Consider the following 72,089-nt stretch of genomic DNA (forward strand, 5'->3'; position numbering starts at 1 on the left):
AAGGCAACAAACAAGAAAGCCCAAACTCCATCTAGCATGCTCATACACACATCTCAAGCCAGGACATAATCCCACAACAACTAGCAAAGCCCAACAAACACCAAAGTTACATACAAAAGTAGAGAGAACGAAGTTTCACGCCAAAATTAATTCTACTAGGGGTCACTCAACCCCTAGGCCTAAGAGAACTACTCACGAATAGTAGAACTTAAACTTAGAATATCTAAGAAAACCATAATGAAAACATGACTTTCTATTTCGGGTAAAGAAACTCAACTAAAAGATGAACTTGAGGATGAACACCAATAACATACCAAATTGGGTAAAGAAACTCAACCACAAATCATGCATTAAAAATTCAGAAAATTGCAATAAATCAATAAAGAGATTAAACAAGTTAACAACTAAAAATGGAATCGACGACGATTGAGACCCTCGATCTCCACTCCTTCAAGCACTGAGGACATTGTTGAGTTCGGCCTGAGGGAGGTATGTGTTATTGATTTCTAGAGTAGTTTTTTCACTTTCAAAATAAATAAATAAATAAATATCCAAAAATACGTGTTGATTGATGAGATTGAGACAATTAACTCCATGTGCCCCTTTGGTTCCAAATTTTTTGATAATTCAAGGTGATAAGACAGGTGAGCATTATGGATTGATTGTTTTTAATATGAATTATAATTGTATTTACCCTTGATGTAGGCCAACTTTGTCCCACTTGTTATATGCATATTGCTGGATTATGGTTAGCTGTGAGGCATTGAACCCAATTTCTTTTGAGTGCTTAATTCCTGGTGTTGTATTGATCCGATCTTTGATTTTCGACTATTAGTATGCTTAACACACTTGTACTTTGCGCATGATGAAAGGCCATTTACTAGGAAGCCTCCGGATGAATTTGGATACATTTGTTCCTGCTTTTTGATTCTCATGCTTAGCCTTGACCGTTTTTCTTATTAACTCCACAAAAATAACCCATTTAGCCTCATTGGTTACTTGTCCCAAGTCTAGCTTGGGGAACTTTCTTTGGTTGGTTATGGTTGTTTTAGTTGGATATTTGGCACATTAGGCCATGGATTGTTCAAGGTTGTATTATGGGAGTTGGATGATAAGAAAAAAAGTGTTATATTGAGTTGGAAACAAAGCTTGTTATTACGGATAATATAATATAGTTTGTATATACTTAGTTTATTTTTCATTCAAGTTCAAAAAATAAATAAATTAAAGTGTGTCACGAGGGAGGAGAGAGAAAAGAGAGAGAGAAAATTAAAGTGTAGGGTTTAATAATTTTTTTGTGGGGATTTATGATGTAGAGAATTCTATTTATAGGTTTTGGAATCCCGCAAGGGTTGGGCTTTGAGTTTCTCTTTTCGGGCTTTCATTAAATATAACTTGGTTTGCATTAATGTGTTTGGACTTAAATTTAAGATTGGATTAGGCTAGTTTAGATTAAAAATCGTTTTACTTTTAAAAACCCCGTTTAAATTCCCCAATTTTCTCTCCAATTAAAAAAATAAATTAAATACAACCTTTAATTAGTAAAATCTATAAAAATGCTTTATAAATATAACTAAATATATTTATAATTACTTAAAAATACGGGATATTAGCCCAAAGTACATAGGACCCTATGAGATCCTAAAGCGAGTGGGAAAGGTAGCCTACCAATTAGCATCGCCAATGGACCTTCATAGAGTTCATAATGTATTCCACAACTCGCAGTTGAGAAAGTATATCCCAGATAAGTCTCATGTGTTGCAACCAGAAACCGTAGAGTTAGACCCTATCTTGACATATGAGGAAAGACCTGTCAAGATTCTAGATAGCAAAGTGCGTAGTACACGCACGAAAGATGTGAAAACAGTGAAAGTATTATGGTCTAACCAAGAATCCGAGGAAGCAACTTGGGAAGCATAAAATGAAATGAGAAAGAAATACCCAGAGTTATTTTCCGAAGTTAGTTGAGTTACGATGTCGTAACTCGTGTCTTTTAAGGGAGGTAGAGTGCGGTAGAATTTCACGCTTTTTACCTCAATTTTGCTCATTTTTAGTTCTTTTATTGCAAATTGCACTTTAAGTTTGTCTCTTGCAAAATAAGTGTGTAATAAATAGTAGAAGAAGAAGTATAGTAGCCAAAATATTTTGGCAAAGAAGAAAGTCCAACAACTAAAAGATAATCAAAGCATACTAGTTTTTCAAGGAAATCATATATTTTTCAAAGAAGCATAAAGTTTTTCAAAGGAAGCATAGTAGCATTTCAAAGTTTTCAAGGAATTTTTTTGTTTTCAAGGGAAAGTTTCGGGACGAAACTTCTTTTAAGGAGGGTACGTAGACTGTAATACCCCATATTTTAATCATTTTATAAATATAGTTTCAATATATTTATAATTTTATTAAGCAGTTTACAATTTTTTATATGATTATTCAATCATATAAATAATAAAAGAGAATTTTAAGTACACTTAATATTTAAGAATTTTATTAAATGTATTTTAGAAAAGAAAGGTTTCAAATATTTCCTTAACGGAAATAGTTTTAATTAAAAGGATGGAGAGATTTAAAAAAGAAAAGGATGGAGAGATTTAAAAAAGAAAAGGATGGAAATTTAATCATTAAGGGCATTTAAGTATTTCCAACTTGGTTTCCTGAACCTTACTTGATATCCAAGCAAGGGTTATTGTAAAGAGACCAAGGATACAATGGAATTAAACCCTAAATTCACTTTTTCCTCCCACATAAATTTCTCTTTCCCTCTCCTCTCTTTTTCTCTCTCTCACTTCCGTACGGCGACCACCGATCACCACCGCCGGGCAGTAGCAGCGAGCAGTCACATCAGCCATGACGAGCCACCGTAGCCACTGTAGCCTCCCACCACCACCGAGAGGTCGTGCGTGGTGGTTCGTGCTCCTTCTCTATCTCTCTTTCGGTTTTGTTCGGTTATTTTATTAAAAAAATAATAATAAATTCAAGCATTATTAATTTAATTAAATTTCAGATTAGTATTCATAATTAAATTAATTATATTTAATAGTTTTCATGCATAAAAAAATCAGATTTATAAATTAATTGAATTATGCATGTTTTAAATGCTAAAGTATGGATTTTTAATGGTTTAAATTCATGTTTGACCTAGAGTTTTTGCATGGAATTTAATTAGGGTTAAAGGATGGTTACTTAGGGTTTTTAATGACTTTTAAAGGTTTAAAAAGTTGCTGAAAATTTAATAAATCATGAATAACAATTATTTTTTTTTATATATTTATTTTAGGAGGAAGCTTTGACTGATTGACTAATTGAGCAAAGTGACACCTTTGAGAACGTAATCAAGGTATGTACATGTTTAAATTATGCTTATGTGTGTAGTATCATGCATAGCAGCCCCGATCCTGACAATTCAAGGGCCCTAGACAAAATTGGAGAAAAGGGCCCCCTGTATATATACCATTTTTTTTATAATCAACGTTATACTACATATAATACTCCGTAATAAATAAACCTAGTTTTTCTCTTTTTTCGTTTTGCACTTCCACATAACATCTTAAATAAATCAATTAATCAAAAATTCAAAAAACAGTAGCACTTGTAAATTGAAAATTTGGATAGAACATCCCAAAAATAAAAACTCAAAAATCCAATTGGGCAACTGATTGTCCATCTGTTACAAAATATAAGAATTGAAAAAAAATATTACTTAAATACAACCTCTGCCGAAACAACATTAAAATTTACGAATATTCAGTACTTGAACTTCTCGATTCTAGAATTAAATTAAAAAATTCGAAATTGATTAATTATTTAATTGAAATTAAAATAATAACTAAAAGAATTGGAATTCGGAATTACCTGATTAGTGATTACTTCTAGAATTGAAGGAATGAAGGCGTCTTGGCTCCTGCAGTGCCGCCTTCCGCCTCCGCGACCAATAATATGATAATATTCATAGAGAAAAACCAGAAATAATTGAGGGGAGAAGGTTTAATGATTGATGAATAGGTTTCCCTTATATATCTTCATACTTTCTTTCCCATTGTCATTGTTTAACTTAGAGAGCTTCAAACTAAGGAATTGGAGAAGAAAGTGAATTAATTAAATTATTCGATTTATGATTTTAGTTGAAAATCTTGAATTTTTCCAGTCAATTTGGAAATGGAAGATCATGAGATGAGAAGAGGAAGGTAATTAATGTTTTCAAAAAATAAAAGAGGAAGGTAATTAATTGTTGCTGACTTGATGGGAATAGAAGAATCTAAGAGATCTTTAATTATTTGGTCCATGATTTTTGCATAGAAGAGTGGTTAATTTGAACAGCATTAACGTTTTCCTTTTCCATTTTTACTAAATACAGGGAACCTAATAACTAATAAATGAAGAGTTTTTTTTTGGGCCCCCTTTCGGCTTGGGCCCTAGCGGTCGCACTCCTCGCCTACCCCTAGGGTCGTGCTTGATGCATAGGAAGTTATTTTAATCTTTTAGCATCATGTCATATGTGAATGTGGTGGTTACTTGATTTAAGAGAAGTTTGTGATTCAAATTTGATTATGCAATCATTTTAGTAGAGCATATTATTTTATTATGCAAGCATGAATGAATTTTGCAAGAGTCTAATTCATGTTAAAGTTAAGAAGTTTATTTATGCATGTGTGTCAAGGTATCCATGTAAAGTTAAGAAAGTTTGATGTCATATGTGTGTCTTTGTAACCTTGTGATCTGACAAGATACTTTGTGGCAGTCAAGGACTTGGCCACCTAGTAAATGATTGTCTAGCAGATTAGTTACTATTTTTGCATAAGCACTAAAATCTCATGAATCGTATACCTAGAGTGAACATATGGGAGAGGTACACGGTGGTAGCCTATGGCATCCGTCATGGTACAGGATGTTGTTCCATGTTTTATTATTTTATGCTCTGGATCCGTCACAGAATTGTGACATAGTTTGGTAGCATGGGAAGCTCCCGTGCTATTGTCCCTTTGTGGACATAGTAGAAGTAAAACCTTGTTTCATTCCTTAATCAATTTCTGAAAATTTCATATTCCAACTAGTAGAAAAGAAGAAGTTGTTTTGTATCAAGTCAAGAGTAAATTCATGAGTAAAGTCAAGTGTATTATTTATTTATTCAATGATGCATTGCATGTTGGATTGTTAAGCATAGGTTGTTAATGATCATTTCACTTGTCAAGTCAAGCATATTTAGTTGCATTTCTATTTCATGTATGTACTCGGCTTTGCTGATTTGTGCTTTCTTGATGTCTTGGTCATGGCATGTGCCTTAATGACCCTGTGATGATCCATAATTTAAAATTGTGATTATGGTGAGCAGTTCACGGGTGTTCTAAGTGAATAAGCATTCCAGTTTAGCATTTCGTTCGGATTTGAGTGTGAGTGATTGTTAATGCTTCAAACGCTTTTAATTCAAGTATTTATTTTGAATTGTTTAATGAATTATTTTAAAGGACGTTAGATTAATGGTTTTGTGGGCCTTTATGGTTCCAAGTTGTATGGACTTTAATTCCAAGTTGGACTTTGCAAAGTAAGTTCAGTAGTAATAGTTAAGTTCCGCTGCAAAATTCTGATAATAGTCTTAACCATTTTCATGGTGGCGAAAATTGTTAGGTTATGATACATATGAATCATATATATTTCATGCAGAAAAACCATAAAGCCAGGAATCCAAATTAATTGCCACATAACAATTAGCATAATTTAGGATGCATACTCTTGGTAGCATGCCCTCCCTAGCTGCTCCCGAACCAAACAAGAACAAGTTTAGGACTCCAAGTGTCGTCCCTCCGTAGATAGTCCACAGCACGTTCGGATCCGCCTTCGATTTAATTAACTAGATTTGCACCTAAGATTTTATGTTTATTCGAATTAATTTGAGGCAAAATTAACGTTAGTTTTAATCCTTAAAACTATGTGAATACTTGAAATTATGTGTCCATAAATTGTGAATGCCATCACTTATTTATAGGGTTGGAATAATGGAATTAGAAGTCTATTAGGTTTCAAGTTATCTAATCCTATTAGAATTAGACATTAATTAAAACTAGTAACTTAAGGAAATTAATCTTTTTAAACTAATCCTAGTTGATTAAGGATTTGATGCATGCACGAACTTCAACACACACACGCACACGGCCCACAAGGGGCGCTGGCCATGCGCGCGCGCGGAGAAGCCCACAGCGCTGCAGCCCACGACTGCTCGCAGCCCATGGGCGCGCCAGCTGCCATGCGCGCTGGGCCTGGCCTTGCGTGCCTTGGCTGCTGCTGCGTTGCCTTGTGCGCTGGGCTTGCTAGGCGTGGGCCTGGCTTCGTGCTGGGCCTTGCGTCTAGCAAGCTCGTCCGATGTTTATTTTGTACAACGCGCTTCCGATTAATTTTCCGATTCCGGAATTCATTTCCGATTCGAACAATATTTAATATTTCCGATTCCGGAATTAATTTCCGTTTCGAACAAATATTTAATATTTTCGATTCCGGAATTATTTTCGGATTCCGATAATATTTCCGATTCTGACAATATTTCCGTTTCCGGCAATACTTCCGATTCCGGCAATATTTTCATTTCCGATAATATTTTCCTATACGTACCATGTTTCCGTTTCTAGCAACATCTACGACTTGGATAATATTTATATTTCCGATACGATCCATATTTCCGTTTCCGGCAATATCATCGTTTCCGGAGTATTCATAATTTTCCTTTGACGATTTCAGCTCCCACTGGAACCGAGATCCGTCGATTCCGAATATCCATAAATGGAGTATTTAATTCCTTTAAATACTTGATCCGTTCACGTACTATTTGTGTGACCCTACGGGTTCAGTCAAGAGTAAGCTGTGGATTAATATTATTAATTCCACTTGAACTGAAGCGACCTCTAGCTAGGCATACAGTTCACTTGATCTCACTGAATTATTAACTTGTATAATTAATACTGAACCACATTTATTAGACTTAGCATTGAATGCATACTTGGACCAAGGGTATTATTTCCTTCAAAAATGCCTTGGTAATTCCTTTTATTTATTAAACAAAATAGTTTTTGAAAAGCAAGGAATTATTAAGGTGTTACAGAGCAACTTACCTTGGAGGAGCATATGCAGCTCCAAACTGTTAGTTAAGGAGGGGATGATATGGAGGATGGGAAACGGTACTCATATTGATATTTGGCGTGACCCGTGGCTAACTGATGAGGTGGGATGATTCACGTTGAGCACAAAGGTTGAGGACCTGAAATAATTGAGTGACATTATTGATGCGGAAAGATGGGAGTGGGATGTAGAGGCCATTCAACAACACTTTACGGAGCGAGATTGTAAATGCATCTTGGCCATCCCATTAAGTAGTTGCAACCAAAGAGATAAGATTACGTGGGCATACTCGAAAGACAGAAACTACTGAGTGGAGACATCGTATATTTTGGGCAAAGGTTATAATTTTGACGCTTATCACCAAGCCTTTGTTGATATCTAGAAAATGGATGTTATCCTAAAAGTATGCCACTTCATATGGCACTTGTGCACTGATACGCTGCCAGTTAGAGAGTTGTTAAAGAGGCGACATTTACTTGAAGTAGCAGCCTGCCCATGGTTCCAGGTGATAAACGAGTCAGCCGGACACACAATCTTTGAATGTGTGTGAGTCAAGGAGTTATGGGAGGACAACAAGTGTAGCAACATAACAAATTTTGAAGGAGCTATCAAGAAGTATGTGTGAGTTAGTAGAGGAGTGTAAGGAAATTGGCTCGAAGACGAAACATCATGGAGTATACCTAGCTTGGATTATTTGGTGTGAAAGAAATAAGAAGATATTTGAGAACAAGATGATGCCAAATGTGGTGCTCATTGAAAGAGTATACAGAATGGTTGATGAGTAAGGTAAATATGATAACCGAATTTACAATGTAGCAAGAGGAGTAGTGTCACATAGCTCAAAAAACGTGGCAAGAACCATCTGAAAGTGTAATCAAGCTAAATGCAGATATGTCGCTAACAATGGTAGGATGTGTGGGTGTGGTAGTTGTAGCCAGAGACCACGGAGGGAAATTTATTCTCAGCCACGAGAAGGATAAGAGCAAACTGGCCTTCAAAAATTACAGAGGTTAAAGCACTTGCTATGGATGGGATGTTAGGGAAGAGGCACGGCCGCACGGGGTTGACGATGTAGTACTAGAGTCCGACTGCCAGCTCTTGATTAATCGTCTTTCGAAGGGAGCCATTTTTATGTTAGATCTCGATTCAGTGTTGGGAGATATTTTATCATTATGCATTCCTTTAAGTCTATAAATGGTCAAGTGTAAAAAATTATGGAAATTATGTAGCTTATCACCTTGCAAAGCTAGTTCCGTTTGGAGTCGAACAAGTGTGGGAAAATCAGTATCCTCACGAAATTGCTCTGTATGTTTTAATGGACAAATTGTCCCTTAATAAATATACTAGCTTGTATTTTCTCTATTATTTTTTATTGTAACTTTTTTGTTTTATTTTTGACTTTTCGTCGGCTGTGATTAAATTTGATTGACTTATTTCCCAATATGTCTTTTTATTTTGTTCTACGATTAATGTTAATATATTTTGTAAGTAATATATAGGGGCATTTTAGACTACTTTCCAGGGACACCAAAATGTCATTTACAATAACGACTTCAAGAGTTCCTTATAGAATAGAGATATATTATTCTAGTTTATAATATAAGGATTAGTTTATCCCTAGCGTAGAGGGGGTCTGGACGGAAGTTTGGAGTCAGACTCTTGGGATAATATGGTAAAAGACTTCAACAAGTCTGAAGGTGAGTTGAAAATCCGAGACTCGCTTAAAACCAACTTTTTCTCCACCCAAATCAAATCATACCACATCATCACATTTTATCCTACTTAATTTTCTTTTTTATAAGTTCATATGAGTTTGGGGTGAGCCTGAGGATTATGTGTATAAAAAGGAGAATCATGTGTAGTCTGAACAATAAAAAGTTGGTAAAAGTTAGTGGAATGCCGACGTGGAAGAATCCGGAGATTGAGGTTGAGTGTGAGGGATAAACTCGCCCTAAAAGTACTTCCTCCGTTTTTTTAATACTCGCATCATTTGGACTTTTTACTATTCACATATTCCATTTTGATTATTGTTGGTTATTTATCTTTTACATTATACTAAAACAGATACCAGGAATGACACGTGTCACTTTCTGGTGAAAAAAAATTCTGCCAATTTTTTTGTTTCCTTTTTTGATTCATTTATTGGTTTCAATAACTTTTTATGGAAAATAATCAGTATATTTTGACTAAATTTTTTTTATTATTTTTTAAAAAATTTGTCAAATCTTTTGTATTCCATACCCTACTTTATTTTGAACAATTCTTTGTTACTCAAATATTTTATAAAAAATGGTCAAATTATAATTTTATAATACACGTTTGTTCACGGGGCCTAATCTTGTATGCAAGATAAAATACAATCATGTGTAATCTTGTTAGGTTCTTCTCAATGTGCATCTTCAAAAGATCAAATTTTTATAATCACTATTCTATAAGGGAACTCCTTAGTTCATTTTAGTAAATGGCCTTTTGGTGCCCCCTATGGAGTAGACTATAATATCACTAGTCTTATATGCACTCGATGCATGCGAACAATTTTAAAGTTTTGTTTTTATATATGAAAGTAATGTTATAATGTTTTTTAACAATTTCAAATAAGGGTATAATAAACATTTTAGGTGGACACCAAAGTGCTCATGAGTTGACTTATATAATAGAGATAGTCTTATATGAACGTGAAACGCGCGAGACTATATAAAAAACTAAAAACTGTGATATACATGATATAATGACCTCAAATAAGAGCCAGAAAAATTGTTCACAAAGTTATCTAAAGTTTGACATTATCTCTATTAACACATCTAAGTAGTGCAACAATGTAATATTCATAGCAAAATATCTACACACACGAAGTAGTGTTTCACTTGTTTATTTTGTCTTCGATATACTTGTCTAAGCACATGCATTTTCAACTCCTTTTTGTTTAGAAATACATAGTAAGGTGATTGTATAATTATTTTCCTATAAAAAAAATGAGAGATTGAGAGATTGTAGGCGTTTTTGCACCAAACTTTCCTGATTGCATAGCAAGTTTTTTGACCTATTTTGTGTGATTGCACAATTGTTTTCATGTAGAAATAGAATTTCTTGATTAGTTAATAAATTTGACATTAATTTTTTTATTAATTCTTATTCGCATAAAAAATAATTATTTTAAAATTGTTAAGTGATGGGGGTATTATAGTCAATAATATAGGGGGACATCAAAATGCCATTTACCGTAATGATCTCAGGAGTTCCCTTATACAATTAAGATTAATAAGTTCAATTTAATTTAATTAATTAAAAAATAATTGTAATAATTCTAAAAACTAATTATTTAATGTCATATTGCAAAAAAGGAAACTCTAATGCATGTCACAGCCAAAAGTCAACAACAATTCAATTGTATTCTTCAAGAAAACATAAAAGTAAGTAAGACAATAAGAAAAAAATGAAATTAATCTGTAATCCCCCGTAATTTTATATATTTTGTTTATATATTTTAACGTATATTAATATATTTAAATATAATTTATGGATTTCAGAAACGAATATGTAATTAAAATATAATTATTTTATTTCATTTTAAATGTTTCAACGATTTATGAAATCAAAAGTAATTTTAGAAATTTACGTTGAAAAGAAATCGAATTACGAAAACCGATTGAATTTAGAAAATGATCCTATTCGATTTTGGGTTCAAATCCTAAAACTAAATCCTAATTCTAGCCCAATTGGCAAAGCCCAAATAATAAGACCCAAAACAATTTACTCCTTTCCTCTCCTTCAATGTTACGTAAAACAAAATAACACCAAACCCCTTCTCTTTTTCTATTTCACGTGAACACCTTCGACCCTCAAACTCCTTGCTGTCTCTCCGCCTTACCGCCGCCGCACCTCAGCCTGCAACCACCGTACGACGTCGGCGTTCTACCCCTTTACCGACGGTAATCCTTTCTTCTCCCTCTCTCTCTTTCGTTCTCCGGAACTCCTTAGTTTCGGTTTCTTGCACACCCATTAATCATTGTTGCTTTGTTTCTGTTTTCGTTCAGCACACCACCGTGCTCGCCGCCAGCAGCCACCGCTGACTGCCCAGCACCGCCGCCCAGTCGCGGCCAACCTCCCCCTTTCTCCTCCGTGCGTGCAGCACTCACCTTCTCTTCTTATTTCTTGTGCGAGACAACGCAACCACTGTCGTATTCCTCGCCTAGCGCCGCCCGTACCTTCGGCCGTCCGGCTGCACCACCTGTCGCTGCACCACCTCCGACCAGCCTTCCTTGTTTCCTCACTTTTGGTTATTTCTTAAACCCTAAGTAACTAATTATTTTAAATTAAAATTTGTTAATTTAGATTATGTTCTTGATATTAAATTTATGATTTTTATGGTTTGAACATGATTTTCAGATTTGGGTTGAGATTAAAAACGAATTAATTTTCAGTTTTGATTAATTAAAATTAAGTTAGGGCTTAATCATGATTTATTAATTTGAATTATGTTTTCTTGAATTAAAGTTATGGGTTTTGTGATTTAAATTATAAATTTAAGATTATATGAATTTTATAATAAAGTTATTAATTTTCAGATTATCTAATTACATTGAAATGTTGGTTTTTGATTGTTTAAAGTATGAAATTCAAGGTTTTTATGATTATTAATCATGATAGGTTAAGTATGAGTTATTGAATTGGTTGTTTTGAGATACTAGGAACGTAGATTGACCTTGGTGAAGCTTTTAAATGAATTTATATTGCTGAAAATTTAAAGTACGATGTTTGCAAAAAGCTTTCAACGAATTTCAACCACTAGTTCAATAATTATGATGCTAGGAAAGCAAATGTTTAAGTTTTGATATTGGGGAAAGTTCAAAATATGTTTAGGATGCATTTAGAATGCTTTATTATGGTTGCCAATGATTAGAAATTGATCGGGATTACTTGTTGGTTGTTTTAGGCGGAGAATTCTCTTTAGGCGACTTTTGAAAGTGTTAAAGTGGCCTATCAGTTTGTTTACACAAGGTACGTACATACCTGTGTGCTTGGATTGTGTGCTAATTGTTGAAACCATGTGGAATTGTTAATGAACTTGGTTATGTTGATATTGTTGATGAACTTAGTCAGGTTGAAATTGCATGTTTAATACTGTTGGTAGACATATTGAACCTATATTGCATTTTGAGGATTATAACATGTTAGTATGGATGATTGATGCAAACATGTTTGATTGGGAACACTAGATTACTTTGCATATAATTCAGATCAGTGGATTGTTGTTCCCTTTTAGCTTTTCACTACTTTATGAGGGCCGAGGACCTCGTTTAGTAAGTTGAAACCTTATACCCATATACAGGGTTAATCAGTATTAAAGGAAAGATTGGAGTTAATTGGAATGAGTCTTATTTGATGCCTTTGTGATCACTTACTTAATTCCAAGATAAACACAGTTGTAAATGAATGTGAATTGTATGCCTTATGTGATTGTTGAGTCATAACAGGGTGTCAATTTGTAAATCATGTAAAGTGAAACTGAGTAGCAATAGCTTTAGACTGTGCACGTCTAAAGTGACGGACAAACAGGAGTTGGGGTTCATGGTGGTAGCCCATGGCCTTTAATTCGGACCGGATTGATCACCGTGTCCTATTTTTATTCAAACGTTCCTCGATATCGCAGGTCACTGAGGTTACGGAGTCGCGCCCGTACCTCGTCTTCCTTAGTGAAGCCTCTAGCTAGAAAACTCGGTCCATTGCCTATTTCAATTAAAATAATATTATTGTCATAAAAGTCTAGTCCAGTCTAGCCTAGTCTAGTTAAGTATGGTCGTCAAATTATCATGTTTGTCTGCCCTTATTTATGTTCATTAGTATCATGTTAGGATGGTTCGTTTAATAGTATCATGTTAGGATTATTATTGTTTTAGTATGTAGTACTCAGCTTTGCTGATTACGTGCTTTGTTTGTGTGTGTTGATCATGGCTATGCCTTATTGATCCTGTGATGACCCAACTTTGGTGAGCAGTCTCTAAGGATCAATAAGCGTTGTCCATCTACAGGTTTGAAGATGATGCATCATTGGGATCGGGATTAGAGAACTTGTAGTTATATTTGTTTTATTAAGTGATTTGGTTTGTTAACTTAGATTTGAAAGTTGTCGTACTATTCGTATTTCCTTATTTCCGTTAATTGGTTTTGGACTTAATATGTAATCGATTATTTATGAACCTAAAAATTAGTTTTATGTTTTCCGCTGCAAAATTCTGAATAAGCCGTACGTTTTCACACGGGCGATAATGCCTTGATAATTCTTTATAGTTATATTTATAAAAGGGTTGTGTTAGAAAAAGGGATTGTCGGGGTGTTACATAATCTCGTCAATCTCGCACTTTTTTTTACAAAATTAAACTTACTTTTACTGTTAATCACACCCTAATTTTATTTGGTTATACAAGCATCTTGCGGCAAAAAACGCAAAAAAATAAACAAATAAAATACACAATCTTATGTTTATGGTAGTTAATTTGTTATTACATTAATTCCTAAATATATTTTGTTACATATAAATATGTTTTTTTTCTTTAGTTTTTAATAAATTTTCTTACATGTTTAAGCAAATGTGCATACTTTTAAGTACACATACCGTGTATATAAGACTATATTTTCATTAAGAAATTAGAGGAGAAGATCATTGAAGTATTATTTTAGTTCACTCTGATCAAACTTTAGTTAGTAATAACACTTATATGTCCATGTAATATATCGATAATCCTCTAATTAATTTTTTTTTTTTATATAAAACATTGGAACATTACTCACGTATATTTTCAAGAAGATTTTGAAAATATCGGCACACATCGCATACATAGAGTACTAGTCTAATCTAATATATATATATATATATATATATATATATATATATATATATATATATATATATATATATATATATATATATATATATATATATATATATATATATATATATATATATATATATATATATATATATATATATATATATATAAAGTAGGCATATTTGCTGATCTATTAGAGCGCCACATAGGAATTCTAATGGTTTCGGGCAATGAAAAATAAAATAAAATTTTATTTTTGAATTAAAAAAATCGAGTGCCACGTAGATAATTAATCACATAGATATTTTAATTAATTAATTAATTACTAATATATACAACTCCATCCACAATCAAACATTCTAATAATTAAAAAATAAATCTAAAATAAAATTCATCCAAAATCAAACACTAATCTAAAACATTAGAGCGCCACATAGGAAACCTAATAGTTTCGACCAATGAAAAATAAGATTCAGCAAAATCAAACACTGATCTAAAATAAAATTCATCCAAAATCAAACACTAATCTAAACTTCAGCAAATAAAGGAGGCATATTTGTTGAAATATTAGAGCGCCACATCGGAAATCTAATAGTTTCGACCAATGAAAAATAAGATTTCTAATTTATTTTTGAATTAAAAAAATTGAGTGTCACATATATAATTAATTAGGCGCCACATAGATATTTTAATTAATAAATTACAAATATATACAACTCCATCCAAAACCAAACACTCTAATAATAAAATAAAATAAATCTAAAATAAAATTCATCCAAAATCAAACACTAATCTAAAATAAAATCCTATCCAAAATCAAACATTAAACCAATATTAGAACACCGCGTAGGAAATCTAATAGTTTAAGCTAATGAAAAATAAGATTTCTAATATATTTATGAATTAAAAAAATCCAGTGCCACGCAGATAATTAACTAGGTGCCACATAGATATTTTAATTAATTAGTTACTAATATATACAACTCAATCCAAAATCAAACGCTCTAATAATTAAAAAAATAAATCTAAAATAAATTCATCCAAAATTAAACACTAATCTAAAATAACATTTAATCCAAAATCAAACATTAATCCACTATTAGAGCGCCACGTAGGAAATCTAATGAATTTCGAAATTATTTTTGATTTGAAAAAGTCGAGCGTCACGTAGATAAATAATTAGGTGCCACGTAGATATTTTAATTAATTAATTACTAATATTACGCATATACAACTTCATCCAAAATCAATCATTCTAATAATTAAAAAATTAATCTAAAATGAATTCAATCCAAAATAAAAAACTAATATAATCTAATATATAAAATATATCAGTTGGTATATATAAGAGTTTTATTTTAACTTAATAATTTAATAGAATCCGTGCATCGCAAGGGCTAAAATCTAGTAGATAGATATAAATGAGAGTTTTTGGTGAGCATTGGGAGCGTCCACGTAGTATTGTCCAGTCACTCATTAGATTTAAATAAATATTAAGATTTAGGAATTATAAAATAAAGTAAATACGTTTAGATAAGAAAAAGGGAATTTTTGAAAAGATAAGATTAAGTGAATATTTAAAAGATATAATTTGATAAACAAAAGGTATTGCATGCACAAGGTGTACAGTAAATATTATTGTGCACCAACATAACTTTTACCCAGTTTTGCCAAAAAAAAAACTTTTACCCACTTTTCTCTAACTTTTATATAATTAAAAAAAAGTTAATAGATAAACATTTCAAAGTGTTAAATGATTAATTTTATATATTATTAGTGATTTTTAAGAAATATATTTTTATTAAAATGAAAATTTTTATTACTAGAAAGTAGATAACTTTTACATATATAAGGTATCTTTTAAGCATTTTACGTCAACTTTAACTTCGGTGTACAATATTTATCGTACACCCCATGTAAATAAGGAGCGATTTCCTTCAATATTGCATAAAGATCCAATAATCTATTACTATATACTCCGTACTAAAAGAAACACCAGGAATGACACGTGTCAATTCCTGGTGCGATTTTTTCCCGCCAAAAATCACTTTCCCAAAAAGTGTATCTATTTTATTTTATTTTTATCCTCCACCTTTTTTATAAACTATTTATGTATGAAAATAAAATTTAGTTAATAAATTATAGCAATAATAGATACGACGTAATAATAATTATTCTAAGTTGGCAATATTTTAGTTAAATTGCTATATTAATAATGGATAATATATCACTCAATATTTTGGTCAAATTACCATATTAACATCTTAAATATGTATATTAGTTTAATAAATTTAAATGAATATGTTAAAAATGTTATAACTATGCAGTAGTTTGGGGATATTCATTTAATACAAACTTTTGTATAAGGCGGTCTCACAGGAAAGACCGCATTGATGGCACTTGAAATGCCACGTAATCGTGCTTACGTCAGACATATAAATACTCAATTTCTTTTCATTTTCCTCTAATTCATTTCCCCCTCTCTCTCCTAAACGCTCTGCCTCTCTCTCTCTCCTCTCCATCAACTAAAGGATCTCCGACGACGACGTTTCCGCCGGAGAAGCTTCAAGAACAAGAATCCGGCGACCTTTCTAGAGAATCGAGGTTGACGACGACGTTTCTGGAAAAATCGAGAACAAGCTTGATGACGGAGGCCGGTTTCTGGAGAGTCGAGGTTGGCAGGAGGTGGCGGAGGTGGAGCTGAGGTTGCGCGCTGCAGACGGTCGGTGATGGAGCTGTGTTGCCGCCTCCAACCACCTCACTCTTTCTTTTAATTCAGGTTTTTGATTTTTTAGGTTTTGATTTTATTAATTTTGTTGATTTTAGTTTTTGTATTTGATTAATTTTGTTGATCGAAGGTGTGAGGGAGCATCCACCGCAAGATCTGTTCCTTCGGTTATGATTTTAGTCGCTTTGATGTCTAGCGATTGGTGGCGTTGCGCGAGGCGAGGCGAGGCGAGGGGGAGGCGGAGGTACAGAGATGAATGCGGTTGTGGCTGCGGCGGTACGAAGGTGAAGGTGGATGCGGCGGTACGAATGTGAAGGTAACTCTTCCTTCTCTCCTCCATTTTTCGATTCGCTTAGGTTTTTTATTTTTCAATTTTTTGATTAATTTGTTTGATTTTTAAATTTAGGTTTATGAGAATTTGATTGATTTGTTATGTGGTCTAGGAAATCTCGACGGAGAGTTGTGGTGGACGTTAAGGCGGAGATAGATTGAGCGGTGAAGGAAGGAGAGTTGTCGGGAGCAGAGGTGGCTGATAGGTGCGGCTGGTGGTCGGTGTTGTTGTTGTTGTTCGCGGAGGAGCAAAGGTGTTGCAATCCCTGTTCGATTGTGTTTCTGCCGCTGATCTTCTAGTGTGGCTGGTGGCCGCCTCTGATTTTGGCGATGCGCCTGCGGCGATGCGAAGGAACAAAGCTGTTGGTTATGGCTGTTGGTTATGCGGCACAAGCGGTTGATGGCTTCGCTAGTGGTTTTCGTTTTAGTTTTAGTTTTAGTTAAGAATTGTAATGTTTTAGTTACACTTTTTTAGTATTTAGTTAAGAATAATTATGTTTTAGTTTTAGTTATACTTCTGAAATAATGGCCTTCTTATTGGAATTGCTGGACTGATTTTCTATGTTTTAGTTATGAATTTTTAAGTTTTAGTCACGATTTTTTTGGTTTTAGTTAAGGGTTTTTGAGTTTTAGTTACGTATTTTTTAGTTTTCATTCAGGGCTTTAGTTATGATTTTTCCGAGTTTTAGTTATGATTTTTTCAGTTTAAGTTACGATTTTTTTGGTTTTAGTTAAGATTTTTTGAGTTTTAGTTATGTATTTTTGAGTTTCAGATAACGAATTTCAGAGTTTTAGTAAGATTCAAAATTAAGCATTGAAAATAATTAGTTAAGCAATTGAATTAATTAGTTAAAAATGAAACTAATAAGTTAAGCTTCAGAACCAATTAGTTAAGCAATTTAATAAATTTGTTAAGTAATATGTAACATATTAGTTAAACCGTGCAACTAATTAGTGAAGCATTGAAACCAATTAGTGAACACTGGAAGCAATTAGTTATGCACTGGATTTAATTAAGTTAACCACTGGAAATAATTAGTTAAGTTTGAGATTCAATTAGTTAAGCAACGAAACTAATTAGTTATGCAACGAAATCAATTAGTTAAGCAATGAACCAATTAGTTAAGCACTGAAACCAATTAGTTAAGCATTGCAACTAATTAGTTTAGATTTTGGAAGTTTTAGTTAAAAATTGTAATGTTTAGTTAAGAATTGTCGTGTTTTAGTTAAGCCTGAAATTCAATTAGTTAAGCAATGAAATTTATTAGTTAAGCAATGAATAAATTAGTTAAGCAATTAAATCAATTAGTTAAGCACTGGAATATTAGTTAAGCAATTAAATTAATTAGTTAAGCTTGAAATTCAATTAGTTAAGCCTGAAATTCAATTAGTCGCAGTGGAATAAACTAGTGAAGCTTGAAATTCAATTAGTTAAGCAATGTAGACAATTAGTTAAACAATAAAATCAATTAGTTAAGTATTGGAATCAATTAGTTAAGCTACGGAATCAATTAGTTACGCAATGGAACCAATTAGTTTCGCAATGAAACCAATTAGTTAAGCTTGGAATTCAATTAGTTAAGCCTGAAATTCAATTAGTTAACCAATTGAATCAAGTAGTTAAGCACTGAAATCAAGTAGTTAAGCTATTGAACCTATTAGTTAAGCAATATAACCAATTTGTTAAGCAATGAAACCAAATAGTTAAACAATGAGACTAATTAGTTAAGATATATGAGTTTTAGTTAATAATAATTTTGTTTAAAATTCATAACTATTTTTCTTTATACCTTAACCATTTTGTTACGTTATATGAGTTAGTACCAAAGAAAAAAACCCTCAACTAATTCATATAAAATCTCAACTATTTGCCTTATAATTGTAACTTGTGCTGTTGAATAATTTAGTAAATAAACAAAAGCTAAGCAAACTACCGAAACAACCAAATTCATCATAAAAAATTGCCCAAAAACGCATACTACTCAAAAATTCAACATAAGTACTGAATTTGGGTTTATTTCAACACAAATGGATCCGATATTTTTGCCAAAAAACAAAAAAACGATTCTAAAATTAGACATAAGTATTGATTTCAGGTTATTTCAACACAAAATGATCAGAAAATTTGCCAAAAATAAATGCAAACTCCAAAATTTGACATGAGCAATGAATTCGGGTTATATAGACTTGCATCCTTTGACAGGAGAGCTTCCATGTTAAACTATAACAAAATCAATACAATTTTTAGCTAAACTATAACTAAATTAATAAAAAAGATAACTAAATAAAACAAAACTATAACTAATTAATACAATTTTTAACTAAATAAAACAAAACTATAAGTCTATAACTAAATCAATAAAAATTTTAACTAAATAAAACAAAATTATAACTAAACCAATACAATTTTTAACTAAATAAAACAAAACTACGGGATCAACGCAATAGAAATAAGACAATGAGACATGTGGTGTTGAAACCCCCTGATTACACACTAGAACTTCAATGGCCTTGCAGCTTCGAATCGTCTCCTTCACTTCTTCGAGAATAAAGGTTGCTAGGGTTCAGGAGGGGCGGCGACGAGGAGGTGACGGCCACATTCTTCGATCTACAAAAGGAAGAGAGACGGGCATCACCGGCAGCAAGAGAGAGCAGAGTTTCAAAAACCTAAATCAACGATCATAGCTTTGCATACCGCCGAGGTTAAGGAGGGAGATTGCCGAGTTTCAAAAACCTAAAACGCAAATTCAACAAAATCGAAGGAAAAAACCCGAAAAATCTAAAACCTCAAACGGAATCCATGGTCGCGCATCCATGGTCGGCGGAGACAGTCGGAATCCAAGGTCTCGCATCTTGCAATGGCGGCGAGAAGAGAAGAGAGAATGAAGGTGGCTATGGTTTTGGAGGGGACGACGAGAGTGTTGGAGGAGAGAGAGAGCGGGGAAAGAGGGGTTAGGGTTTGGGGTTGCAGAGAGGTTAGGATTTTGTGTGGGAGAAAGAAGGATGAGAGGAGAGCGTTTCCAGAAAATGAGAGGAGAGAGAAATTTCTTCTACTTATGTCGCGCGTGAGGCCACGCGCGCGTGGTTTCACACCAAGTCTTTTCTACACGCGCCTGTAAGGCGGTCTTACCGAAAAGTTGCTGTTCAGTTAAATATTTGGTGAAAAAATGATCAAAATCCATGCGTGCACGGGATCTAATCTAGTTCCCAAAATACGTTACTTTCTAAGCGAATTCCCACCATAATGTCCACGTCAGCAAGGGAGAAATAGAAGTAATTTTTTTTCCCCGGTTCAGCGTTGAACCGCCATCTGAGATAGCGGTTTCGTTTTAAAGCAAACCGCCATTTGAGATGACGGTTTGCTTTAAAACATAACGGGGGTACGGTAAGTGTTTGTTTTGGAAGCTCACTGTAAGTTTTGATTTAGGGAATATATAAACGCGGTTTACTTAAACCGCTATCTCAGATAGCGGTTTACTTAAACCGCTATCTCAGATAGCGGTTTACTTAAACCGCTATCTCAGATAGCGGTTTACTTATGTCAACCGCTACCTGAGATAGCGATTTAGTGCCGCTTTGTTAAAAAAAAAAAAGACCTGTTTTAATGCTGACATGGACAGTATGGTGGGAATTAAGTTAGAAAGTTGCGCATTTTGGAAATTTGACGTTCTTTAAACAATATCGAAAGAAATCGCTAGTAAATAAGAATTTGTGTTTGATAAATACATTTAAATCAGACATATGTTAACATAACTTCATATCCAATGTCAAATTTAATTCTTATATAAACACATGATAAATCGACTGAAATCATAAAAATTAATCGACAGAGAAAAGGGTGAAGAATCAAATCATACAACACATCATAAATTAACTTCAATATACTTCAAAAAAAAAAATTGGAAGTTTAAATTTTTTGTGAAAAATTTATGAAAACAAAAATCGATAAATTGTTAGAAACTGAAGCTAGCCGTCATAAATGTTTCACTCTCCCTAACAAAAATTAGCTTTCCTCGCATAAGCACAGGGAGAAAGAGAGGGAGAAAGGGCAGACGAATCAGAATTCATAAGCATTATTCATTTTCAACACTTCTCAACCAAACTTCCATAAACCTTTGCTTTTCCAACAAAAATCACTATAATTCAACAAAAACAACTCACAAATTAATCCAAAACTTGTTTTTAGGGCAAACCAAGGTATCAAAAATCAATCGAAAACTAAAAATTCCCTCTTTCCTTTGCTGTTCTTACATTCATTTAATTGAATTAATCGTGGGATTTTTTTGCAAAAAGCAATGTTTTTCTCGGGCGATCCATCTACTCGAAAACGGGTTGATTTAGGGGGGCGGAGTTCCAAGGAGAGAGACAGACAAAAGCTTTTGGAGCAAACTCGGTTGGAGCGGAATCGTCGATTGTTTCAACGCCAGCAGAATTCTGCTGCTACCAAAATTCAGGTTTGCTTGTTTTAATTTGTAGATTATTATGTGTAAATTGGTGTTGATTAGGTTGAGGAACTTTGATGGGTTTTAAAAGTTGATTGTTGCTTGTTTTTGCATTTTATTTTGGTGGATGAGTGATGAATGAATCAAGATAGCACTAGGTTATGCTGTAATATATAATGGGCAGTCAATGTTGTTGTTATGTTATTGTTTTGGGTTGAATGAATCATATCTGTAATGCCTCTTATGGTGTGATCCCGTGCTAGTCAGAGGCTCAGTTCGTACTTCTTTTTTAGTTCTTTTTCAATATATCTACATGTCAGTACCTCAGAGACTTGAAAAATAAGCTTCCTTTGGACGGAAGTAACCTTTTATTTTCGCTCTACTGTTGCACAGCATCTACCCCTTGGTCTTACTGAGCAAGTAATGTTGTTTAGAATTCTTGAAGAGCATAGCAGTGAGCTCAATCAATGTCTGGAAGATTGGGGCTACCGCTTTGCCTGCGGCCTTTTAGGAAAGCTAAAATGCTAACCTGTATTTTTAAGGATAATGATAAGTCTTTAAGAGGAACCTTGCACTTTCTAATAGCCACAGCAAAGTGCTCCAGACTATTTGTCTATTTTAGCTAGTTCCATAAGCTCTTAAGAAAAGAAAAAGAACACCTTGAAAAATAATACAAAAATGATACTTCCTCCATTCAAATAATATTGCACCATGGAGAGAGTGCGTGAGTTAAGATAATGGGAAAAGGGAAGAGGGAGAAAGACAAAATATACCAACTTACCCATGTGATTGCAAGAATTAACTAAATCAACAAGTATTAACAAGGGTATATTGAGTATTTGTAGTAGGAAGTGAGGTATTTGATTCCTAAAATGTGTTTGTTGCAATATTTATGAAACTCCTTTAAAAGGTAAATGGTGCAACATTACTAAAACCGAGGAAGTATTATAATATTATTATGCAGCAAAACATCAAATGATCGTCCTTAGGCTCATTGTTAGACTTGATGAGCCACTTCTGATATGCATACTTTTCTGTTTTCATATGCTCATGTTGCTTATTTCAAGAATGGTTTTTTTCTTTTCCCTTTTTAATTCAGTATGATTGGTAGTCCAAATGAGCTGCAAAGGCTTGTTGTAAGTATTTTTTGATCATTACGTGTTCACTGATTGCAGAAATTCTACAGAGCCTGGAAGGCTGTTCAAGTTGAACATGATAAAGTGCGAGAAAAGTTTTTCATTACATATGGGAAGCGCTGCCAGAATGTTGGCAGGTAAATAACTAAATATGATATTTGTTTACTTCAATTCCCCTGTTCTTTCTATTTTATGTATCCTTGGTTGAATCTTTTTCTTTGACGGGACTTGGTTCTACCTTATTTGTTCGAATCTTCATAAAGGGTTTTGTTCCATGTATAGGTTAAACCTTGTATTTGACTCTTTCCTCCCACCTGACCTTATGATGTACATTGTATGTTTTGCTTCTTCAGACATTGTTTTGGTCCAGATTCAAGGTTTCTCTGTGAATTACTGTTTTTCTTCAACCCAAGAAATGGGGGTGACCTTTTTGCTCTTTCGGAGACTTGTCGACTACTTCAGCATTTTGCTCAAGATACTGGTGAATATTTGATTATTCTTTTGTCCATTAGTTTCTCGTCTTCTTGCTTTCATGCTTTGTTGTGGTTGCTCTTTGAAATTCGAAAGTATTTTGGTACTGCTCATTTATTTTTGTGGTTTTAACCGTGGATGCTTTTTATTGTTTATTATAGTATTAAAATGCTTATCATGCTCCTGTAATTATATATTGTGGCAGTTTTTATACCATCTCTGTTCCGTTTTGTTGTCCCATTTTTCTTTTTGCACAATTTCCAATGCACATAATTAAACATCAATATCTCAACTTTCGCATTATAAAAAAGTTGATATTTTAAAACTACACATTGACACGAATCTGACAAGTTCACACACGACTATTTTTTTCTTATAAATATATTGATAAATAGTCATAGTTAAATCTCTCTCTATATCTCTTCAAAACTAATATTCCACATGGGATAAAAAGGAATGGAGGTAGTATTATAACACTAAAACCTTATGTCGAATACTGGGTATTAGTGGAAAGGTAGAGTGGAAATAGATTAGAGAAGAAATGATTGGGGGTTTAGGTACTTTGGGTGTGGGATTTGGTTACTAGGTGTTTTACACTAATTTCACCCAAGCTTAGGTGTATGTAGATGCTGGGTTGTTCATGTGTGAATAATGAAGGCTTGGATGATGATGCTAAAATTCAATTTATTATCTGTATGAGGCTTGGAAAGGATTTAAAATAATCAGGATGATTGGAAAAAAAAGTTAAGGGTACGAGAGCTTGTGTTGTACTTCCTGAAATTTTTTCTTTGATGCTGTCGTTGTTGCTTCCCTGCTTGGCTTTTTGTGTTGGAAGGTTTTCGGTTTAGTGCTTTTCTGGGATAGTTCATAGAACGTCACTAGAAGCGGTATAGCTTGTTAGACCATTTTCTCTTGATGACAGGATTATTCAGAAGTCTATGTGGTTTGTAGTCTGTGTTTTTTTATTTTATCTTTGTACGTAGCTGCTGGAAGAACTGGGAAACTGTGTGGAAGGCCATGTATTGTTATCTGTTAAGTATACAGTTGCATATACCTTCGAGAAATACTTCAAGGAGGAGGCTATGTACTTTTTACTTTGAAGGGGGTAATGGTATATTGTTTCACTTGGACATTAACACTTTCTTCATTTTATTGTAAAGATAGAAATGAGATTTTATGATCAACAGCAATAAGGATTTTGTAACATACTTTTATTTGAAAAAGTTGGGATTGGAAATTGAAAGATAGATCTTACCACCTTCACCCAGAAATGGAGTTACATATACTGTATTGAGATTTGGAAAAGGCTGTCACATTCTCTTTAAAATAGTTGATTGGACTTCAAATGATGACCTTGCTTAGACTTGTGATTGGCAGAGTGTTGGAATGACCCAACTGCAATAATTAAAATGTCCTTAAAGTAAAGATATGTCATGTTCAGTGTTTAAAAAAGCGCGCTTAAGCTCTGAAATGCAAAGCTCTAGGGAAACACGTTTAACTAGGTCTGAGCGAAGCCCTGTGATTAAGCGCATGAAGTGCGCGAATTGCAAAAAGCGCGCTTTTTGGCGCTTTATTGAAATTCTTTTGTTTTTTTTATTACTTTACGTTCAAAGCTTTTTTTATATGTTGTTATTGTGTTTTGGCCACTCCCTATTAATCATTAACAATAGAAAGTAGGCCAAGAGTTCAAAAGAAAAGGAAAAAGAAGAAAAGAAGAAGACAACAGTCACATCAGCCAGCCCTAGCTTCTGGATAAACACTATGTTATATGCTTTATTTTTGTTAAAACAAAGAGTAATATATTTTTGGAAGCAAATCTGATGTTTATATATATTTGTGGTTATTTTAGTAAGATATGCATAATAATAAAAAACCTTTAATTCTTAAAAAGTGTGCTTCAATTCGATGAAGCACGCACCTTGCGCTTTTGCGCTTAAGCTCTAGGACTCATATCGCTTTAGTGCACTTTGCTCTTTTTTATACACGGGTCATGTTTTAACCATGAGGACGCTTAAATGTAAATTTATTAAAAGAAGTTAAGACCGTAAAAATATTTTGACACTGAGGAACTGTATATTAATGTCAATAAAAATATAGAAATGTTAGCAAAAGATTAGGTCTTGAACAAATTTCTTTGTTTTCAAATTTCTTTGAAGCAAAAGTATGAGAAGTAGGGTATGTGTGTGAGAGATCCATTACTTTTCTAACTGTGACTGCATCGTTTAAGTTTCAACATGTTGCAACTGTTTATATATGTCAATAAAAAGATAGAGACGTTAGTGACAGATTAGGTCTTGAAAAAATTTCTTTGAAGCAGAGTATGGGAACTTGGGAAGTAGGTTATGTATATGAGAGATCCATTACTTTTCTAACTGTGAATGCATTGTTTAAGTTTCAGCGTGTTGCAACTGCTTAGTTTATAATTTGCAATCATAGTAGATGGATGTTCCATCTCTATTTGTTTCTTTTGCAATCAACGTGCTTATTTGGCTGTGCTAATAAGTTTGAACTCTTTTCAGGGGATGTCATTATATTATTTGCCGGCTTGGATTATTTATCAAACCATACTCTGGTGGATCACAGGATGAAGCAACTGAGTTATGCGTGTATTCGTGCTGTTCATGCTAATAGGTTTGTTTGGCGATTTGGCTTCAGTATGTATTAAAGATAAAAATTTCCTATTGGGATTAATGTTTCTTAGGTGCAACTTGTGCATTTGAAATAAGGTGTTCTTGTTCTTTTCTTGCTTCTCTTCCTCTCCCATGAAAGATGAAAAAAATTGGAGATGTAGGATGAGGACAGATCCTCCCTGGAATAATGGTAAAAAGATTGCATGTGAAAAAGTAGGAGGAAAAATAAAATCAAAATTTGGCAAATGGTATCCCTGGAAATCACAAGCATGGTGTGGGAGTGTGGGACAGATGTCCTTTAATCCACATCATGTCTGCAAGAATAGGTTGACTCTAAGATAATGCTTATGGATCTTGGTGTCAGTTCATGTCCGTTGAATTGTTGCATGGTACATAGAGCCATAGCTTATACACAAATGTTTAGCCTTTGACACACAGACTGCATAGTTAAAATAGGCATATGTATTTATTGTCTTATAGTTGGGGGATTACCTGCATAGTTAAAAGATGTTTTTTAATCCTTATTTTGTTTGTCTGAAATGTGAGGATTCTGTCTTTGTTTTCCGTCTTCAAATAACCATGACTTATTCGTGTCTAAAGAAACAAACCTTTTCATATTGATATTACAAATTAGAAAATTTTGTTAAGTTGCTAAATGTACTTACTCCATTTCTTTTTTACTTGCAACGCTTTGACTTTCTTGCTTGCCAATTCATAACTTGAACAACTAATATATTTAATTATCAATAAGTTCAAAATAAAAAGTTGACATTTGGAAAATATACATGCAGGCGAATCTTACAAGATCTCACATGAATATGTTTTTCCTTAAGTATGAATCATCATATATAAACAAAGTAGTATATGTAAATAGTGTAAAAACCAAAGTGTTGCAAGTAAAAAGAAACGGAGGAAGTATTTGTTGTGTAACATTCTTAGGATTGATGTACGTCTTCTAAATGGGATAAATAATTCTTTTTCCATCAATCTAAAATTAAACTGCTGTTTGAGTCAAATGGCATGAATGTTTCAATCCCAAACTTGTTTTTTTAGGATTTCTGGATTGTAGATTATATGGCTATCGAGACCCTTTATCTGGTGATTTAAAGCATATAAATAAGTTGCGGTTGTGGTATTGCGGAAGCGGCATCTTACAGTTGTTATGGGACACTTAAGAATCTTGTTATTTTGTAAAGAAAGAAGTAAAAGACTAAAATTTTAGTATTATCTTATTTAATGAGTTAATTATATTGTATCAATACGTGTAAAGGATTTATCTGATTACAACAGCTAATACGGTAAGATAAAGGTCTATAATGGATGTTGTTGGTGTGATTTAAACACATGTTGTGGAACAGAATTCACTGAACTGCAAGTTCAAATCCGTTATAGAATGGCCTTTATATGACGGGACGACATTGTTTTACTTCCGTGTTCTGACATTTATGCTTGATAATAGTGTGCACGTCACTTATCCTAAGAGGATAAAAAACCTAGTCCACACCTCTTTTTATTTTTGTTGAGCTTGACTTTGCTGCTGAAGTCTGTATGTGTATCTTTTTGGTAATTAAAATATTGTCTTGCGCCATAAAGGGGAAAAGATATGACTGACTTTAGGAAACCCAGGTTCACAGCTTTTTTATTTTTCTTACCTCTCATTTTCTCTTTGTTGGTTAAGCAGTGTGTTTATGGTTTTTACAAGATTATATGTACTGTGCGTATGGAATTGCTATGAGTGGATGTGAAGTCTCTTTTTTAGGGTGAAGGTTTTGTTAGCTCACATGACATTAAGTATCTACAATGTCTTTTTAGTTATGCTGATTCCGTGAGAGGGTTTACTTTATTATTGTCTTTCTCATTCTCTTTTTTTTTCCCCATATGCAGAAGCCAGTTCAAGAAACAACCATCCTGGTCAGAGTCCAACCTACATATCTTAACAGTTTTTTTGGAAGCTGTGGCGAAGTTGATTGATCCTGAACTTCCATGGGCTTGTGGAACAATTAGCTATCTTTTGCAAAGAAGTACCTTTACCTTGTTTAGAGAAATAACTCTTGCTGCCAAGGTATACATCCTTGTTACATCTCTAGAGCTGATGTCCTTTTTAATATGTTTTTGTACTCCTCTACTTGGGACTATTGTCCCTTTTAATCTTTTATACATGCTAATCTTTTGAGCGTTATATTATTGGATGTTCTTATAGTGTAGTGACAATATTAACAAAGGGGAGGACCTTATTACTAAGTAATGTCAAGCAATGTGAACTAATATCACTTTTTTTTCCTTTCTCTTAAACTATTTTACTTTTATTGCTCAGTAAAAAACAGTATTACAAGCTAAACAACAAAAAAGGCTAACAAGGGGGAGGAAACACTTAGTAAAGAAAGCCATCTAGGATTTCCCCCCTTTGCCGAGACCCAAAACAAACTACAACTCTTGCCTAACATTTCTGAGCTTTTTATACAAACATATCTACTGTAAACAACAATTTGAATCTCCTTAAACACCTGATATCACCGCAATGTTCTGGAACCAATGTTGATTCCTCTCCCTTTACACAAAGTAGACAGAAGAGAACAGAGCCATCCTATAAAGGGGTATGTCAAAAATAGAATAAAGCAAACTTGTTCAGAACTTTAAGAAACGGACTAAAATGGAAATTTTTAAGAACTTTAAGAAACGTAGGTAGTACTACAGTACTTTCCCTTAATTCCCCCCTATCTCAAAGTAAATATCCATTGACTTTGGGTAGGTGAGAAAGAATGACATGTGGCTTCAGTTTCCTTTTTGAATGCCCAAATTTGTCTGTAATATATTGGTTTCATTGAAACCGTCTATACATAAATGTAAAGATGGATTTAGGGAAGTACCCAACTAAAGTTCTTGGCCTTTTTATTTCAGGAATATGAAATGAGAACTAAAAGTTTCCATTTTAGATGCCCTATTTTGGAAGTTATATCCCATAAATGTAAGGATGGATTTAGGGAAGTGCACATCTAAAGTTCTTGGCCTTTCATTTCAGAAATATGAAATGAGAACTGAAAGTTTTCGTTTTGGATGCCCTGTTTGGAAGTTATATGTGTGATGGAATAAAATTCTTGGATCTACTGAAAGCACTTAGCCAAGGCGGTTATGTGGAAAGGGGGTGGGGAAGATTGTTTCCTTTGTGAGAGGGAGGGATGTAAGATTGGCTACCTTTTTATTCCATCTTTTGGAGAATTTTCAATGGGTTTGTTGCTAAAATTGTTACTCTTCCTTGGCCCTTGCCTTCGTTTTAGACAAGGTCAATGTATTGCATTTTGCTGACTACTAATTATAATGTGCATGCATTATGTAGATGAAGCTTCTTGTTCTTTTACGTTTCTTCACTTGTTATGTTTTCTTACAAGCGTCCTTTTTGGTGCGTTTTGTAGCAATATCTTAGATGCCTCCTCCAACCTTGTACTTTTTTATGTCTATTTAGAAAGCTAAATGATGTGTTTTATGTTTTGAAGGAAAGTTCGAACTCTCAGAATATGATTGAAGTTTCTTCCTTGGAGCAAGTGATCACCTTAGTTATACCACATGTTGGCGAGAAGCCATGTGTGTGCCAAAATGCTGATCAATTGTGGAGCTTTTCGTCACAAATTCTTTCAATACCGTTCTTGTGGCAGAATTTTCCTCACCTGAAAGAGGTAGGTTTGCTAAAATATTTGTTCCAAGTCCTCTAGTTAAGTTTGCATTTTATATCAAGGTGTTCTATCTTAAGTCAAGGGGCAAACGGAAACATTTACTGCATAAGCTTATACAAAGGGAAAAATTAGTATTATAAGGCAACTATCGTAAATCAAGACATGTGCTTATAGAAAAATATATATGCTTTGACCCAAACCAAGGGAATTATCAAGAACCCAATAAATTAGGTATCAAATTCCTCAGGGAAATATTTACATATTAAGTATCTGGGGCAATATATGACAATAATCACCAAATACCAATCAATCACGCACAAGTTGCCCCAAATTCTAATCAACCGGGCATATTTGGGTAGTATCAACTATCAAGTAATTCAAATCAATCACTATATTCACCGAGTATCGGCCACTTCAGCTCGCAACATTCCTCCGTTTCGATATTATTGCACCATGTAGGTTTTGCATAAGAATTTAGGTAATCGATAAAAGGGAGAGACCAAAAATACAAAATTCCCCATGTGATTGGAAGCATTAAAAAAAATCATCAAGTGTTAAATGCAAAAGTTATATTGGATATTTGTTGTGTGAAAGCAACTATTTGATTTCCTTAAATGGAGATGGTGCAATATTTGTGAAACTTCCTTAAAAGGTTAATGGTGTTGTAATATTGGAATGGAGGAAATATATTGTTTTATATACCAACATAATATATTAATCCCGTGGTACTTGATCAACGCACTCATTAATTATTTCCATAAATTCTATCAATTACATCCCCATTTGTAGTTTGTATTGCCCTTATTGCTCATTTGGACAAAAAAGAGAAACAATAATAAATGCTTAGTTAAATTCTATCGACGCACACGTTTTAATATTAAACTCAAAAGAAAAAATATTTTTTTACAAATTTTTGATTTCCATAAATTCAATGCACGCATCACATGCATACAAGACTTCACAAATGTTCTAACTAGTCTCAGTGCCATTTAAAGTACCTCACCACATTCCCCCAGAGACTTGAATTAAACGAATACAGTTTTAGGTTGGAACTTATGATAAAAATGGCAGTCCTTTCTTATTGTCTTGCAATTCCATGTCTTGATTTTCCTATTGTAGTAATGCTTACATATTATCTTATGTCGCGGACTTGTGGGAGTTATGGTCTTCACCGACTCCTTTTTTAACTGGCTCTTATGTCTGATTCAAATGAGTTTTGTCCTAACTCCTAAGTTGCTTGTGGCACATGTGAATGTATGTTTCTATTTGTGGCTACAGTTCAATTTTGAGTTGGTGCTTTTTTTGTCTTTCCAGGTCTTTGCTAGACATCAGGTGTGCAAGCATTATGTGCACCAGATGTCATTGTTTGTGCGTAGTCAGACTAAAAGTCTACCAAAAGATGTCTCAGCTGAATATCCAAGCTATGCTTGCCTACTTGGAAACATATTAGAAGCATCTGCACTTGTTCTATCGGAGGCTGACAGCTCATTTGAAATGGTATTGATGTTAAAATTTTATTTAGACTCCTGTGTTTTCCACACCCTCTTCCACTCCCCACAAATATAATGTTATATTTGTATGTTGTATGCAAATGCATTACTGATCTAGTTTTTACGGTTGCGATTGATCTGTTTTTCTCTATTTATTTTGGGTGTGTATAATTCCTTGGTTGAATGAAAATGTCATTGTATAATTCGTTGGGTGTGCTTTGTATGTCAAACTTTTTAAGCTGTATAGATTAACCTTTTTTTTAAGGTTATGCAGATCTATCGTGTTTCCTTCTAGTGTGAAGATGCGGAATAAGTCTAATACGATAAAGTCCTCTGGTTTATATGAACATCATTCTGTCATTATCTTTCAGGCTGTTGATTTAGCAGCAGTGGCGACATTTTTGCTGGAGATGCTCCCTCCTCTAAAATCAGTCAGTAGAGAAACCAATGAGAGTATGGTTTTCTTAGCTTAATCCAAGTTACTATCGTTTACATTTTTCTGTTTTTTCACTGTGTGTCTACTATGGGATTCCTTTCCTTCTTTTATTAATGATCATTTTACTTCTCCAAGTGTGTTGAAATGAAACGCTCTTCTGTCAGTGTTTCAATTGCTTGTGTAACTCATATTATATTTTGCAACCTTATTCAGATTCTGCTATGGAAGATGAGGAAATGGTCGATGTGGAAGAATATAATGGAAATGTTTTAAGCAAGGATTTGGAATCCCAGATATCTAATGCGATAGATCCACGATTTCTTCTGCAATTGGTGTGGTTTTTAGCTTTCCTAATATCCTTTATTTTACCTATTTTTTTTGCACAGCTTCTGGAAGTCGCGCATATCCCATTTTTTATCACAAAAAGTAACTCTTTTTTACTTGCAGGTCAACGTTTTGCTGGGAGGAATTCCTTCATTCACTCAAAAAAATAGTCCTGATGATAGAGAAGTGATAGCTGTTGGGACAGCATGTGCTTTCCTGCATGTGACTTTTAACACTTTGCCCCTTGAACGCATTATGACAATCCTAGCATACAGGACTTCTCTTGTACCTGTTCTTTGGAGTTTTATGAAGCGGTGTCATGAGACTCAGAAATGGTCAATTGTGGCAGAGCGATCTACTTATTTGACAGAAGGTGTACCTGGTTGGCTGTTACCTCTGGCTGTTTTCTGCCCTGTTTACAAGTAAGCTGCCCGTTATATGGCGGTGTTTCTGGCTTATTGTCTCCATTCAGTTTGCTTCCTTCTGTGAGATGATGGAGTATTATTTATCCCTATGACCTTTTCACTATTTCCATGTATATTACTGCTATTATCTTTTATCCCGTCTTTCTACATTTTAAAGTTCACTTCAAAAAAAGAAAAAATCCCTTCCTTTCTCTGTGGATCTTTCCAAATGCTCATGTTAATTATTTTCTTCACCTATCCTCATGTTTGGTTGTCTTACTTGTTTATGTGTTTACACATCTCTGTTTTGTAGGGTCCATTGGATAAAAAACTTATGTCATATAGCTTAAGAACTTAAGATCATACTGGTTATTGCTTTGACCTAATGTGATAAAATCTGAAGTGTAATGTTTTTGAATTGGTCTGAAGATGCCCAAGTTGGAAAAACTTGTATGTTTATTCTCCCTTGATCAGTGAATTTCTTTTTTTCCGTCTTTCTTTTAAAAGAAAGGCTCTCTGATGTTTGTTACCCATTTATTGAGGAGGACCTATGTCAGGACTTCATAGAATCAAATTCTGTTTTCTATTACACTCTACTTATTATTCCTGCTGGATTATGCGAGAAACTGGAACGAAGTTACGAAGTTAGAAGTTACATTGACCTCTATCCAAAAAAAAAGTACATTAGCTTTTAGGATTTCACAGGAAAACTTTCAGACTTTCAATTACCTTTATCCTTATCATAACATCCAAAATATACTACTACAACCTTTCATCACATGCTGATTGCAAAATCATTCCTTGTTTTCAAGTTAAATTGAAAGCACTTATTTCTCTTTGTGAGATTTTATCTAATTGATCTTTGAGTGATTCGGTTTCTGTAGTATATTTCTTGAGAAAACTTCTTTTGTTAGACATTTAATCACAGCAGATTCACGAAGTTTAAAACACAGACAAATAGAATGTTAAATATTGAGAATAAATCATGCAAAGGATCAATAGTTTTTTACTTTGTTTCATACATAAATTGATAGAACTATAGAAGTAGCTTTAACTTGTATCTGCCAGTAATCCTGGCATGGATTATGCTTTATTATAAGGGCTAAATCATTGTACATCATTGTTTATTGGTTCAAAGTTTCTAATTTTATCAAAATTCAGATACAATATTAATTACGCGTTAGATTTCTCTACTTTTTCTTTGTCCTGGTACTTTTTTTGTTCTTTTTCAATTATACAGTGTGCAACGTTACCAATCTTTTTATTGTGGTGGACAGGCACATGCTTATGATTGTTGATAACGAAGAGTTCTATGAACAAGAGAAACCACTGCCACTGCAGGATATTCGATACTTAATCGTAATACTACGACAGGTAACAGTTGTCCTTGACCCATGGTTTTCCCAACTATGCTTCAGTTTCTATTATATCCTAGCAATGCTTCTCTGATCAAAGACAGTTCTGTAACTTTTTATTTGGTAGCTAGGAATTCGTTGTCTTTTTTATATACTACCTTCGTTTTTTAGTTGTTCCACTGTGACGTCTGCACTGTTCCCACACCTCATTTTGATTTTTGACCGTATTTTTTACCAACATGTAAAACAAATGTTAATGTATAAAGTGTTGTTGATATGTCTGATATTTGTTTTCAAAATATCAACTTCCTATAATTTTCACTTATGTATACTTTAATATATTGATGATAATTAATGCTTTTTTCACTCTTTATTTTTGAATGGCCCTTAAAAGTAGAAATACTGATGTGACGACATGCTAAAAATAAAGAATACATGTGGATTGTGGCGGAGTTTAATGAAAAGTTACCCTTTCAAACCACGTATTTTTTGTAGACATAGATGTTCATGCATGCCTGTCCATTTCCGATGGAGCCATAGATTCATTTGTTCTTTTGGCTGTGGGATGTAATGGACTAAATCAAAATGTCTTTTAATACATGTTCGCTTCATTTCCATGAATTAGAAGATGGTCATGCCGTTGTCGTCCCGTTATTGCTTTTGGGTCACTTGGAAACAACCTCTCTGCAATTGCTGGGGTAAGGTTGAATACGTCTGACCCCCCTTACCCTACTTCTTGCGGGAGCCTCTTTGAGGCAATGGGGTGATGATAATGAATGAATGAGATGTTCATGCATGCATATATATATATATATATATTGGATACTTTAATAGTTTGATGAATGCATATGTTTGATCTACTTCCTTTGGAAACTAATCCTCAACCCAAGCTATGTCATAATGTTATGCTGTCGTATCCAACTTTTCTAAAAGGATGCCATAATTTGACTGTACAGGCATTGTGGCAGCTTCTGTGGGTGAATCCAGTGAATGTGGTTAAGTACAATGCTGAAAGCTTGACCTACAAGAAGCAGCCATTAGATTTTTTGCACCATAGGGTCAGCGTAGTTGTGGCTGAGCTTCTCACTCAGGTATTCAGGGTTCATGAACAATATGATTTTTTTTGTTGAGTTGTCTTTGTGCTTCTTTAAACCGACCTATCTTGTTTTCTTGTTTCCTATTTTTCGTGCCTTGTTACCCTCTTCACTTTCTCATTCTTGCTTGTTTACTCTCTTTAACATAACCTTTTACTTTTCTTACTTTACGTTCGACAAACGGTTCATAATGACAGTTCATGTTAGCCGACCCCGAATCATTTGGGACTCAGAAAAAAATTATCAAAATGATCTTGTACTTGCTTAACATGTCACCTTGTGATCGCAGTTGCAAGATTGGAACAATAGAAGGCAGTTTGCCCCCTCAAGTGACTTCCATGCAGATGGTGTAAATGAATTCTTTATTTCTCAGGTATCTGCTTCATATCAGTGAACCTTCTGAGATGGTTTTTTTTTTGTTTCTGGTTTTGACCCCTAATTTTTTTTCTCTCAGGCTATGCAAGAAAACAGTAGGGCACGTGATATAGTTAAGCAAGCTCCATTCCTGGTTCCATTTACAAGCAGAGTTAAGATATTTGCTGTGAGTGACCACCTAATTATTCCATATATCATCCTTCAATAATGATATGTTTATTACTGGTTGGTGTGCTTGCTTTCCAATCCTTATTGTTGCATATGCTTCTAGATTTCTAGTTAATGAATTTTGAGCTTGCTGTTGTGTAAGAGGCTGTTGTACGCTGGCTGCCGTAAATTGTGTTTTTACACCATTATCTGTTTTGCAACAGCCAGATATTGCTGTCTTATACACATAACAGACTGTTGCCAAACCATTATACTATGAGGCGTAATTTTCATACATGAAATCGTTTTACACGCAATATTTTGGTTTAACCAACTTTGAGTCTCTTGCAGCTTTTATAGAACAGTACAAACTTTATTTTTATTGGAACATCGGGATAATGGTTTAAACCCTTTCAATTTTTAATGGATTTTTCTACAGCTGATAATGTGACTGAGTTTCTAAGACAGTTTTATGGGGGGAGGGGGGGGAGATAGTACTGTAGTTGTAGATAGCTGCAAGTGTTATTGTGAAACTTGAATGGAGCTTTGTTGCTCGATTCTATAAGCTATTTGGAAGTAAAAGGAGTCATATACTCAAAACTAATAGTTTAGGTTTCACTTGCACCCTTGTATTAACGGAGAGAGAAGTCTAGGTGAGCAGGACTCTCTTTACTCTTGTCCTACTGGTACTCTACAGATTCTCATCTTAACCTTATAGGTACAATTGTGTTAAATTCTCTGCTGCTTGGTGGGATTGATGCTTAGGGGTTTTAATGCAAAACGTGTATTATACTTCCTTCGTTTTTGTTTACTTGCACCATTTTCCTTCTATGGAAGTTGCATATTAGTTGCACCATTTCCTTTTATGGTATCTTTTCACATGCTTTTTGGTGTGTTCACACACAAAATACGCACTTTACCCTTACTCACATTTCACATTTACCATTGTTAACTAACATTTTCCCTCTATTTTGTGTGTTATCATATAGGCAATTTTGATATTAACAATTTTCTTAGTCTTTGTGCCCAACCCAAATGGTGCAAGTAAAAAATCCCCAGAGGAAGTAGTATTTATTTATGGCAACCTTTGGTTGTAACCGTGCTTTTTTGTTCCTTTTATTAGTCGCTGTTGGCTGCAGCAAGGAAAACAGATGGTTCTCGAGCTGTTTTTACTAGAAATCGAGTCAAAGTACGTCGAGATCACATCTTGGAAGACGCTTTTAATCAGTTGAGTGCATTATCAGATGACGACCTTCGAGAGCGGGTAATATAATCTTTTGATTATAAAATTTAATTTGACCTTGAATTTTTATTCTCTTTCTCGGGGGAGTTTTGACTGTCTTTTCTTTCTTTCCTTTTTTCTGGTTATGTCATCTTTTACTTGCCTTCCTCTATGAACAACTCTCCCTATTTCCATTTTTTCAGATCCGTGTAACATTCGTCAATGAGCTTGGGGTTGAGGAAGCTGGCGTAGATGGTGGTGGTATTTTCAAAGATTTCATGGAGAACGTCACTCAAGCTGCTTTTGATGTACAATATGGATTATTTAAGGTTGTCAACAGTTACAAACATTTACTTTTTTACCATTTGCTTGCCGAATGACCTATTGCTTGCTTTGTTATTTGCAGTTTAGAGTTGTAGTTCTGAACAGTGTATGAAATTAAAGTGCGCTGAAGCGCAAAGCGCTTAATTAGTCCTAGGCGAAGCGTTTTGGAAGAAGCGCATGAAGCGTGCTTTTCTGCGCTTCATTGAATTTTTTTTTTTAAATTTATGTTGGTATTTTCTTTTCTTATGTTGTTACTGTGTTCTAGACCACACCCTATTGATATTAAACAATAGAAAGTGGCCCAAGAGTCCAAAAGAAAAGGAAAAGGAAGACAAGAAGAAGACGATAGTTGGCGATGTTTATAGTATTCCTAGTGGATAGTGCATGATAAACACTATGTTATATGCTTTATTTTTGTTAAAACAAAGAGTAATACGGAAGAAAATCTGATGTTCAAATATTTTGGTGGTTTAAATACTCTAATTTAGTCATATATGTATTCATAATAGTAAAGAAACCTTCAATTTTAAAACGTGCGCTTCACTTTGAAGAGGCGCTCCCCTTGCGCTTTTTTATACACTGGTTCTGAAACATTAAAATCTTTAAAAGGTCAAGTTGATGCAAGTCGTACTCTCTCTCTCTCTCTCTCTCTCCTCTTTGTGTTAACTTATATACATCAGATATCAATGATGTTTTTGTTAACTTGTATACATCAGATTTCAATGATATTTTTGTTCTGTCATCTACACATAAGCTGATAATACCCATGGTTGGGAATATCTACTTTGTCTTTGTGCATCCAGGAGACAGCTGATCACCTACTCTACCCTAACCCTGGGTCAGGACTAGTCCATGAGCAGCATCTGCAGTACTTCCGTTTCTTGGGAACAATTCTGGCGAAGGTAAAACTTTATGTTTTCAACCGTTAAATCTTTTCTGCACAGATTCTACCTTCTTTTATACTGAAAACTATGTTACCCGGACACGGAAAGTGTGCCGTTGTACCGATGTCCATACGACCCTGACATTGATCCGGGTACATAATACGGGACGAGCACGGCAGTCTGTACCCAGAGATCTGAATGTGAATCAGTCTTTAAGGCAGGTTGAGATGGTGGAGCTTGGTTGCCTACGCTGGTCATGTTCTCGTGCTGCTCTCTCCTGCCTTTGTGGGGCTGGGTGGAGTATATTCTCTCTCCTCTTAATGGAAGCTAACAGGTTGTGAAAAATCAATGTCCTATTTACTTTGTTTTTACGTGACTGCTAGCATAACTAATACTATGAGGCAGTCAGCTGGTCACAACTCACAAGTGCTTTTGGTTTGGGCTTTATGTTGGGCCAAAAATATAGTTCTCTGTCCATCCCATAATAATGTGCCCCTTTCTTTTGGCTCATAGTTTTAAGTGATGAGTTGTAGGGTGGTTATTCCTGTTGTTTTAATTTAAAAAATGGATTGATGGGGGATAGTTTAGACATGTAGTATTATTTTAATTGAATGAGAGAGGATGTGACACCCTAACTTCCGTTATGGAAAGAGAGAGGTAATAAGTATTGGGTCTTTTCCTTTTATAGAAACGGACAAACTAATTTGGGACAAACAAAAAAGGAAAGGTGGCACACTTTTATAGGACAGGAGTAGCTCTTACTTATGGGTTGGGAAGAATGGAACTTGGCTGTATTTTTAATTTTAAAGAACTTCTTTATAGAAATAAATACATAATTCCTCCTTTTTTTTAATTGCACCATTCCCCTTATTTGAAAGTTGCATATAAATAGTACCATTTCCCTTTCGTTTTTTTATGCAACACCATTTCCATTAATGGTATGCTTCCACATGCTTTTTGTTGTGTTCACACACCAAATACCCATTTGCCCTTGTATATTGTATATTTACTATCTTTACCTAACCTTTTCTCTCTTTTGTTTGTTATCACATGGTCATTTTAAACATTTTCTCTCTTAATGTTTGTGCTCAGCCCAAATGGTGCAATTAAAAAAAAGCAGGAAGTATAGTTTTAAAAAATATTTTATAAATGCCGTTCCCCCTTACCTATGTCCAAATTTAGGGTGGTGTCCCCGTACCACATTTTTCAAAAATTTCCGTATTGGACACCCCGATTCGTGCCCGTATCCGATGCTCGTAACCGTGACCATGTAACATAGACTGAAAGTTATCTTGTTTAACAAAGTCTACTAAACATATGCAACTAATGAGTAGGTAGTTGTTGCTTTTTTCCATAAATTTTTTTTTGTTGTTGCTATTGTTTTCCATTTACAAAAAGAAAGTTTTACTCAGTTGGGTACTTGGGTGTTTATTTTTACTTATTGTGCTGAAACAGGCAATGTTTGAAGGCATTCTTGTGGACATACCATTTGCAACATTCTTCTTGAGCAAACTGAAACAAAAGTAAGGCCTGAACAAATCTCATTTTCTAGTTTTATCGTCATATTTGGTATTGAAATTATGTATAGTGAGGAACTTAATATTGCTAGCACATACCACCCTAACTCTGAAACCTTGTGAGACTGTGACATAGCATCTAGGGTTTAGGGACTTGTTCCCTATTTATGTTTCACGGTTTCACCTATACCTAGTTGCTTAATTTGCCTCTGACAAAAGTTTGTCATACCTTGTATTGTTTTGACAGTTGGTATATTTCTCAGTGCTATTTTTCTACTTGAAATTAACCATCACTTGTATGAAATTATTCACCTTGGAATGACCATGACTTGTGTCTTTCTTTACAGGCATAACTATTTAAATGACTTGCCTTCACTAGACCCAGAACTATACCGGCACCTTATCTTTTTGAAGGTATGCATCTTAGTCTTTGGCTTTTTGCAAGTCTTACCATACATTGCTTGGAGCTTTGGTTATTTGTTGATGTTGCAGCGATGTGATATACTTTAAACAAATTTTCCAATGGTAATGGCTTCTAATCAATCTTATACGCTCTCATTTTTCCTGCTCAGAGATTGTTGAAAATCTAGCATTCAAATTCCTGCCAGTACCAATAAGGATAGGAGATCTCCCAAAAAACCCTAATCAAAGAATTTTTTCCAAGCTTACCTTTGATACGTACCATGTAAAAAGTTCATCATGTAGCACAGCTTAATTGTGTTTCTTCTGCCAAAGATATCATCTTTCAACTAAAATAAACTTCCTCTGTTCCAAAATCTGGCAACGTTTACCATTCAAGAATGTTTCACAAATTTTTGCACTACCCGCATGTTGCAATATTTTTGGAATGGAGGAAGTACAAGATTTTAGAACAAAGTTATTGTCTAATTAAATTCTAGGTCTGTCAATGAAATAATACACAACCATGTCCAACCCATTTATTATGTAGATCAGCTGGACCAGGCAATTGACAAGTGAGATAAACTTTCTCACGAGTTCTCAATAACATGGTACACCAGAACAGAGCTTCCATTGACAATATACTACTCCATGGCATGTTACAAGTCCTTGATCTTATTCTTAGTAACTTGGATAATGTTAAAACAGCAAAAGGGAAACTTTAATTATTTTATTAAATACGCAGACCTCGACTGAATTAAAAAAAGTATTAAATCAAACCCAAATGATAAATTTAAATATAACCCGATAACCTGCACATTTTGAATACAAAGAATGGTTAAAAACCCTTAATAGTATTTGAAGCCCGAGATTCTAAATTTTAACTTCAACAAACAAATAGAGAATTGAGAGGGAGAGAGTATCCTCTTTAGGGAAGTAAGGAGTAGGAAAGAGAAAGGAAAGGGGTGGATGGAGTGTAAGCACCACGAGCTAATTGACCTGATATGACTCGAACTAGTATGATCAAACGCAAATCTGTTTTGTATCCCAAATACCCAGTTTCTCTTTGATTATGTGAATGTAATATTATCAGATTGGTAATACTAATCTCTGTCCACTTTGTCTTTGACTTTTTTTGTCTGTCTGATGGAGAGCTAGTAGAAATATTCCTGAGTTAGTGTGACCTCCTGTTGTACCTGATACCTGTCAAGAATCAACGCTTTCCTTGCTGACCATATTATGATGTGTTTAAATTATATTTGTCTATTGTCACCTTTGCTAGAGAGAATTTACCGTCTTTTGAAGCAAATTGGTAAAGTTTGACTCTAATCTTGTTTCCACCTGCAGCATTATCAAGGTGATGTTTCAGACTTGGAATTGTATTTTGTCATTGTAAATAATGAATATGGAGAACAGACAGAAGAAGAATTGATTCCTGGAGGGAAAAATATCCGTGTTACGAATGAGAATATGATTCCATTTATTCATCTAATAGCAAATCATCGATTGAATTATCAGGTAATACATCTTATTAGTTTTAATATATGTAGGGTTCCATGCAAGCTTCAAACTTGGTTACATACTAACAACACAGTGAAACTATGAATACAACAACTGTCAGATACGTCAGCAAAGCTCTCATTTCCTCAGAGGATTTCAGCAACTGGTACAAAAGGAATGGATTGATATGTTTAATGAGCATGAACTTCAGGTATTTACATCTTCTCTGAAAAGATTATATTCATTACTTTTGTTGTACCTATTTTTCGTCAATTGCCTTTTTCAAGAAGAATTAAGGAATAACCAAATGACTTATATTCAGTATACTGCTAGTGTTTAGGGTAACTTCAACCTAAGGATAGGGTAATTCAGCACCTCACATAGGTTTTAAAAGCGAGATTAATATATCCCAAATGTGTACTGTTCTATACTCTCTACCCATTACTTGCGCTATTTTATTGCCTTTTTTCAAAGTAACCATCACCTGTTTTGTTTTGCTTCAATTCGTACTTATTGGATGTCTCCTAATTGTTTTTGGCCTATGTAGATTTTGATTTCAGGTTCACTTGATGGCTTGGATATTGACGATCTGCGCTGTCATTCCCAGTACTCAGGAGGATACCATAAAGTATGTTCTCTTTCTTTGTCTTTTCTCCTAACTCTAGATAGTGGAATAGTGGTTTTGTTGATGATTTAGGATAATGTATTATCTTTTCTTTCCAATAAGATGGAAACCATTAAGTTAAATACAAAGCTAAGGAAAGTACAAGAGTTCAATTACTTAGTACAAAGAAGATTCCTATGCATAAGATTCAGCCTGAATTGATGTTTTTTCAGAACTCAGAATTATAATATATTTTTTGTTAGTTTATTAAATAAAAAGCCTTCTTATTTGGGGTACGTATTTCGTGTTCATACACTGAAGGGTCAATATCTCTTTTTCTCTTTTGCCCAACTTCCTCAGTGCTTATTTTGTTTAAGTTCTTCCAAAGATTCAATTATTGAAAAACTCATGATGTTATGGCCTTTGAGGATTTACCGACTTGAAATTCCACTATTTTTCCAGTCTTGGTTTGCATTTTTTACTAGTACTTTTGGTGGTCTAGTTTATTTTTTCCTTACTACTATTTTTTTTTTTTTTTTGAAGGGATTTTTTCCTTACTACTACTGACATAACAACTGATATTTCTTTTTCTTCCAGCTCCTTTTTTCAATTATTTTTTGAAGCAAACTGTTGTTACTGTTGACAGGATCACTATGTTATTGAGATGTTGTGGGAAGTCCTCAAGAGCCTTTCTCAGGAAAACCAGATGAAATTTCTCAAGTGAGTGTTTTAGTAGTCTTTTTGAAGCCAATCTAGAAACCTTTCTTTAAGTAACCCTACATGTACCTTTTAGTACTTCGTGGAACAACAAGAACAATTCTTCCATATAGATCTTCCATTGTGATTATTTTGGATGCCCAGATGTTTGAAGGAAAACTGGTCTTGGGAGAAAATAACTCGCATATTTTTTTTTAATACACTAATATATCCTACGTAAGTGCTGGACACATTATTTCTGAACTGGATATCTATTCTTGTGATAGCATGTAACATTTATGCTAATCTTATTATCTACTTGTCTGCTGGGAAGATGCAACACTTTAAATAGACTAATGGTTCTCTCTACATCTTCTCCATCATATGGATCCTCTGTCTCTCTCATCTCCTTAAAGTTTTTGCATCCCCCTCATGTTCCGTAGACGTGGGAGGTGTTTTTAGTACAAGTGTCAGCGATTTGAATGCTTTCATAAACTTCTGGGAAAGGCTCTAACTTTTCTTACATCTTCTGCTTCCCAGATTCGTCACTGGATGCTCTCGTGGGCCACTGCTTGGGTTTAAATCCTTAGAGCCTCAGTTTTGCATACAAAGGTTTTACTTCTTTACACATCCTTTTTTTGTTTAAAAATGACATGGTCTGGTTCTGAATGTGCTAAATGACTTGTGTAGAGCTGGTGGTAGTGCTACAGAGGAAGCTCTAGATCGCTTGCCAACATCAGCAACTTGTATGAACCTTCTGAAGCTTCCACCGTATAGAAGGTTAGTTTCTTTGTCCAACTCTTTTTTTATCAAGTAGTTCTCATTGTCAGCTGCTTCAGCTAGTTGGTTTTCAAGTTTTATCCCTTTCTTATAGGCTGTACTGCTGAGTTATGTTAGTTTGGTATAAAATTAAATCTTTAGAGGGCTGATGCATTTTGCTTGAGGGAGAATTTTAAATTTCTGGACCATGTTCCTCTTTTAAAATACCAACTTCAAGAGATGGTTGGAGGCTCCTAGTTAGTTCGACTTTGGAAAATAATATATTGTCTGTTTACTTTGGAAAATTGTTATTGTTTCTGATGGGTGGCAAATCGACTCTTTCTCTGGGAAAGAATATACAACTGCAGAGAAGACTTAAAACCTACTTAAGTAGATGCGCGAAGCCCTAAAGAAAACGTCATGTTGGGGTCTTGGGGACCTCAGTTAGCTTGAAAGTATAAGCACCTTCATTAGCGCCAACCTAAGAAATTGTCCTGCTGTATACTTGGTCACCAATCTTACACTAGTAATGATTTATATGATCATTCATCATGTTATTGCAAACCACATACAGTGGAACAGGTGCAGCCAGAGCATATTGCATTTCTGAGATTTTTTATTTTCCCTGCTTAGTTCTCATGAACCGTTTAAGCTCTCCTCTAGAACCCATTTTCTGTTATTTATATGCAGCCAAAGCAAAAGTATCTAACCACTAATTCTGTAGCCTGACACTTGAACAATTATGCACCAGTCTTGAACAATGGTCCATGTTTTATTCTCTCTGTATAAGCACTTAAGCATAGCTTTGTTGCTAACCTCCAGTCACAATCTTGCCAAGTGTTTGTCACTGCCTTTGACTAGCCAATCCTTCAAATGTCTTGCTTATCTTTTGGCTCAAGTCTCTGAGTAATCACAAAGTACAACTGTACAAGCGATCTTGAAAATGTCATATACTGCGCATCTCATTTTCAATCAAATGTCCTCATGTAAAATGAGCGAGTATTTTCTTCTTCCACTTACCAATTATCACTTTTGTCTAAACGATCCTTTAAAAGGCAGCTTATGTGTGGCAGTGTTTCCCATTGTGAAATTTCTCTACGCTACTTGACGGGTCTGCATATGTGATCCTAATCCTATCTCAGGGAGATATTTATCTCCTGTCTTCATGCTTCTAGCATACGAAGTACGGAGCATATGTCTTGTAGGATTTTGCTGGTTGTTCCCCAACATGTATTGCATATCGTGCTTGCCCTTTTATAAGGTGATAAACTCTTACTTGAGTTGTTTTTCAATGTAGCAAGGAGCAACTAGAGAGGAAATTGCTCTATGCTATAAACTCAGAGGCTGGATTCGACCTGAGTTGATATAGCCGAGTATTTTTGTGCAACCCCATGTCTCACTTCTTCCCGTTATCGGTTTTAGCCATGTTCCTCGGGTGTTCTCAATCGGCGTTCAAATTCAGCCGTAGAAGTTCAACAGGATTATTTTATTCATGTTCAGAGGCACCATCAAAGAAAAGCAAGAAGGAGAGAGATGGGCAAGATTAGGCGAAGAATCACTGTAGATAAGAGTATATTACCAACACTGCTTCATGTACATGTGAATGTCCGAGTTCAAAGTTGTAAAATATTAAGCTTTGATAAGTTGTATGTATAGGGTGATAACCTTCCTAGTATTGAGCAATGTCAGCTTTTGTAGGATCAACTTATATATATTGGCTGATATAGAGAGCGTTCCCTTAGATAAACGATGGTTGCTGTCTGTAGATGCTCAAACAGAAAAATGGAAACAAAGCAAATTAATTTTTGTATCTAATGAATGGATGATTAAAAGATTGGAACACTGTCACACTTGACAAAGTTTCTAGGTTCGAAGCTGTTTCAGTGCAGGATCAAATATTTTTAATGTCTTCATCATATTGTGTAAACTAGGTTAGGTCCGTACAACGCCCGGATTAGACTAAATATTAATAGTACTCCGTGCAACGCCCGGATTAGACTAAATATTAATAGTACTCCGTATACGTGCTGGCTAAACAAGGCTTGTTGAGTGGCTCTTGTCGTGTGACTAGTCGGGGGATGTTGGCGGAATAGTCAACACGTGACATAGAGCATTCCAATTAAACATAAGAAAGAAAAACAAAGCATATCATGGCCATCAGAACTTATTTGTTCAAAGCATGCACATTCCAAGAATCAGCTTAGCACTTAAATTAATTTGTTATGCCCATAGTTCTATCACGAGTTGCTAAACAAATATTAATAATAAAAGCCCTAATTAAATCTTGATTGAGCAATTAAATTCATGAACAACAAATTTAATGATCCTTATTTTAATTCATGACTCATGCATGATATATCCATAGGAATGATATTTTGATTCATAAATATTGAAACTTTGATTTATAATAATGATTGAAAGGGGAAAATCTATTTTCCATGAAAACGTTACTATATCAAACGAAGGCTAGGTGGCCTGATTTTTAACAATCAAACTCTCAAAGGCGAGCCACTAGGAGTTTATGATTAGTTTTGTATTTTGAATGCTAATTTGAACTTAGGAAAGTACCCTACATCTTAGAATATTGTATGATCGAAGGAGTTATCACCAAACTATTTTAAGTCTGGTTTGGGAAGATTCAAGTGACTTGGAGAAGGCGTTAGACTTGAAACACAATAGTGATGATGGGCTGGGAACGACAAACTTATCCGATAGTAGAGTGTATATGAATTCAATACAAGAACCATTTTCGTGCATCAATCCCAGCATGATTCTAATGAGGCGTGTTGAGCATGCTTGATTTAGAAAGTTCATACTAGAAATTAGTGATTTGAATTTAAGTCCAATTAATGGGATGTTAGGAAATTATGCAACTTTCCTAATGAATTAGATTAGTAGGAATAACAATAATATTTAAAATAACACACACAAACAAATTGATTATCCGATAAGTGTTATAATCTCTAAATACCGTGCAAAACTTTTACTGAAAAGATAAATAATACACAAGTGTTCACAACACTTATTGTAACTCACAACCTATACGCACCCCAATTACACCCAAGAATTTTTCTCTAAAAATTCTTTTAAAGATTTTCTCTCTCTCTCTCTCTCCTTTATATTTCTTTTATTTTTGGGATGATTATTACAAACAATATAACCTACGTTTATATAGTTTTTAGTTTGCTTAATATAGGTTGTTTAAATTAGCAAACTTTTCTTTCCTATCAATTTTAAGACATTGCATGCATGCATTCTAAGGATTACATTGATTTATTATTTTAACTAAAAATAATAATGGTTGTTAATATCCAACAATCTCCCACTTGAAGACTGATTTTAATCTGTCTTCACACCTTACTCCATGGAGTACAACTTTCTCGTATGTTACTCATGCATGCCAACTAAAGTGGAACATAACTTTAGTTTGTCAATAGTTACCGCCTTTGTTAACATATCTGCCGGATTCTTAGTTCCTTGAACTTTTTTCAATTTTAACACTTCATCCTCTAGTAAAGATCGGATAAAATGATATCGAAGCCCAATATGCTTTGTTCGAGAATGGAATGCTGAATTCTTTGCCAAGTGTATCGCACTCTGACTATCACTATATAGAACATTATTCTCCTGCTTGAATCCCAACTCAGTTAACAAACCTTGAAGCCATATCATCTCTTTACTGGCTTCAGTTACTGCTACATATTCAGCCTCTGTAGTGGATAAAGCAACAATCTTCTGTAACTGCGACATCCAACTAACCGTTGTATTTCCAACTGTGAATATATAGCCGGTGGTGCTCTTTCTATGGTCGACTTCACCTCCAAAGTCTGCATCTACATAACCTTGTACTTTTAATTCACCTTTACAAAGTACAAACACTTCTCTGTGGTACCTCGTAGATACCTCAAAATCCATTTCACTGCTTCCCAATGAACTTTTCCTGGATTTGACATAAACCTGCTAACAACTCCCACTGCATGTCCAATATCTGGTCTTGTACAAACCATTGCATACATCAAACTCCCAATGGCTGATGCATAAGGAACCTTAGCCATATAATCTTTATCTTCCTCCGTCTGAGGGCACTGATCATTGGATAACCGAAAGTGACTTGCCAAGGGTGTACTAACTGGCTTGGATTCACTCATATTGAATCTTTGTAAAACACGTTTGATGTACTCTGATTGAGATAATTGCAAAGTACCTTTATGCTTATCTCTTGTAATTTGCATTCCAAGAATCTTCTTTGCTGGACCTAAGTCCTTCATGTCAAACTCCTTAGACAGTTGCTGCTTCAACCTTTTAATATCATCCATATTTGGACCTGCTACTAACATATCATCGACATAAAGTAGTAAGATGGTATAACTGGACTGATATCTTTTAATGTAGCAACAGTGGTCTGCGTTGCACTTCTGGAAATCTTCCTTGTGCATAAAGCTATCAAACTTTTTATACCACTGTCTCGGGGCTTGTTTTAGGCCATACAAACTTTTCTTAAGTTTGCACACCATATTTTCTTTCTTACTTTTTAAGAAGCCTTCTGGTTGATGCATATATATCTCTTCATCCAGATCCCCATGAAGAAATGCAGTCTTCACATCTAATTGCTCAAGATGAAGATCTTCAATGGCAACAATACTCAACACTGTTCTGATGGTATTGAGTTTCACAACAGGTGCAAAAATCTCATTGGAGTCAATTCCTTCTTTCTGTTGGAATCCTTTGACTACTAATCGAGCTTTGTATCTCTTGGAACCATCATGTTCCTTTTTCACTCGATATACCCATTTATTGTGAAGGGCTTTCTTACCTATGGGGAACTCAATTAGTTCCCATGTCTGGTTTGAGATCAAAGATTGCATCTCATCTTTCATTGCAAGCTCCCACTTGCTAGCATCACTGGTATGACATGCTTCATTATAGCATTCAGGCTCTCCCTCATCAGTCAATAACAGATAATTCATATATTTTTCTGTTTGGCACATGTGGACGAGTAGTCCTCCTCAATACTGGTACCGGACTAGAAGATTGTGGCATGTTGGACTGTGGCATAGTGATTTGTCCAATGGATTCATTTTGTTGAGGTTCCCTTACAATTGACTCTGTCATTGTACTATCCGGGACATAATCTTCATCAACAAACATCGGCCCACTCTGTACTGAGTCGCTGGCATCAGTTTTGTGTCTATCCTTGTACATAACTCTTTCATTGAAAATCACATCTCTAGTACGGATCACCTTTTTGTTTTCATCATCCCAGATGCGGTATCCAAACTCATCCCCACCATATCCAATGAAAGTACATTTCTTAGATTTAGGATCAAGCTTATTCCTGCCTTGATCACTAATATGCACATATGCTACACAACCGAATACCTTTAAGTGAGATAAACTTATCTCTTTTCCACTCCATACCTCTTCTGGTATTTTGTATTCTAACGGAGTTGATGGTCCTCGGTTGATCAAGTAAGATGCTGTGTTGACTGCTTCTGCCCAGAACTGCTTCGGTAAACCAGACTGTATACGAATGCTTCTGGCTCTTTCTGTCAACGTTCGGTTCATACGCTCAGCTACACCATTGTGTTGAGGTGTACCAGGTACGGTTCTCTCCATACTTATTCCATGATCATAGCAAAACTTCTTGAACGTGGTGTCTTCATATTCACCACCATTGTCAGTTCTGAACTTTTTGATTTTCAGACCTGTCTCATTTTCAACCATAGCTTTCCATCTCTTGAAAACTTCAAACACTTCAGATTTATGTTTTAGAAAGTAAACCCATACCTTTCGAGAATGATCATCAATAAAAGTGACAAAGTAGTGCTTTCCTCCGATGGATGAAGTAGTTGTTGGTCCCCAAACATCGGAGCGAACAAGCTCCAACTTTTCTTTCTTTGGGGTTCTACCACTAGTCTGAAAGCTTACCCTCTTCTGCTTTCCAAGTATGCATTCCTCACACATGTCTACTTCAACAGACTGTAACTCTAGAACTTTTCCTTTCGAATGCATAAGCTTCATCCCTTTCTCACTCATGTGGCCAAGTCTTTGGTGCCACAATTTGGAATTTTCATTTCCCGTTGCAATTGCAACTGAACAACACGCCCCTGCTGTCATATAAAGAGTACCACTCTTTTTACCATGCGCAATTGTCATTGCACCTTTTGAAATCTTCCAATTATCACCTTGGAAGTTTGTAGTGTAGCCTTCGCTAGCCAACTGCCCGACTGAGATCAAGTTTTTTCTTAGGTCGGGAATATGCCTGACATCTTTCAGCTCCCAAACTGACCCATTTAACTTAATCTTCACTACACCTTTACCAACAATATCACAAGGTTGATCATCACCAAGATATACTTTCCCAAGGTTTCCAGGGACATACCTCTCGAAGAAATCTTTCTTCGAAGTAGCGTGGAATGATGCTCCAGAGTCTAACACCCAAGACTCTTCCTTGCTCTCTAGAGAGCATATCAACGCATCATCTCCTTCCAAGGTAGAAGTGATATTTGCTTCTACCTTTGCTTCTTGATTTTTCGGTGCACTCTTGCACTGATTTTTGTAGTGCCCAATCTTCCCACAATTCCAACACTCGATAGTTTTCGAGCTTGTTGAATTAATGGGAGTCCTTGATTTCGATCTCCAATTTCTAGATTTACCTTGATAGCTTGATCTTCCACGTTCATTCCTTCTGGTTGAATTTCTTCCTCTTGACTCTGTATGCAATACTGAAGAGGTTGATGATTCACCCGACTCTCTCCGTCGGATCTCTTCACTGAGAACCAGATCACGAACGTCGTCAAATTTCAACTTATTCCTTCCTGACGAGCTACTCACAGCTGTGACTGTAGCACTCCAGCTATCTGGTAATGAAGACAAAAGTATCAATGCTCGAACTTCATCTTCAAAATCTATTTCGACTGAACTTAATTGAGTTGTGACTGAATTAAGTTCGTTGAGATGTTGAGCTACCGATGCACCTTCCGTCATCCGCAAATTGAATAACCGCCTCATTAAATGAACTTTATTAGAGGCTGATGGCTTCTCATACATATTTGAGAGAGCTTTCATAAGACCTGCCGTAGTCTTTTCCTTTGCTATATTAAAAGCAACATTGCGCGATAACGTTAATCGGATAACTCCGAGGGCTTGTCTGTCAAGAAGATTCCAATCTTCATCTTTCATTCCCTCTGGCTTAGTTTCCGAGAGAGGTTCATAAAGCTTTTTCTGGTACAGGTAATCTTCAATCTGCATCTTCCAAAATCCGAAATCTGCACCATCGAATTTCTCGAGTTTTATCTTTCCTTCATCTGCACCCATTGCTCCCACTCAAATCTAACTTCTTTGGATCGTATTTGATGATTCGTCTATGGATACGAACAGAATTTACCAACTCGGCTCTGATACCAGTTGTTAGAAAATTATGCAACTTTCCTAATGAATTAGATTAGTAGGAATAACAATAATATTTAAAATAACACACACAAACAAATTGATTATCCGATAAGTGTTATAATCTCTAAATACCGTGCAAAACTTTTACTGAAAAGATAAATAATACACAAGTGTTCACAACACTTATTGTAACTCACAACCTATACGCACCCCAATTACACCCAAGAATTTTTCTCTAAAAATTCTTTTAAAGATTTTCTCTCTCTCTCTCTCTCCTTTATATTTCTTTTGTTTTTGGGATGATTATTACAAATAATATAACCTACGTTTATATAGTTTTTAGTTTGCTTAATATAGGTTGTTTAAATTAGCAAACTTTTCTTTCCTATCAATTTTAAGACATTGCATGCATGCATTCTAAGGATTACATTGATTTATTATTTTAACTAAAAATAATAATGGCTGTTAATATCCAACATGGGAATCTAGTCTGGATGTTCAAAAACTATCTTATTTGTCATGATGCCATTTTGTAGGTCTTATATTAAGCATGTAAAGGTGATGCACATAAGCATAAACATACATGACAACTGAAAATTGGACATGAAAAATAAATTTTATAACGCCTAGAGGATTAGTTGTAACCAAAAGAATGAAAATAGTAAGAATTGAAAGAAAGCGATTAAATAAGCATGCAAGGCATAAAAAATTGAAATTGAAGATTTTTTTTTAAAAGGTTGAGTTTTGAAGAATTGAAATTCGAAAAATAAGTGTTCATGTGACATCTTATTTTCGAATTAACTTTAAGTGAGGTAGCTCACTTAAAATATCATCGATTTTTGTAAAACATTGAAATTGGAATTGGAATTGACGTTGATCATAGAATTTGAAATTAGAACTTGATAGGAGGTTTAGACCATCTATTCCAACCAACCCACCATTATCATAACTTAAAATCAAAATTCATCTATTCACATCAACTCGACCAAAATTATAGTTCTATATACCAACATAGTTAACTTAGTTCAACCAACACAATTAACCTAATTCTACAAGAATGTTCACCTTTAATCCAGGTTAAAAACAAATAACTAATTGCATAACTTCGTATTTAATTTCACAATTAAAATAATTCAGCACAAATTAAAAGCTTAACCTAAACACTTATAACAATTATTGAAACTGGTTCGGTAATCTTCAAGCGCACGACGAGCAACATCAACAAGAACAAAGAGAGAGAGAGGAGTGAGAAGAGAGAACACAAAATAATTTAGCAAAATAATGAAAACATGGTGTAAAAAAAAGTAACCAGAAGATGAAAAAGTCAATTATAGTCCACACGGCTTAAAGGGTAAAATATATGAAATAATTAAAAACCTAGAACATGGTATGAAAACGGGAACAAACAAACATATAAACTACAAGGGAATTTACTACATCCCAAACCTTTAAAATGCATGTGTTTTGAGTGTTATGATGGTCAATAGTGATATGAGTGAGGATTCCTTGAAATTCACTATTCATAAGTAACAAAATTCCCAAATCTTCCCTTTGTAAGTTCTAAATGCTTGTTTCCTTTGGTCTAAGGATTAAATCCTACTATCAACATTTCAATTTATTTCTTCTTTTTCTTTCTTTCTCCTTGTATCTTGATTCCTTTTATCCCTTTAATTTTTTCTTTTCTTACGTACTTTTTAATTTATTTATCTTTGTATGCGTAGATTATATATTTATGTAACAAATGAAATACCAGACTCTTTCATTTGCAAGGTATTATTAGCAACCGTAACATATTTGAGCAATTTCCTTCAATATTGCATAAAGATTCAATAATTCCCAAGTTACATCCTAACTTAATTCCCACCATACCGTCCACGTCAGCAAGGGAGAAAGAAAAGTAATTTTTTTTCCCGGTTCAGCGTTGAACCGCCATCTGAGATGGCGGTTTTGTTTTAAAGAAAACCGGTATCTCAGATGGTGGTTCAATGGTATAAACCGCTATATGAGATAGCGTGTTTTCTTTAAAACAAAACCGCGCGGTTTTACAAGGGGTTAACCGCTACCTGAAATGGCGGTTCATTAAATACATAAGCCGTTATTTCAGATAGCGGTTTACCCCTTTAAACCGTTGTTTCAGATAGCGGTTTATTGTATTTGACGTGGACGGTAGAGTGGGAAATAAGTGAAAAATTAGCGTACTTTGAGAATTAACGAATCTTAAACCATTATTGAAGGAAATCGCTCAACATATTTACTTAACATTTGATAATTTTCAACCTATTTAGTATTTACTCAGTTATTTTTGTTAAAGGATTCGAATATCTTGAGAGACCGGTCCAAACTAGTTACCCGATAAATGAAAAATCGGATTTTTCATGAAATGCCCCTGAGGTTTGCGTTAATGCACCATATACCCCTAATGTTTCCAGAATGCACCAAATACCCCCGAGGTTTAAAACAATATCATCAAATACCCTTATTGACTTTTTTCCGTCTATTCTGTTAACTTTTCCGTTAACTTAACTCTAATTTTTTTTTTCTATTTCCCTTTTCTTTCTTCTCTTCCTTTCTCTTTCTTTTTCTTTATTCTTTCCTCTTCCCATGGAAGTCTCTCTCCTCTTCTTCACCATTACCATTATATGAGAATCACCCCCACCATCACCACCACCGCTACCCTCTTCCACTATTCACCATTGAAATTGCTTCTTCATAGAGGCCCAATTATCAACCTCATCAGCCCTCGAAATCTCATCTTTTCTGTCTCCTATCATCATCGAACCCACGACGTTGGTTTCTCCGACATTGGCTTCTCCGATAAGCTCTAGGTGTTTGTTCTGGCGGAGGTCGCGGTGGCTGGATTTTCTCTCTCCTTCTTGAAGTCTCGATCTCCCAGCCGTGAATACGCAATCCTCGCCGCCCATCGGTCAAAGCTTCTCCGCCGGCGGATTTGATCTCTTTCTCGTCGATCTCCACCTCCATTGCTATTTCTGTTCCCGGTGTGATTTGGGGAAGAACTGTGACTTTCAAGTCCTCTCCTTCTTCTTGTTCGGCTGCCCAAGAGTCGACACCACCCCAAGGATTCGGTGACCCAAGAATCGACACCACCCCCAACGCCCAAGAGCCACCATCTCCTTCAAATCTACAGACCAGGTTTTGGTGATTGGGTAATATCAATTAAATCGTTTATGAGGGATTTGGAGAGTTGGGTATTATTTGAATTCAATTGATTTCAGAAGAATTGGGGCAAAATCACAACATCAATCAATAATAATCTGAAGAGGATTATAAAAGCTTTAGAATTTTGAAGATGAAGAACAACTTCCATGGATGTGAGAGAAATTAAGAGTGAAGGCCAAGGGAAAGGAGGAGAGAAAAGGGCAGCCATGGTGCTGCTGCCGTTGAAGATCCAAAGAAAAGAGGAAAAGGGAATTGGGTTTTTTTAAAAAAATAATAGTAGTTAATTTTTTTGGGGTTTAAATAATATAATTAAGGGTTAATATTAGGATTAGTAGAGATAATGGTTGAGTAAGGACAAAAAAATAAATTCACGATAACGGAGACTTAACGGAATGGACGGAAAATGCTCATTAAAGGTATTTTATGTTATTGTTTTAAACCTCAGGGGTATTTGGTGCATTCTGGAAACATTAGGGGTATTTGGTGCATTAACGCAAACCTCAGGGCATTTCATGAAAAATCCGATGAAAAATCCGATGAAAAATCGATTTTGCCCCGTAGTGTCCAAATGTACGCTCGCCGCTATTGTTTCAGCAAACCTCCGAGAATTAGACCTCTCTGCCCTCGGCGTGGCTGTTTACAAACACACCACCAACAAAAAGAAGAAAAAACACCGCGCTCGGCCGGTATCATCACACACAAGTAAACGACATCCCTCTTCTGTTCGCACCACCGCACCAAAATCCCAGTAGCTGAAGAGAGAGAGAGCAAAAATGGTGAAGGTACGAATGAACACGGCCGATGTGGCCGCAGAAGTGAAGTGCCTTCGAAACTTGATCGGCATGCGATGTTCCAATGTCTACGACATCTCTCCTAAGGTATCTCTTTCACACCTAATTCAATTTTCAATCATTTTGCCTTATTTGAAATGCTATAACTATGTTAATTTGTTAACAAATTGCTTGGATTTTGAGTGCAGACGTATATGTTTAAGTTGATGAATAGTAGTGGAATTACAGAATCTGGTGAGAGTGAGAAGGTTTTGTTGTTGATTGAAAGTGGTGTTAGGCTGCATACAACCGAATATGTCCGGTAAGACCGACGCCTTCACCGCCATTTTAGCTGAAGTTTTATCAGGGTTTTTTCCTCTTTTTTATTGATGTTTTTTTTGTGTGTGTGTGTGTGTGTGTGTGCAATTGAACTTTTGTAGGGATAAGAGTAATACACCATCTGGATTTACTTTGAAATTAAGGAAGCATATTCGTACTAAAAGGCTTGAAGATGTGAGGCAGCTTGGGTACGATAGGGTAAGGAGACTTTGTCGGTTTATTTAAGTGAAGTATGTTTTTGTGTTTGAATGATATGCGTTCAGTTGAGTAATCCTATGTTTATCGCCGAGGTATACAAAAACAAGCATTTCTTAACATTGAACTCACAATTAAAGTTGCTGAGTATGCGGTTGAGTGTTGTTTAGGCTCCGTTTGGTAGGGTGTAAAACGTTTTCATGGAAAACGATTTTTCCTCTTTCAATCATTTTACGTTGTTTGGTTTGGCAAGGGATGGAAAACAATTTTCCATAACTCCCTCAAAAGTGGAAAGACCTTTTCCATTTGAAAGGGAGGGAAACACTTTTTCACCTTTCCTCCTCACCTTCCTCTCCCATCTTCCCCTCAATCTTCACCATCTTCTCTCATTTTTTTTTAAGGAACCAAACAAAAGAAAGCTAGTTTAGAATTGTGTTTTCCCTTGTAAAAATGGTTTCCATGGAAAATAATTTTATACTGAAAACGTTTTACACCATACCAAACAGAGCTTTAATGTATCATTTTATACTGAAAACGTTTTACACCATACCAAACAGAGCTTTAATGTGTCTTTACGCTGAATTTGTTTCTTGGGTAATAGTGAGACCCTGAGATGCACAACTTTTATCATGCGCTTGGGGCCGAAATAAATGGTTGTGATATAATATACATTAAAATGCCTAATGTACATTTGGAAAACTTGTCATATGCAACTTAAATTTGTCTCCAAGATAAACCTACCACTCTCATCTTGTCGATGATTAAGTACTCTTCTCTTTATTATGTTTCCAGATTATTGTTTTCCAGTTTGGATTGGGTGGCCATGCACACTATGTCATATTGGAACTCTATGCTCAAGGGAACATTGTTCTTACAGATTCAGAATTCACAGTCTTAACTCTTCTCCGGTCTCATAGGTAAGGCACTCTTGCATTCATCTTCTTTGTTATCTGCATATTGTAAGAATTTCGATATTTGGAAAACTGTAACAGTGTAACGCCCTATTTATGAAAATTATGGAGCTGTTTAACCTGGAATTCAGGAATCTTAGCGAAATCCATCCATCCACGAATCTTGAATGCAGTAATCCTCCTCTTACAAGCAGAATTTTAGATTGTTTAGTTTGTACAAATGGTGGTGGGATGTACTTATGCTTCAGATGTCATCTTAGGATTAGAATGATAATCCTGTTTGAAACAACCTTTTAATTGAGACAATGGAAGTGTTGTCTTGGAAAATCTGGTTTCTTGGGTGATCCTGTCAATTACCAAAGTTAATGAAATGCCTTCCTATTTGGCTATTTTCAATATTTTTTTTGCTTCGCCTTGAATACTTTTGTGTCTAAGAATTCTGTTGGTCTATTAAGGGTGACTCGTCCATGATTTACTGTAATTCAAATATCATAGATCGTGGTATGTGTATGGACTGACAGTGAAACGCAGCCTGTATGATGAAATAATAGGTAGAGGTTTTGGTGGTGCAATTACATTAGTGACTACCATAGTTCTTGAAGTCCAATAGAGAAATTTTGTGAAATCGGATTGGCAGAATTACAGTCAGTTGTCATCATTCAATTGCTAGAACTTGAGGAAACACAACACAACTGCTTCAAATGAGCTGCTCCTATATGGCAATACAACTATTTATGTATAAAATTTGGAGATATCTTCTCTAGTTCAAGGGGTGGTGAATGAATGAATGATATGCTACTCAAATGTTTTTCCAATGTTTTCTCGACTTAATTTTCCCCCCTTTCTTTATGTTTCTTAACTTGTTTGGAGAGTGTACCCTTTCCAGTTCAAGATGCCTGAATTGATATTTTTGTACACTTTAATCTACATTTTGGTGGTAGTTGGAAAGAAAAAATTCAACGGTTTTTTGAGGGTATGGCTTCCCCTTGTCGAGGTTTCATATTCCCAACATCGAGCCTTTTGTATAGCTGGAGTCAACTTCTAGCTTCAGTGTGTTACTAGACTTTTCTTGATCTTGTAGATGCTAATCACAACAGCTCAATGGCTTGTCCATTTTACCCTTAGCCAACTGTTTGTATATGAGCGACAACTGACACCCCTTGGTGTCATTATTATTTAATCCTTATTACTTGTAAAGAAACACTTCAATCGACTCTTTGTTCTGTTACTGAGTTACTACTAATTTAACAGAGATGATGACAAAGGTTTTGCAATCATGTCACGGCACCGTTACCCAATTGAATTGTGCCGAACTTTTGAACGAAGCACCAGCTCCAAGCTGAAGGATGCTCTTGCAGCTTCATACGATCAGGCTGAAGATGAGGAAATCAAAGTCATAGATGACGGAAGCACAGTTTTGGACACATCAAAAATTAAAAAAAGTGCTAAAAAGGGTGGCAAAGTTCCTGACACAAACAAGGCAGGCAATGATGGCTCTCGTGCAAAACAGCGCACTTTGAAGATAGTCCTTGGAGAGGGCTTAGGTTACGGTCCTCAGCTGTCTGAACATATCATATTGGATGCCGGTTTGACACCAAGCATGAAAGTTTCTAAAGATAACAAGCTGGATGAGGGTAAAGTTGAAGTTTTGGGCCAAGCAGTGAGCAGGTTTGAGGATTGGCTTGAAGATGTCATACGTGGGAGTAAAGTTCCTGAAGGATACATTTTGATGCAGGCCATGAAATCAGGGGGAAAGGACTGTGGTAACATAAAGCCAGAGAGTTCCATTAAGGTTATTCAATAGTTTCTTCCATTTGAATGATGTGCTGACTCTTTTAAATTCTAATATCATGTTCCTAGTTGTAAAGTCTATTTGGAATTTGGATGCGACATTTACTTCTCTTTTGTTCTTTTATGCAGATTTATGATGAATATTGTCCTATTTTACTAAATCAGTTCAAATCAAGGGATTGTTTGAAGTTTGAGACATTTGATGCAGCTTTGGATGAATTCTATAGTAAGATTGAGAGTCAGAGATCCGAGCAACAGCAAAAAGCTAAAGAAGGATCTGCAATGCAAAAGCTTGATAAAATACGCATGGATCAGGTGTATATCTCTTTCTGTACATGCTACATAACCTTTCAAGATGGCAATATTGGTTTGTGGTTTATGTTGAGAGCCTTTTTATTTTTCAGAACTTGTCATGTTAAGGATGTTCTATTGCTGAAATCAGACCCCGAATCCTCAAGGATAGTTATTGTACGAGAGCATGTCCTCCCCCCCTCTTCTGAAGGGCTATTTTCAAGATAAAGAATTGTAGCCTTTTATTTTAATCCATGTGCATCACGTGCTTTTTAAGAGAGAAATCAACTTCGCAGACCCTTGGGTCGGTAACCAGGTTGGACGTTCCAGATTCAACCCTGATTGCACAAGAAAAGCTTTTTTCTTAAACTCATAATACATAATATGTTGTATGTAGTGTCCCGAATACCCGTCCCTATACCACATGTCCATTCGAATCATATTCCATATGACTAGCAGCATAACTTCCTCACATTTAGGATGGATGTCCATAAAATGGCTGAACTTCATTTTCTCTTTGTAGATAATCTTCTCACATGAATACTGATATCATCAAGCCAATTGAAGAGTTGATTGATTGATTTTCGCTGTGTAAAGTTTTGGCGTGTTTCCTTTCTTTGCTCGGTCATCAAGTAGGAAAGAGTTGGCATCCCTGTATCCGTAATGAAAAAATATTGGTGATTTGATTGCGTAATGAAACTTTTGGTGGATGCTTCAATCTTCAGGGAATTATATATTTCTTAGAACTCCATTTTGCTGGGATTTCTCATCATTTGGACCTTGAGGAGGTTTTAGGCCTACGTTTATTATCCATCTTAAGGAATTTGCAAGGGGATTTTTGAAATAGAAATGTGCTTTTAAATTTCTTTAGTTTTTCCGTTGATGATCCTCGGGCATTGACTTGCCCTATCAAAGTTTAATTTTTGGTTTGCAAGGTTACTCCTGATTATACAAATTCATAATTACGTAAAGGTCTCAACATTGGTATCTGTTTGCATATGGTTGGAGTTCTGGAACTGCCGGCTACCCCTTTTGTGATTGTGTGTTTTTATTTCTTTATTGGTATGAAAGGGCTGCAATAGGGTGAAGGCTTTTGTTTGAACGCTAGTTCTGGAGCTGGAATAATGAACCTTTTAGAGACCAGAAACTTTATCCCTTATGTAGTTATGTGTTATGTTTCTGGCAATGATGAGATTCGGAGTTATTAAAATAGCAATTTGATATTGTTACCTTTTATGAAACAAGTACTCTGATAAAGAACATGAAGTGGATATATGTGTAGATATTGATTCTTCTGCTGGTTTCATGTACCTGTTTCAATGATGAGATAAGGGGCAGAAAGGTTATATTTGTTTAAAATTTTGAATAGAGGTTGGCCAAGAAATAGAGGACTTGGGTTGTTTTGGGAGCTCAATTATGTCAATTAAAATCCGTAATACATGTTGAGTCCTCTAATTCTTAATCTGAAGAAGCTAACTTAGCAGGGTTCTTTATAGAAGGTTTGTAAATTAGTAAATCGGAGACAGAAAAGACAGTTATGCGCATAATTTAACACTTCATTTCGTCGTTGTCACCTGTGTAATGCTGCTTCCTACACCATTTTAACAATATTGACATGTTCTAATTAACCCTTTAAAATGAAAAAGGTTGTCTGCACCAATTATCTCTCCACCTTCTTAGCTAGTTATCGTACCATAAGCTTGCGCAGATGTCTCTGCCACATGTAACTACTATCTATGTGTTTGGTGTATAATACCTTTACTGATTTTTTAGCACAGAATTTAATTTATGAAAGAATTTCCTTTTTCTTACTGTGTGGTTCTTAGCACAGAATTTAATTTATGAAAGAATTTCCTTTTTCTTACTGTGTGGTTCTTATACTCCCTCCATATTTATTTAAGAGATACACTTGGTCGGGCACGGGTATTAAGAAGAAGAATTGAATGAAATAAAAATAATAAATCAAGTGGGGTTGGATAGATATTTTAATAATTAAACAAGTGGGGACCATGTCATTTTGGTGGGTGGGAGGTGGGGTGGGTTTATGAAATTATTTGTTTAATAGGATGGTGGGTCATAGGGTAAATTAGATGTATTATTTAATTAGATGGTGGGGTTGATAAGTTACTAAAAATGGCAAGTGTATCTCTTAAATAAATACGGTCGGAAAAGGCAAGTGTATCTCTTAAATAAATACGGAGGGAGTATTACTTTATTTTAGTTATGATTCCATAAAACTCTAGTATGTTTTATTACGAATTCTAAAATATTAAATAATACTGATATCCTTTTATGTTACTTTGCACATCTAACAGTTGCCATTACAATTGCATTGCATTCGGCTAACAGATAATGCTGTGAACTATCAGTTGTACTGGGCAAAATTATTATTCTATTTTTTGTGTTCCTTTTGTGAAGATTATAAATAGGACTTCTTATAATAGGGTTCAAGGTTCATTATGGGGCCTCTTTTTGGGATAGAGTTATCTAATTGACCTGCCTTGAGCCTCTTGCTTGGAGGGGGAGGGGTGGCATTTCTAAGAAAATAATATAGGGCGACTAAACCTGAGAGGGGACACGTCCAGGAAGGAATATACTGATATGGCCATAAACATGTAAGTTATGTAACACAAATAAATGAAGCAACATTTGTTTGCAGGAAACGGATATGTGGTTGGGATTGGGTTCATTAGTTTTGTGTTGATTTCGTCACTTATGTTGTGTATATATGATATTGATCTACTTGGTTCTAAGAACTATAAGTGGAGTCTATTAGGTTTCTTTTCTCTGTTGAAGCCTAACCGATTATATGCTTTCAACTCATGATTTCATTTTGAACTTGATCAGTGGAATTTTTTTTAATAATTTACTAAGGAGATGTTAAGTACTCTTAAGATTAATAGAGATGAGAAATCCTCCAATTTGCGCATTTACTCTGTACTTGATAATCTATTCTGAAGTCTTCATGCAGTTAAAAAATCTCTTTGCATTAATTATTTCATTTTCTGTAGTCAAATCTGCCGTGTCAGTCATTCAGATTATGTTGTTATCTTGTTCTGTGTTTTGCGGGAGCTAAGAATTTTTGGCTTACCTCTGTAGGAAAATCGTGTGGTCACTTTGAGAAAAGAAGTTGAGCAGTCTGTTAAAATGGCACAATTGATTGAATATAACTTGGAGGATGTTGATGCTGCTATATTGGCTGTCCGTGTCGCCTTAGCGAATGGTATGAATTGGGAAGATCTTGCACGTATGGTGAAGCAAGAAAAAAAATCTGGGAATCCAGTTGCTGGTCTAATTGACAAGCTTTATTTGGAAAAGAACTGCATGACACTTCTGTTGAGCAATAATCTTGATGACATGGATGATGATGAAAAGACACTTCCAGCAGATAAGGTGAAATAAATGAATATATTTTCCAAGATTGCTTGCATGCTAGAAGATTCTTGTCCTGTTTTAAAATTCTTTATGTGATGGTTTTTCATTCAGAAAATACCTAGTGCAAAGTTATGTTTTAATTTGATGTCCTCCATCTTACGTAAAGCTGGTACTCAGTTTCATATGGGTTCTCGATGTCTATTTTAACATCACTTTTAACCCGACTTATTGCTTCTGTTAGTAGTTTTCTTCTTCTCCCATGTATATTTCAAAAATCAAGATTAACTGATTAAGTGCTTGATTAAATTCTATTAAGAAATGAACATTTATTATCTTGCAATTTTATTTGAAAGTCCGAGTCTTTTTTTTTTTTTTTTTTGTCATTTCTTATCTTTCTATTTTCTAGGTAGAAGTTGATTTGTCCCTCACAGCGCATGGTAATGCTCGTCGGTGGTATGACATGAAGAAAAAGCAAGAGAATAAACAAGACAAGACTATTACCGCTCATGAAAAGGCTTTTAAAGCTGCTGAAAGAAAGACACGTCTCCAGCTCTCCAAGGTGTCTGAGAAATGGTTATAGTTGCCAGTCCATCCTGCTTTATCGTATTGGTCTATTTAATTTTAAATTATATTATGTTTGGATTATCAGGAAAAAGCAGTCGCCACAATTTCTCATATGCGTAAAGTCCATTGGTTTGAGAAATTTAATTGGTTCATCAGCAGCGAGAATTATTTAGTTATCAGTGGACGTGATGCTCAGCAAAATGAGATGGTTGTTAAGCGTTATATGTCAAAAGGGGACTTGTAAGTATTATTTCTATGATTCTATCACTAGTTAGATTTACTTGGCAAAAAGTGAACTGAAGTACGGCTGTTTACTTCTCACTTATCCAGTACCTGAATGGCTCCTTTGGCTTGTGATCAGCTGTGAAATGTCAATGTAGTAAATTTTCACCCAATAGAATCTTTTCCTTAATTATTTTTCTCCTTGCCTCTGTCATCTTTTAGTTATTTTTATTAGGGTAAGACGTAAATTTAGTTTTGGCTACTGCTCTCAGCCTCTCACTATTAATGAGCACGTCTGCATTATGAAATGCCTAATATAATCATAATTATTGTGTCTAAAAATCATTTTTACACATGACCTTAGTGGCTTTGTATTGCTTTCTTTCACGAAGTTTTTCTTGTCCTCTGAATTTTATGATGTACTACGTACAAGTGATAACTTTAACCTTTTCTCCTCCTACTCTAACGCGTTCTTAAGACTCCCTCCATCCTAAAAGTTAACCTCCACATTATTATAAGCATATAAATTCTTGTGGGTCTTTTAAGTACTAAACAATAATGGGTTAAGTATTACTTTTTTCCCTTATAACTCTTCATCACTTCGACATGTTTCCTCTCTTTTATAACACTTCCTTCTTCTTTAGTCCTCTTCATCCACTTCCAACTTTTTTTGTTTTACTTTTAACTGCTTCTATTAAAACGCTGGCCAGAAACAGTACGTCTGTTTGAATAAATGCTTTCTTAAGTGTTCCAATACATGTTTCGCATTTTATCCCTTCCACCGCACTGATATCGTCCTTAAAAAATAATTTATGCACCTGTTCTATCATTATGCTATAACAGGTATGTGCATGCTGATATGCATGGAGCCTCGACTACTGTAATCAAGAACCACAAGCCAGAGCAGCCAGTCCCTCCCTTGACATTGAACCAAGCTGGTTGTTATACTGTAAGTTGGTCTGGCAGTAAGTTTTTTGCATGCTTTGAGCCAATTTTAATCTGGGATTCATTAGTATCTCTTTTTTTTCCCCAAAGGTTTGCCTCAGTAAGGCGTGGGACTCAAAAATTGTTACTAGTGCTTGGTGGGTCTATCCTCACCAAGTAAGTAAATCTGCTCCAACAGGAGAATATCTTACAGTTGGGAGTTTCATGATACGTGGAAAGAAGAATTTTCTACCTCCCCATCCTTTGATAATGGGATTTGGTATGTTGTTCCGTGTGGACGAAAGTTCTTTAGGATTGCATTTAAATGAAAGGCGAGTTAGAGGTGAGGATGAGGCATTAAATGTTCTCCAAGAAAATGGGGACATGGAAATACCTAACTCTGATTCAGAGAGTGAAGCCACAGACCACAATTTTGAAAAAGATAATAATAGGAGCATACCTTCATCAACAGAAAACCATTCAGCTAAATTAGGAGGATTATCGAGCCATGGTTCTGCTCAAGATGACAGTATCTCCTATCCCAAGGCAGAAGTTCTAGAAGAAACTGGAATTGAGAGTAATTCTGCTTGTTCAGTACATGAATCTAAAGGAAAGAACAACACTGCTGTTTCAGTGGAACTTGAAGATCTCATTGATAGAGCTCTTGAACTTGGATCTGGAGCTGTCTCTGGTAGAAGTTATGAACAAACTTTGCAGCTTAGTAAGTCTGAAGAATTTGAAACTCAAGAGAAAACGGTATCTGTTAAAGAGAAACCTCATGTTTCCAAAGCTGAGAGGAAGAAGTTAAAGAAAGGCCAAAAAACTGGTGATGAACAGGACATTGATGTCCAGGGAGAAGAAGATGAAGGTCATTCTTCGACCATCCAGCCTGAGAAAAAAAATTCATCCGCTGCTGGTGGAAAAGTTGCCCGTGGTAAAAGGGGTAAGCTGAAAAAGATGAAAGAAAAATATGCCGATCAGGATGAGGAAGAAAGGAGTATTCGCATGACTTTACTTGCGGTGAGTAGCATAATTTCTTTGGTACTAGTTGAATCGACAGATATGAATCATATGATACTAATGTACTTCGCCCCTAAATTTGTGCGGTATATTGGAGTCATCACCTGAAGAAGCTCGCTTCTATTGTACAGCTTTGATTCAAGTGATAAAAAAAAAAGAGATACTTTTCTTAAATGGGAAATTAAGTCAGCCTTACATCATTGGAATATGTTGGTGACATTTTCAGAGAGCCTGAAAGCTTACTATTTGTTGTACTATTTGTTTTCGATACTTATTTATCCGTGTGTTTCTGATTAAATATAAAGCCATTTGTTGCTTTTTATGTAAGTAGTGTGAGATACCTTTTTATGCCTATTTATACCTGTTTTTGTTATTTATTTGTTAAGCACTATAATTGCTGGTCATTTTAAATTTTAATTGCCGTAGTTGTTTGTGCTGTCATTTCTACTTGGTAGATTACTTTTTATGCATAGTCTTCATCATGTACACTTGTTTGTGATCTTATGAAGTATTATTTACCTACTTTAAGACACCTCCTCTCTCCAAATTTGATAGCCTCACAATCACCTTGTTACTTTTTTCCCCTCCCATCCCAGTTTCTACATACCATACCTTTCTGACAATAATTTTCTTTCTTTGAGGTGCTAGAAGTAAAAATGGGATGTTAAACAAGGTTATAAGGAGTGTTGAGGTTTAAGCAAGAAATCACATTCCTTTACTAGAACGCTGGTTGATTGTTTGGTTGCTCAGTGAAATATCCTGGAATTTTTCCGTGTGTTCCTAGGGCCGTTGTTTGCTGCAACTTTTCACCTTCTGAAGAGAAAACAGTCTCTTATTATAAAATGCCATCATTCTTTTGATTTATTCTTAAATTCACTGTTCTTGTATTTTTCAGTCTGCTGGAAAGGCACTGGATGACAAAAAGGAAAATGATGCCCAAGATCAAAAAGTAGCAACAAGCACAAGAAAGGAACTTCATGGTGGTATGTTATACTGGTTTAATCATATTTGAGTCAGATGTTACCCTGATGTCTATGATTTGCTGTTGATAATTGATACTATGTTACATTATATCAATATTTTTTTTTGTTTATTACATGTATGCGTAAATTGCAAACAGGCAGAACAAATTGGGAGGACTTGCTGTACTCAACCAGAAACATCCTTTGTAATTTTAATTCAGTTCCTTAGGATCCCGGGTGGAGTAATTCTAGAGTAATTCTTGGAAATATCAGGTGCTTTTAGCCCACAAGCCAAAATATAAGTTACCCTATCGACAGGAAATTGCATGATACCCTATCGACAGGAAATTGCATGATAAGGTGGTTCTCTCAACGATGCACAATATCTGTTCTTGTCACATACCAGTAGATCTCCATAAGAGGGTTGAGCCGTGGCAACCTCTTCTTGCCCACTCCATACCCACAATTCTGCAATAGATCTAGACAAAAGGGGAAGGGGTGGAGGAGAGTACCCAAGACTGCCCTTGCACTTCAAACAACCTCCCTCCAAATATACAGCCACCTGGTAGTGAAGAAAGAAATGCTAATAAGACACTAGGAATTCAGCGTAACAAGCAGACATGCGGTGAGATAGCCACAGTTGGCCTTCGCTTTTGGAGCATAATAATCATAGTGTTCATCTTACTCAATACCAACACCCCACCAAAAGCTCTCCCCTTCAGAGAAACCTTGTCCTTTCAAGTAAATATGGCGTCGTTGAGGAGAAGTTAAAAAATAAAATAAAGGCACATATGAAATGGTCCTTGACCAATTATCTATCCACACCTTATATTATTCTACTTGGGATTATTGATCCAGTACTTCAAACATCAAAGTAAGCTGCTTTGTCTTCTTGTCATGGGGAGGTATCCATTGAAACTCCCAAGCTTGTGAGTGTGGGAAGCAGACACAGGAGGTCATGAAGCGGTTCCGCTTATTAACTACTCCATCCATCCAGAATTTTGAGTCATATACTCCGTATAATACCTATTTTAGGATCTCTGCAAAAGATGTCGGATTCCTTAAAAACTTTGTTTGTGATTGTATTTCCTAACATGCTATTGCTTAAATTACCTAAGACAGTTGTTTGTCATTACCTTCCACTGATTAAATTAGTGATGGGGAGTGGATAGTAATTATATACGTAGTAAATACGAAATATTATACAGGGTTGTTGTATAATCATGTCTAAGGAGTGAGCAGACTAGTTCTGCAGTAGGAAATTCACTTGTAACTGGGAAAGGGAAACCAGTTCTATTCTGGATCAGAACGATCTCTTGAACTTGAGCAGATCAGAACGATGTCCTGGCAGGAGATAAGCTTTCACAAGAATGCGATAATTTCTACTGATGTGAATCTGTGACGAAATTGGGGAGCAGCAGTGTCTGATTCTTACAAGTTTTCCCGTCCTTTTGTGTCTGTGTTTTGATCGTATGGCTTTCATAGATATGGTGTTTTTGGCAGTTGTTTAGAACTCTGCATATGAAGCACTCTTTACATGACTCTTGTTTTTGGGGTTAGGGTGATTGTTTCCGTTTTTTTTTTTTTTTTTCTGCTAGTTCCCTTTGAGTTTTGGTTTCTCTTTGTAATATTTTTTTCATAAGCAGACTTTCATACCACTTGCTAAGGAGTTTGGTTTACCACATAACTGGAAAATTTTCGATGTGTGCATTTAAAATGCATTAGATAATAATTATGTGACTACTTGATTTTAAAAGTTTCAGAAATCAACTAGTATTTCCGTATACATGTACTCTTTTGCAATCAATTGATAAGGCAACTGCGTGCAAATTATATAATTCTTGTGAATTATGATGAAGTAGGCATCCACTGCGTGATGAAGATTTGGCTAACGTGTTCTCATTCTACAGGATCAGAAGATGCTCTGAAAATATGTTACAAGTGTAAGAAGGCTGGTCATCTCTCTCGTGAATGCCCAGAACATCCTGAAGATGCCTCACGTGCACATAGAAATGGCAGGCTTGAGAATCCTGATGGAGATTCGGCAATTACTGCTTCTGAGATGGAGCAGATGGCAATGGAGGAGGATGATATACATGAGATAGGTGAAGAAGAGAAAGAGAAGCTTAATGATGTAGATTACCTGACCGGTAATCCACTGCCTAATGATGTTCTTTTGTATGCTGTGCCCGTTTGTGGTCCATATAATGCATTGCAAACGTACAAATATCGAGTGAAGATAGTTCCTGGCACGGCAAAGAAAGGGAAAGGTATTCGACCATCTTCACTCTATTGTATTTTTGTTATTGTCTAATGGATTGGTTATGTTCACCTCTTTTAGAAGGCCCAGCCCTTTCACTCCCACCGTCAACCAAATTAAGGAAAGAAAATAAAATATTTGTAAAACTAAACAGAAAATTATAATGAAAGAAAAAATAAAAGCAAGGAGTAATCTTTCAGGTAGCTAAACAGGTTACATGAAGACGTAAATCATTCCGAGGTAAAAATGGCCGGACATCTTGAGTATGTTGCATTTTCTTTTGACAGTCGATTCCTTTTGCCTTTCAAAAGTCAAGAATATGGTTCATTTGCCAATTTCTTTTAAAACTAAAAGAAGTTTTAGGATAAATTGTTCCATACAGCTGCATATCTTTGTTCCCTAAGTGTTTTAATTTAGGAAAATTTGTAATTATTAATCCAACCTTTGCCCGATTTTCTTTAATTAAGCCTACCTATGCGATATTTCTAAATAATCCAACCTTTATGACCCAACTACTATTATTAAGCCAAACAAGTTACTAACCTACTATAGGCAGTATTCACCCTTACGTGGCATATAACAATTATAATTTTCCCCCACCCCCTTATTTTCTTTAATTGCTATTTTAATTTTGGTTCCTCTCTCCTCTGCGATTTTCTGCTTCATCTCTGCACTTCTCTCCATTATTTCTCTTCTACCTCTTCTCCACCATTGTCGATCCCTCATACCTGTCCATTCGAAGTTCATCAAAAATAATTAGCAATTGCTATGGCTGGGGTAAAGCAATTGCCTGTTGGATCTAGATCTTCTTCAAATTCAAGGTTTTTTTTTCTTTCTAAATTTTCAACAAGACCACAATATCCAACATCCCACAACATCAAAAAAAACTATATTATTGCAACAACTCGGGTTTTTACGAACTGACCATCAAGGAAGCCCAAAATTCAAAATTTACCAAAAAAGGAACAAAAACGCTAAGGTCCGTAAGTTCACCTTCAATTGTACGATTTTGGAGACGAAATTTGAATGCGCGTGGATGAAGTCACCTATTTCCACAAGAAAATCGTTGATAATGTCATGAACCAGTACAATTGTGGTTGAAGCAGCAATAATGGAGGAGAGAGGAATTGAAACACGGTAGAGAGAAGAGAAGGGTTAAGGGTTTTTTGAAAAGAAAAAAAATGAAATCCTTGTTTAGGTGGCAAGTGATGATGACGTGTCCAATATTTTAGGAGGGAAACCAGCTTTAGGTTGTCAACATTTTTAACGTTGACTTTGTAGCAGGTAACCGGTCATTCAGGCTTAATAATAGTAGTTGGGTCATAAAGGTTGGATTATTTAGAAATATCGCATAGATAGGCTTAATTAAAGAAAATCGGGCAAAGGTTGTATTAATAATTACAAATTTTCCTTAACTTTGTAGCAGGTAACCGGTCACCCAGGCTTAATAATAGTAGTTGGGTCATAAAGGTTGGATTATTTAGAAATATCGCATAGGTAAGCTTAATTAAAGAAAACCGGGCAAAGGTTAGATTAATAATTACAAATTTACCTTTAATTTAACAAATGTAATTTGCGAATAAAGATATTAATAACACGGGAAGAAAGGTTCCCTTACAGAAATATACTTTTTTGATTTTCATATATCTTGTATATTTAGAAATTATTAAATAGCCTAACTTTTCTAGTGGTGTGGAAGCTTTCAAGCCAAAATTGCTTTAGTTTCCCTCTCTGACTGATATTGATAACACTGGTAAATTTAGTTATTAGTGAAATGATACGAAGTTGGTAATTCGGTAAATGATTTTTTTTTGGATCTAGAACATGTTCTTAGATCATAAATCAGTTTGAAATGATGACATAAATTTTTTAATCTGATGTATACCTCTTTTGCTTGTTTAGCTGCAAAAACCGCCATGAATTTGTTTAATTACATGCCTGATGCATCCAACCGAGAAAAGGAGCTCATGAAAGCATGTACTGATCCTGAACTAGTTGCTGCTATGGTTGGAAACTCAAAGATTACTGCTGCAGGCCTTAGTCAATTGAAACAGAAGCAAAAGAAAGGAAAGAAGGCTGCTAGCAAAGCTGGAAGCTAGTCCCTGCTGCCTGGAGAATACTGTTGATACTGTCCTAAGGAACCTTTGATTTGTATAGGAAACTGCAATTTAGTTTTGCTGGCAGAAAATACAATTTAGTACAGAAAATACCCTTTTTTTCTTTCTTTCTCGAGTCAAGCAATGAACAAGCAGATTCTAAAAACAAAGCCATTTCATGGGCTTGAAAAAGTTTGACAATACATACTCAGGAAGTTCCTACTATTTCAACTTCGTTTGACATTACAGAGGATTTCTCTTGTGGAGTTCAACTTGGATTATGTTGAGCTCTCATCACAACCAAGCATTCACTATGAATTTTGATTCTTTACTCTCTTCGCCCAAAACTCTCATTAAAAAAACTTGAGAGAAGAGTTCAAAAGAGGGGTAAGATAACAAAAAAGACGGAGGTAGAATTTTAAAAATACTCCATACATGGTCGTAGGACTATCAAAGGGAGGAATTACGAGCAAACAAAAGAGACTAATACGGTTATTAGTTTTGAAAATGGGAACTATTCAATGCTTGACTGTTGAGAAACTGTTCTGACTTCTACTACAAGCTCACTGTATAATTTTTGTTTTTTGAGGGACAAGCTCACTGTATATATTCCAATCAATATGGTAATATTTACGGAAGAAATATCGTTTGCTCCACAGTTTCACTGAGTATGTCTTAGGAAAAGTTGTGAAGAAAAAATGGATAGGATTAGTGGTTTACCTGATAAATTACTAGCTCATATGCTTGGAAAACTGTCATAGGCCTTCTCGATAACTCATAACTCTCCTAGACTCCAAAGCATCATATTTCTACAGGTTTGTATAAAAACATAGCATAATTGTCTTCCTTTTAGATCTTTCTTTGGAATTCTAACCAAGGGTTATATCGGAAGATGCCTGATTTACTATTTGCAATAGTTAGGGACAGAGGGAGTAACTTCTATTGTAACGTAGACTGCTTAATATCTTGGTGATTCTACTCACCTTCCTGGCAAATACTTCCTTCATTAGGGCTTGATCAAGAATCATTACAACGCTCAAGAGCTAAAAAAGTGGCTTCCAGATATAGGAGATCAGGTTCCTTTCTCACTGCACGCGGAGGTTATTGAAGTTTATCATTTTTATGGCAACGAATCAGACTTCATTTTGCTGAAGTATCTGCTTCAGAATGCCGTACAGTTGAAGTGGTTGACATTGTACAAGAACTGCAATATGAAGATGGCCAAGGAATGGTCTTTAATGTAAACATGTAATGATGGGTAGGCACCAGTTAATCTATTGCCTCTCACAAATATATCTGACTGCATTTATACTATAATAATACAAACAATACGTATATTTTGCAGGACAATAACACAAGATTACCAGACAGAATTGGACGGATTTCGTTACAAGCTAACATACATAACCAAAAACTAACAAGCGCAACTATTTTTAAGATTCAACTGCGGGTGGAACAACACTTAAATCTAGACCCTCTGCTGGTAAATCTGAAGTTAGTGGACCTAAGATTCCATCTGAGCTGAGAGTGAGACCGCTCTGCAAGTTCAACAGGTTGAAAGAAAAAATAAGATCACCAATATTTTTCACAAGGCAACTTATCGTTACAGATATGTATCTTATATAAATGTAGTTCTGAACAGAACATTGCAAGTAATCATTCTAAGCTAACAAAATGCATGCTAATACCTCAGGCTGGAATCTGAGCATGTCAGCACGAGCCATGGCCTCTGCTTGTGCAATCCTTTGTCTGAATGTTTGAGCCATCTCCTCAGCCTGGTTATCATGACATAAATGGTTAGTTTGATGGATGTCTTACATTACTCAGAAGAAACTAAGGAACTATCTTTTGTCTAGTTTCTTAATGTTCCTACTTTGGCTTCGATCATGAAACTTTAAATTGCGAACATAATTCATAAAATTAACTGAAAGCACATCAAGAATTTCCTCCTCCCTTCCTTCCTTGAAGATACATAAGAGAGGACCTCTTAAGTGAAAAGACAGCAAAGTTCAAGATCAGCATATAGTAAACCTTCATACCCAGTCACGTAGGTACCCATAGCAAAATAGTACTCAAAGTGACTGAGGGAGCACGTACTCTGAGATGATGATGTGGAAAACTATCCATGGATAGATGAAATGAAGTGTTGCAACTAAATAAAAATGGAGGAAGTACTTTCAAAAGGAAGACCTCGACTATCAAATAGGAGAAATAAAGGGGGTAAAGTACCTTCTCAAAGACAAGCTTCGGATTACGAATCATGTCACCAGGAGTAGGTTCCAACTTCTTTGTCGACAGACTCACCCTACCTCTTTCACGGTCATGGCTCAAAATCATGACCTGCATATTTCAAGCATTTAATCATATTTCAGTATTAAAAGGTTAATTCATTTTCTACAGCAATTATATCAAGGAATACCTTCAAAGTGTCACCAGGTTGTAGGACAGTTGCAATATCCGAGACACGATCATGACTGATTTGACTAACATGAAGAAGCCCATTAATTCCACCAATATCAATAAAGGCACCGTAAGGTTTAAGAGATTGAACAGTTCCTGTGACAACTGATCCAATACCAAGCTGTGCCTGGCTGTCAGCCATGGCCTTGCGGTTACTCATTACCAACCTGGATTGTTCCTCATCAACCTCAACAAACTTTAGAGGGATCTCTTTCTCAAGAAGTTCTTCTGCAGAGGATTTCTGATACAGAAACATGACAACATATTATTAGGCCCTAGGTATGTGTAAAATAACATTAATACATTATTGGAACAAATAAATATAGCTTTACGCAAAAAGCAAGCAAGATGAAGAAACTAACAGATGATATTTGCGAAAAGGGAACAAAACCACGAAGGCCTTCCACTAGAGCCACCACACCACCTTTGTTCGCCCCAACAATCTGACAGAAAGAAAACAAAGTAAGATCAATTAATCAA

The 72,089-nt window shown here is 35.2% G+C and overlaps 3 protein-coding genes across 4 annotated transcripts in view; 2 read left to right on the forward strand and 1 right to left on the reverse strand.

The window, feature by feature from the left end:
* The first annotated feature begins 20,953 nt into the window (after window positions 1–20,953).
* On the forward strand, window positions 20,954–44,694 carry LOC110793888 (E3 ubiquitin-protein ligase UPL6). 2 transcript variants are annotated; one of them, XM_021998821.2, is made up of 27 exons: window positions 20,954–21,180; window positions 21,277–21,437; window positions 22,601–22,698; window positions 22,915–23,042; window positions 25,552–25,663; window positions 27,547–27,724; window positions 29,154–29,333; window positions 30,645–30,827; window positions 31,192–31,273; window positions 31,470–31,588; window positions 31,704–32,002; window positions 33,262–33,358; window positions 34,296–34,430; window positions 34,723–34,806; window positions 34,888–34,974; window positions 36,079–36,219; window positions 36,381–36,506; window positions 37,305–37,403; window positions 38,841–38,908; window positions 39,250–39,316; window positions 40,649–40,819; window positions 40,923–41,012; window positions 41,349–41,429; window positions 42,052–42,125; window positions 42,642–42,713; window positions 42,792–42,881; window positions 44,158–44,694. In XM_021998821.2, exons 2-27 carry the CDS (start codon window positions 21,279–21,281, stop codon window positions 44,222–44,224), a joined length of 3,087 nt encoding a protein of 1,028 aa, XP_021854513.2. In that variant the 5' UTR covers window positions 20,954–21,180; window positions 21,277–21,278; the 3' UTR covers window positions 44,225–44,694. The 2 variants fall into 2 exon arrangements, with proteins under 2 accessions (XP_021854513.2, XP_021854512.2); XM_021998820.2 differs by having other exon boundaries at window positions 20,954–21,437.
* A 9,305-nt stretch (window positions 44,695–53,999) lies between these two features.
* Window positions 54,000–69,450, forward strand: LOC110793887 (uncharacterized). Its single transcript, NM_001426432.1, has 14 exons — window positions 54,000–54,307; window positions 54,409–54,521; window positions 54,640–54,736; window positions 55,526–55,650; window positions 56,896–57,436; window positions 57,565–57,750; window positions 60,826–61,119; window positions 61,508–61,660; window positions 61,751–61,905; window positions 62,731–62,836; window positions 62,923–63,831; window positions 64,727–64,814; window positions 66,704–67,063; window positions 68,956–69,450. Exons 1-14 carry the CDS (start codon window positions 54,203–54,205, stop codon window positions 69,150–69,152), a joined length of 3,429 nt encoding a protein of 1,142 aa, NP_001413361.1. The 5' UTR covers window positions 54,000–54,202; the 3' UTR covers window positions 69,153–69,450.
* Window positions 69,451–70,368: 918 nt separating this feature from the next.
* The window catches only part of LOC110793885 (30S ribosomal protein S1, chloroplastic-like), a 4,099-nt gene continuing 2,378 nt past the window's right edge, over window positions 70,369–72,089 (reverse strand). Inside the window, exons 3-7 of the mRNA NM_001426431.1 lie at window positions 71,972–72,052; window positions 71,569–71,850; window positions 71,379–71,489; window positions 70,838–70,924; window positions 70,369–70,687 (exon numbers count right to left, since the gene is read on the reverse strand). Coding sequence (NP_001413360.1) covers window positions 70,583–70,687; window positions 70,838–70,924; window positions 71,379–71,489; window positions 71,569–71,850; window positions 71,972–72,052 — 666 coding nt within the window. The 3' untranslated portion in view covers window positions 70,369–70,582. The remainder of the gene's footprint in view (window positions 70,688–70,837; window positions 70,925–71,378; window positions 71,490–71,568; window positions 71,851–71,971; window positions 72,053–72,089) is intronic.

This window comes from Spinacia oleracea, chromosome 3 (genome assembly GCF_020520425.1).
Source record: "Spinacia oleracea cultivar Varoflay chromosome 3, BTI_SOV_V1, whole genome shotgun sequence".
NCBI classification, from domain to species: domain Eukaryota; kingdom Viridiplantae; phylum Streptophyta; class Magnoliopsida; order Caryophyllales; family Amaranthaceae; genus Spinacia; species Spinacia oleracea.

What these genes read in the sequence shown, in the direction of transcription:
- LOC110793888 (XM_021998820.2), top strand. Translation starts at nt 21,279, where the DNA reads ATGTTTTTCTCGGGCGATCCATCTACTCGAAAACGGGTTGATTTAGGG. An exon ending in CGCTGCCAGAATGTTGGCAG is followed by an intron (nt 22,699 to 22,914) that starts GTAAATAACTAA and finishes TTGCTTCTTCAG; the next exon opens with ACATTGTTTTGGTCCAGATT. An exon ending in CGTGCTGTTCATGCTAATAG is followed by an intron (nt 25,664 to 27,546) that starts GTTTGTTTGGCG and finishes CCCCATATGCAG; the next exon opens with AAGCCAGTTCAAGAAACAAC.
- LOC110793887 (NM_001426432.1), top strand. Translation starts at nt 54,203, where the DNA reads ATGGTGAAGGTACGAATGAACACGGCCGATGTGGCCGCAGAAGTGAAG. An exon ending in TATATGTCAAAAGGGGACTT is followed by an intron (nt 61,906 to 62,730) that starts GTAAGTATTATT and finishes ATGCTATAACAG; the next exon opens with GTATGTGCATGCTGATATGC. An exon ending in AAGAAAGGAACTTCATGGTG is followed by an intron (nt 64,815 to 66,703) that starts GTATGTTATACT and finishes CTCATTCTACAG; the next exon opens with GATCAGAAGATGCTCTGAAA.